The 62,430-nt window shown below is 40.0% G+C and overlaps 4 protein-coding genes across 9 annotated transcripts; 1 reads left to right on the forward strand and 3 right to left on the reverse strand.

Moving 5' to 3' along the window:
* Window positions 1-12,841: 12,841 nt before the first annotated feature.
* LOC115982743 (putative F-box protein At1g20657) lies at window positions 12,842-15,764 on the reverse strand. Its single transcript, XM_031105446.1, has 2 exons — window positions 14,521-15,764; window positions 12,842-13,152 (listed from the first exon to the last, which is right to left on the reverse strand). Exons 1-2 carry the CDS (start codon window positions 15,684-15,686, stop codon window positions 13,140-13,142), a joined length of 1,179 nt encoding a protein of 392 aa, XP_030961306.1. The 5' UTR covers window positions 15,687-15,764; the 3' UTR covers window positions 12,842-13,139.
* A 13,919-nt stretch (window positions 15,765-29,683) lies between these two features.
* On the forward strand, window positions 29,684-42,051 carry LOC115979196 (ADP-ribosylation factor GTPase-activating protein AGD5-like). Of its 6 annotated transcripts, none has more exons than XR_004088974.1 (8): window positions 29,684-29,933; window positions 33,322-33,582; window positions 33,711-33,838; window positions 35,363-35,421; window positions 35,644-35,734; window positions 35,860-35,914; window positions 38,894-39,632; window positions 39,714-39,791. XR_004088974.1 is itself a non-coding variant. In XM_031101171.1 (7 exons), the coding sequence occupies exons 3-7, from the start codon at window positions 33,782-33,784 to the stop codon at window positions 39,827-39,829; spliced, it is 378 nt and encodes a 125-aa protein (XP_030957031.1). In that variant the 5' UTR covers window positions 30,671-31,017; window positions 33,322-33,582; window positions 33,711-33,781; the 3' UTR covers window positions 39,830-40,563. The 6 variants fall into 6 exon arrangements, 2 of the variants coding, with proteins under 2 accessions (XP_030957031.1, XP_030957032.1); XR_004088973.1 differs by lacking the exon at window positions 29,684-29,933 and adding an exon at window positions 30,669-31,017; XR_004088975.1 differs by lacking the exon at window positions 29,684-29,933 and adding an exon at window positions 33,036-33,120.
* On the reverse strand, window positions 41,452-42,131 carry LOC115979195 (cytochrome P450 CYP749A22-like). Its single transcript, XM_031101169.1, has 2 exons — window positions 41,844-42,131; window positions 41,452-41,752 (listed from the first exon to the last, which is right to left on the reverse strand). Exons 1-2 carry the CDS (start codon window positions 42,121-42,123, stop codon window positions 41,508-41,510), a joined length of 525 nt encoding a protein of 174 aa, XP_030957029.1. The 5' UTR covers window positions 42,124-42,131; the 3' UTR covers window positions 41,452-41,507.
* A 9,446-nt stretch (window positions 42,132-51,577) lies between these two features.
* On the reverse strand, window positions 51,578-56,127 carry LOC115981328. Its single transcript, XM_031103481.1, has 4 exons — window positions 55,777-56,127; window positions 53,747-55,587; window positions 52,861-53,515; window positions 51,578-51,595 (listed from the first exon to the last, which is right to left on the reverse strand). The coding sequence occupies exons 1-4, from the start codon at window positions 56,125-56,127 to the stop codon at window positions 51,578-51,580; spliced, it is 2,865 nt and encodes a 954-aa protein (XP_030959341.1).
* Window positions 56,128-62,430: the final 6,303 nt, after the last annotated feature.

Genomic DNA, 62,430 nt, shown 5'->3' on the forward strand with positions numbered 1-62,430 from the left:
GCCAGTAAGAACAAAATTATTTTTGTTTATAATTTTTTAAATGACAAGGTTTTTTATTTTAAATAAAATTGGTTAATTGAGCTTAATTTTTTTTTTTTAAGTTTTACTATTGGTAATTTTTGTTGTTGAGCTTTTTTTTTTTTTTGCTTATATATTTTGTTTTAGATTTTAGATCTATAAATTTTTTTATAGTCACTAAAATGAAGAAAATACTAGCACTACAAACTTTTTTATATATATTATTGATGTAATAAATGGTTACAAGTAAGTAAAAAATGATGTGAATGGAAGGTCCATATGTGAATCAATAAGAATTTACTACCAAAACAGTTTGTAAGAATGCTATTGTGGGGCCCAACAATTCGTGGACCAGGCCCATTTATCCTTAGAGCGTCCGAAGGCCCAATCCGAGGAGAGCTGTGGCCCAAGCTCTACAACGCAGAGCACAAAACAATTTTTGGGAAGCAGCCGAGGACAGTTTAGTCCTCGGCAGATCCATAATCCCACCAGAATAAAGGGGCAAAACTGGTATAGGGACGAATTAGTAAGGAAATCCAGAATATCTTGGGGAAGTTATCCATACTACCCTTCTAGATAAGGCCCGACGCCTGACAGAGCCGTACTCTGCAGCTTTATCAAACCATCCCCAACAATTCCGGGATTAGACTGATGGGACAAATGTCAGTGTTCGTAAAGATTGACCCTACACGTGGACGAAGGGCAATGAATGCAAGCTAGTATAAAATAAGGAAGTAAGTAGATCTGAGGGAGGCCCCTTTTTCCACCTCCGAAAAAAGAGAGACGACATGGGAAAACATCTCAGGAACACCGAACTTCATGGAAGAAAGTCCGTCGTTGGGCAACCGAGAGAAGACCTCAACAGGTCCTCGGATCAACTCCGAGGAGCTCCATCCCACGGGGTACGACGCCTCAGGGCTTAAATGTTCATACCTAATCCCCTTTTTCTACGTAGATTCCTCTAAAGCCATGACCGGACAACGCCACTTGACCAACGGCTAACTTTTCAAGCCCACTCTCTACAAATCATATTGTGAGGGATCTTTCGTACGCGAGCCCAACATCCTTATTGGGCCGCCAAAGAATTGTGTCCTTACAATTGGCGCCGTCTGTGGGAAAGCTTGCGCGTTGGCGCAGGTGGCGGTGGAGTCAGCTCTCTAGCAAGCAGAAATTTCCGGGATTTCCCCCGTCTCCGGCGGCATATAGTTGTTGCTCCGACGTAAGCCTCTGCTAGGGGCTACGCCTCGCAGTGCTAAGGGCGCGGGCGTCTCTAGGGGCTTCCGGCCTCAGGCCAACTATCCCCGCCTTGGTGAAGGGGCTGGTGGTTGAAAAATAAAACAAATAAAAGAAATCTTACAAGTTTTGGACAGAACCAAGGCCTTGCATGGTCCTCGGACTCAAGCCTATGGGGAAACCAAGTACATAAAAGAAATCTTACAAGTTTTGGACAGAACCAAGGCCTTGCATGGTCCTCAGACTCAAGCCTATGGGGAAACCAAGTACATAAAAGAAATCTTACAAGTTTTGGACAGAACCAAGGCCTTGCATGGTCCTCGGACTCAAGCCTATGGGGAAACCAAGTACATAAAAGAAATCTTACAAGTTAGTATAAAATAAGGAAGTAAGTAGATCTGAGGGAGGCCCCTTTTTCCACCTCCGAAAAAAGAGAGACGACATGGGAAAACATCTCAGGAACACCGAACTTCATGGAAGAAAGTCCGTCGTTGGGCAACCGAGAGAAGACCTCAACAGGTCCTCGGATCAACTCCGAGGAGCTCCATCCCACGGGGTACGACGCCTCAGGGCTTAAATGTTCATACCTAATCCCCTTTTTCTACGTAGATTCCTCTAAAGCCATGACCGGACAACGCCACTTGACCAACGGCTAACTTTTCAAGCCCACTCTCTACAAATCATATTGTGAGGGATCTTTCGTACGCGAGCCCAACATCCTTATTGGGCCGCCAAAGAATTGTGTCCTTACAATTGGCGCCGTCTGTGGGAAAGCTTGCGCGTTGGCGCAGGTGGCGGTGGAGTCAGCTCTCTAGCAAGCAGAAATTTCCGGGATTTCCCCCGTCTCCGGCGGCATATAGTTGTTGCTCCGACGTAAGCCTCTGCTAGGGGCTACGCCTCGCAGTGCTAAGGGCGCGGGCGTCTCTAGGGGCTTCCGGCCTCAGGCCAACTATCCCCGCCTTGGTGAAGGGGCTGGTGGTTGAAAAATAAAACAAATAAAAGAAATCTTATAAGTTTTGGACAGAACCAAGGCCTTGCATGGTCCACGGACTCAAGCCTATGGGGAAACCAAGTACATAAAAGAAATCTTATAAGTTTTGGACAGAACCAAGGCCTTGCATGGTCCTCGGACTCAAGCCTATGGGGAAACCAAGTACATAAAAGAAATCTTACAAGTTTTGGACAGAACCAAGGCCTTGCATGGTCCACGGACTCAAGCCTATGGGGAAACCAAGTACATAAAAGAAATCTTATAAGTTTTGGACAAAACCAAGGCCTTGTATGGTCCTCGGACTCAAGCCTATGGGGAAACCAAGTACATAAAAGAAATCTTACAAGTTTTGGACAGAACCAAGGCCTTGCATGGTCCACGGACTCAGGCCTATGGGAAACCAAGTACATAAAAAGAAATCTTACAAGTTTTGGACAGAACCAAGGCCTTGCATGGTCCTCGGACTCAAGCCTATGGGGAAACCAAGTACATAAAAGAAATCTTACAAGTTTTGGAAGAACAGCCTTGCAGTCCTCGGACTCAAGCCTATGGGGAAACCAAGTACATAAAAGAAATCTTACAAGTTTTGGACAGAACCAAGGCCTTGCATGGTCCACGGACTGAAGCCTATGGGGAAACCAAGTACATAAAAGAAATCTTATAAGTTTTGGACAGAACCAAGGCCTTGCATGGTCCTCGGACTCAAGCCTATGGGAAAACCAAGTACATAAAAGAAATCTTAGAAGTTTTGGACAGAACCAAGGCCTTGCATGGTCCTCGGACTCAAGCCTATGGGGAAACCAAGTACATAAAGAAATCTTACAAGTTTTGGACAGAACCAAGGCCTTGCATGGTCCACGGACTCAAGCCTATGGGGAAACCAAGTACATAAAATAAAAACTGTTACTAGAGCATTAAAATCCATCCGAAGAGGACTTCTCGTTAACAGTTGGGTCAGTCTTTAATTGCACGGGTTCCCCGGTCTACCCGCAGATCCCCAGTGCCAAAGGGGCTAATACGATACGGCACAGTATGTTGTCCCAAGGGCACGATCCAAGTCCATCGCTGCTCGGCTGCTCTCTCGGATATTCGTCTAGCGTGCATCACGCAGCGCTCAGCAGCTATCTCGTGTTCTTCCGTCCAGAATATTGTTAAAGGCATGTTTAGACTTAATATTCAGACCCAAAGTGGTTGTTGAAAAAAAAAAACATATGCATAAAGAAACAAACACATCTTTTATTAAAACAAAAGAACAGTACAGTGTACAATAAAAGCTGAAACCAGCTTACATTAGAGTTAACTGCGTAAGCAAAAGAAAAGCACAAAAGAGTAAAGATGATACCGAGGAGATATCTCAGAGGAGAGGTTGGCTACTGTTCCAAGATGTCGTCTAAGGAAACTACTCATCGACGCTTCTACATGCCCATAACTCAGGCAGCCAAAGAACCTGACCTCAGGCTAACACCATTTACAGCAAAGATGCAGGGAGCCGGCAGTTGGGAAGCCCCCGCAGAAGTTTGCCTGCTACAAGGCAAACGGCGCTGATGGCGGAAATTCCTTCTTCGGGCATGCCAAAAATCTGGCATGACCAGAACCTGCTTCGGATTTTGACTAAAAGAAGGAGAAACATCCTTTCCCCTCTCTCGAATTGAGATATTCTCTTGAGTCTACGCCTCCTTGGCCTGTACCTCACTATCTGGAGTCTCAGGAAGACACAGCACTTTTGTGGCGGAGAGAGCTCCTTTGCCCCAATCCTCGCCTCAAACATGATGTACTAAGAGAGGAGACTGAAGAATTCGTGTGAAAGTAAAGCAACCTTCTCTCCTATTTATTTAAAAGAAGAGGTGATGGCATTTAATTCACGCAGCGTCCCAAGGAACGCTACAGACAAAATGTCTCCGGCTCGATTTCCAATGCCGTCTGCAACCCTGAGATTAAAGGAGCCTCGTAAAGGCGCACCTCGAATACTGGGACGCCAAAAAGTACCGCGTGACCAAAGGCTACGGAAATGCCTCTAAAACTGTGGGCCTAATAAATTCGCGGCCCAGGCCCGTTCTGCATGGAAGCCCACGGACTATGGCCCACACCAAGGAATAACCATTACCGAGGACAACTTCCTGCTCGGCAACCTATGAGACACCTGAGGAAAGACAGGTGCAAAAAGAAAAGGGGAGGGAATAAAGTTTTGGACAGAACCAATGCCTTGTATGGTCCTCGGACTCAAGCCTATGGGGAAACCAAGTACAAAATATTATTATTATTAAAGTTTTGGACAGAACCAAGGCCTTGTATGGTCCTCGGACTCAAACCTATGGGGAAACCAAGTACAAAACATTATTATTATTAAAGTTTTGGACAGAACCAAGGCCTTGTATGGTCCTCGGACTCAAGCCTATGGGGAAACCAAGCACAAAACATTATTATTATTAAAGTTTTGGATAGAATCAGGACCTTGTATGGTCCTCGGACTCAAGCCTATGGGGAAACCAAGTACAAAACATTATTATTATTAAAGTTTTGGACAGAACCAAGGCCTTGCATGGTCCTCGGACCCAAGCCAGGGGGGTAAGTATTACTTTTTATTGGTCTGCCTTATCATGCCAGGCACTTCCATTAAAGTTATGGCAACATCTTTTTATTATTAAGTATTTTGGTCTTAGTCGTCATTGATTTAGATGCTATATGATTGTGCCGAGCGGCGCTTACAAATTTATAAAAAACAAAGAGACCGAACATGCAAAGTGAAATAGAAACAAGTTTTATTAATATGAAAAATTATTACAATATACAAAGAGAGGCTTCAACCAGCCTATACAAAAGAGGGCCTATACAAAAGAGGGGCTGCCGAAGCAGTACTAACATCCACAGTACAGATAAGCAAACGGTCAAGCGCCTTTTTAAACTTGTCTTCAAGGTCCCTCCGATCTCTGCCTCATAGCTGCTCATACTAAGAGAAGAACTCACTTTAAAAAAAAAAAACGAAGAAGAAGGAAATAGTAAGGAAGAAATCAATGAAGAAGATGGAGGAGATGGATGAAGAAGATGGAGGACATGAGTAAGGAAGGAGGAGAAGAAGAGAGAAGAGATAAAAAGAAAGAAAAGGAGCAAAAGAGGGAGAAGCAGAAGCACTTAGCCCCTGCCTCAGCCCTGACTCCTAACACGCTGGTGCCATATTAGGTACGCTCGTGAGGAGCCGGGTGGTGCTGGTCTTGGTTGTTCTCGACTCAGTCACGCCGAGAATTCGACATGACGAGCCCCTGCTTCGGATTTTGGCTAAAAGAGAGGCGGGACAGATCTTAAGTCTGCGCCACCCTTACCCTGACCGAGTCATTTCAAGTTTTGTCAGGATATGGTGTTTTGAGGAGGAGTGTGTTTCCTTCATCATTTGTTATGGAGGACGTGTACGGATATGATGTATAACAAACAGGCTAAGCAGACGCTAAAAGAGGCTACGGGTTTCGGATCTCAGAAGGAGGGGGAGGAGTCTGTACGAAAGTGATTGCCTCCTGCTTGCCTTCTTATAGGAAGAACCAAACAGAGGGAATTAAACGCATTCAAAGTTTCCAAAAGAATCTGAAGAAAAAGAGGCATCCATTCCGCTTCCCCACCTTATCAGATGAGCCGCCGGACATAAATGAGCCTCGTAAAGGGGATTTACTAAAGGCGTGTCTGGGATAGTCAATCGGCAGGAGCAGATCACGAGCAGATTAAACGGACTCCCTTGAAAAACGGCTAACTTCGTGGACAGGCGGAAAACCGCTCACATAAATGCGGGGTCAAATTAAATGGGTCATATTGAGGGCCCGGGTTTGCCAAAACCCTCCTTTCCAACCCGGAAGTCGGACAGAAGGGTTTTGAGGGGCTATTGTGGGGCCCAACAATTCGTGGACCAGGCCCATTTATCCTTAGAGCGTCCGAAGGCCCAATCCGAGGAGAGCTGTGGCCCAAGCTCTACAACGCAGAGCACAAAACAATTTTTGGGAAGCAGCCGAGGACAGTTTAGTCCTCGGCAGATCCATAATCTCACCAGAATAAAGGGGCAAAACTGGTATAGGGACGAATTAGTAAGGAAATCCAGAATATCTTGGGGAAGTTATCCATACTACCCTTCTAGATAAGGCCCGACGCCTGACAGAGCCGTACTCTGCAGCTTTATCAAACCATCCCCAACAATTCCGGGATTAGACTGATGGGACAAATGTCAGTGTTCGTAAAGATTGACCCTACACGTGGACGAAGGGCAATGAATGCAAGCTAGTATAAAATAAGGAAGTAAGTAGATATGAGGGAGGCCCCTTTTTCCACCTCCGAAAAAAGAGAGACGACATGGGAAAACATCTCAGGAACACCGAACTTCATGGAAGAAAGTCCGTCGTTGGGCAACCGAGAGAAGACCTCAACAGGTCCTCGGATCAACTCCGAGGAGCTCCATCCCACGGGGTACGACGCCTCAGGGCTTAAATGTTCATACCCAATCCCCTTTTTCTACGTAGATTCCTCTAAAGCCATGACCGGACAACGCCACTTGACCAACGGCTAGCTTTTCAAGCCCACTCTCTACAAATCATATTGTGAGGGATCTTTCGTACGCGAGCCCAACATCCTTATTGGGCCGCCAGAGAATTGTGTCCTTACAGCTATACTCTTAAAAGAATTAGAACAAAAAAAAAAATATATATATATATATATATAAATATTTTTTTTAAATCTAACAAAATTTCTACAATTTTGTGAAGCCACTTGGCACAATTACGGTGTTTAAGCCCAACTTTCATTATATATATATATATATTTATATTACTTAAAACTTAGTACGAAAGATATCATCGCAACGTGCTTTTAACAACAAATCTTAGGTTAAATGTCCTGAACCACTTGAGTATACCATAGTCTATCCATATTGGCCCTCGACAGAACTAGGGACAGAGCCAGAGTTTTGAGTTAAGGGGGGTGGTTTTACTGTTAATTGTGTGCAGTGGTTTCAACCTTTCACTTTACTACTACTTAGCTATTGAGTTTTTTTTTTTTTTTTTTTTTTTAATGCCAGGTAAGAACAAAATTATTTTGTTTATAATTTTTTAAATGACAGGGTTTTTATTTTAAATAAAATTGGTTAATTGAGTTTTTTTTTTTTTTTAAGTTTTACTATTGGTAATTTTTGTTGTTGAGTTTTTTTTTTTTTTTTTTTTTTGGCTTGTATATTTTGTTTTAGATTTTAGATCTATAATTTTTTTTTTTTTTTTATAGTCACTAAAATGAAGAAAATAATAGCACTACAAACTTTTTTATATATATTATTGATGTAATAAGTGGTTACGAGTAAATAAAAAAATGATGTGAGTGGAAGGTCTATGTATAAACCAATAAGAATTTGCTATTAAAACAGTTTGTAAGAATGCTATACTCTTAAAAGAATTAGAACAAATATATATATATATATATTACTTAAAACTTAGTACGAAAGATATCATCGCAACGTGCTTTTAACAACAAATCTTGGGTTAAATGTCCTGAACCACTTGAGTATACCATAGTCTATCCATATTGGCTCTCAACAGAACTAGGGACAGAGCCAGAGTTTTGAGTTAAGGGGGTGACTTTATTGTTAATTGTGTGCAGTGGTTTCAACCTTTCACTTTGTTACTACTTAGCTATTGAGTTTTTTTTTTTTTTTTTTTTTTTTTTTTAATGCCAGTAAGAACAAAATTATTTTTGTTTATAATTTTTTAAATGACAGGGTTTTTATTTTAAAATAAATTGGTTAATTGAGCTTAATTTTTTTTTTTTAAGTTAAATATTGGTAATTTTTGTTGTTGAGCTTTTTTTTTTTTTTTTTTTAGCTTGTATATTTTGTTTTAGATTTTAGATATATAATTTTTTTTTCTAGTCACTAAAATGAAGAAAATACTAGCACTACAAACTTTTTTATATATATTATTGATGTAATAAGTGGTTATGAGTAAGTAAAAAAATGATGTGAGTGGAAGGTCCATGTATGAACCAATAAGAATTTGCTACCAAAACAGTTTGTAAGAATGCTATACTCTTAAATTAATGATATTGTTTAAGGGAAAAATAATAATTTTATAAAACAAAATTGCTAAAATTATTACACATATATATAATAATTTTTGACCAAAGCTAGCTACGTCGTTGGACAGAACTGAATTTGGGGTCTTAGTATGCAGAATCCGTCCAATTACACTAGAAGCAATAATAGCCAAGGTTTATCTATTTGCTTTAGGAAATTAAAAGAAATTTAATAATATGTCATATTTATGAGTGGACAATCCACAAGGAGATGAAGGTAAAATCCTTAATACAAATATGTGATTTTGGGTTACTACCATTGCCATAAGTTATTTTATTTGCAGCTCATGTTACTAAGAGGAAGCAGGGGATGGCTCAGTTAGGCTGCCATTAGTAGAGCCTTGAGATCCAAAAGATGAGAGAGCAACAAAAACAACCTAGCAGACCTAATGTGAAAATAATTTGTATATAAGATTTGTGCAAAAATACCATTTTGGTTTCTTAATTTGGAGTCACAGTTAATTTGATCCTTACATTTTTGTAGTAGTTGATTTGATCCCTATTGTTTTCAGGAAAAAAAAAATGGTTGTTTAGCCTTAATTTTTGAACTATATAGCCAAATAGTGCACTTTTCAAACTATGTGGCAAAATACTCTTGTTTTGGAACTCGATAATGCTAATGTTAAGTTCTGATATTTTTAAGTGAAACTTGACATTCCTAATATTGAGTTTTGTGCAAAATTTTCAAAAAATTTAAATGACAAAATACGCATAGCTAATGTCAAGTTTGAGTTCCACACAGAACTCGATATTAGCAATGTCGAGTTTCCAAACATGCGCATTTTGCTACATAGTTCAAAAATGGGTTGTTTGGTAAACTAGTTCAAAATTACGGTTAAACAGTTATTTGCTCATGTTATTTTCAACTTGCAACTTAATTGTTGTTTGTCATTAACTCACTAACCAAAAACGCTTACGTACAATCAATACGCACTGTTGGCACACTCGAGGCTTATGATAAATAATAATGAAAAAGAATTATTGTTATAAAAAATGCCACATCAGCTAAAAAAATGTTTTTTTATAAAATAAAATAAAAAACTACCAATTCTCTCTCTCTCTCTCTCTCTCTCTCTCTCTCTCTCTCAAAAAAAAAAAAAAAATCAAAGAAAATCAAATTCCAAAAAATAAAAACAACTAATCAATCAAAAAATTGAAGCAAATGTTGTTGAAGACATCGATGCCTTCTTGAGAACTCGATCTATCTCTCCCTGAAGTTTCATAAATTGTCCATCCTAGAATTCATATTAATTTTATCATCCAGATTGCAAAGATTAATCGTCTTCTCCTACTACTCCGATGGTTTCTTTTCTTGTAGATTCTAGTTCTAGGGTTTTATTAGTATTATTTTTGGTTTTAGTGCTCTGTAACTTGGATGTTAGTATAGGACCACGATGGATAAGTCATAAGTCATAAATTATGGAATGGGCTGAGTGACATAAGTCATAAATTAGCTGATGTGGAATTTTTTACTGTAAATAATTTTTATTTATTTATTTAAATAGCCACATAAGCCTCAAATGTGCCAACACTGCACACCATTTGTCACATAAGCATTTTCCATTAATGAGTTAACATGGCAGGGACCAAATTGATTACATTTTCTGTCTCATTTGACGGAGGCAGCAACATTCCTTCATTCATGCTGTGCTAATGATATACATTACTGGCTGATTGTGCGATATTTCATCACAAAATTAACCATTGTAAAAAAGTTTTAAGGGATGAGTAACTTGATCCAATTTCTCCAGTTATTCCATATAAGGATAAATGGTTAGATTAGATAGCTCACGTATCTCTGTTTGGTTGCTGCAACAATATTAACATTTATAAGAATCCAAAAGTATTTCCATTACAAGTAATCTTCCAACTAACAAGAAAACAATATTGACAAAGAAAAAGAAAGGGATTAAAAAAAAGGAGCAAGGTCATTTCAATTCTCTATTCATGTATGCAAGTTTGTGAGTCAACATTAAAGAATTGCCCTGTAAATGTAGGTAAATGACTATATGTACTATCTTCCTCAATTTATATAGGCCAGTAATTCATAACAATAAGAAGACAACACAATGAGTTGAATGGCTGAGTTTTCAAGAGACTTCAAACCTTAGATTGATCCTCAACAACAGAAGATTTTAATGTTACAATAGAAATTGCTTCGCCAAGGTGGGAAAAGGTGTAATATAGCAATTGCCTTGGATCTAAAGTCCTAACTTTACAAGGATCTGTTCCTAAGAACACTACCATCTACTTTGTCTGGTTGTTCTGCTTCGTCTGGCTGTTCTGCTTTGTCTGGCCTCATATATGAAATAGGTATGTATAGGGGTGTCCACGGGTCTGGTTTGTGCCTGACCTGAATTTTTCGGGTGGGTAAAGATCGAAACCGAAACCGACCCGTTTTAATGGCCGGGTCATCCGGTTTGGGTCCGTCGGGTTTCGGGTTGGTGTCGGTTCGGTTTCAAGTTTCCCCGCCGGTTCTGATATTTCGCCGGATTGGTCTAGATCTGGCCGATATTTGGCTGGATCTGTCGAATCTAGAGTAGATCTTGACGAGATCTCGCCGGATCTGGTGGATTTCAAGTAGATCTTCGTCGGAAAATAAAAAATATCGCAGGATCTGGTGGATTTCAAGTAGCTCTTTGTGGGAAAACCTTTCAATCTCACCGGATTTTGATGATTTTATGGTCAAGTTGGGTGGCTCGGGTTTTGGGGAGGAAACCCGCTGGCCGACCCGAAGGGATCGAGTTCTGTGGGTGGCGACCCACAGCCGACCGTCGGATTGGTTGGTTCGGGTTCGGGCGGGTCCGACGAGTTGAGCGGGTGAACGGGTTCTGTGGACAGCCCTAGGTATGTAACTCTGACCATTTTTTTTTTTTTGGTAATGGAAGATAATTGCATAAAAACTAAATCAATCTGTTACAAAAGGCCCCTCCAATATCCAGGGAGCAAATCCGATCCACCATAGGCGGTGGATGGGGTAACTTTGACCATTATTATGCAGAAAAGAAATCCTTTTTATGATACCATACTGTATTGATAAAAAATGAGAAAAACATACATTTTAGTATTTTACCATTTTTAAAATGTTATTATACATTCTCTCATATATGATCAAAATGTACAGAAGTTGTGACTTGATTTTTGGTTGGAAATTGTGACTTATTAAGTCACAATTTTAGTGCATTTTGAGAGTGTATATAACGGGATGTGCATAATAAGTACCACCATTTTTAAAACAAATAAAATAATAAAGAAAGCATTCAAAATTGTTGAGAATTTTTTTCCTTTTTTTTGTTGTATAAAAATAGTTTTTTGTTCCCACAACCGTAGATTCTCAAATGAACTAAATGTGTGGTTTATAATTCTAGTGTGCAGTGCAAAACATACTGCATTCATGAAAATGTGAAGCTCACCACTATCAATAAAATAGTACATAATAAAACAAATTACATACAAAAGACAAGTCTTGAGGACTGGTCTTCCAAGATCATCATTAAGACTTCGCACTAACAAATGGTCACCATTTGAAATTTAATTGAGCAAAGAGAGATAACAGAGAATCAGAAACGACCCATAAGCTTATTTGCCATCTTTAAATGGTTAGCCATGTTAGATTAGACTTTGTGCACTTCTGTTAAAACATTTTTCTGTACATAAAAGCTATTAGCTTAGTAACCTACTTGCCCTTATTAATACTTGTTTGTCCTCGAGCTCTTTGGCATCCTCGTCTGTGGCTCATGGCCCAATACCCTTATCTGAGTATCTTATCCCCACATTACTAATTGTTGTTGAATATTACTAATTGTTTGAATATTAGTAACTGATGTTACTAATTGTCAGATTCATTGGGTGGGTGGCTTAGTAACAACAAGTCATCTTTCTTAGCTTAAAAAAAAAAAAAAAAAAAGTCTTTAGTCTTCAAATTGCACTAATGTTACTAATTGTTGTTGAATTATGAATTGTGGGTGTTTCTTTTCTTCAATTCTTGGAAGTCATAACAGGATAAGAGAGAGGTTTATTGGTTTTGGGTGGAAATGTTATGATTTGGGTGGTTTTTATCAATGACCACATTTTTTATATCATAGTTTAGTCGAATGGGTGTGTGGAAAATCTGAGTGGGACTTTGGAGTTTGAATTTAGTAGCTGAGATGTATTATGGTGGTTTCTAATTCCAAGTTGTGAAATTCATAATTGAAAACTAGTCATCGAATTAGAGATGGATTAATCATTAGTTATTTCAACAAACACTATCACTACATCTTTCTGTTCAAGGCATTTAATCTACACAAAAGCCACTTTCCCCTCTAAAATTGACACTAATTATTTTTAGTAACACTTTAGTGAACAAATCATCATATGTTGTTCAATATACCCAAAGGCAAAAACTAACGCAAAAGGGAACAAAAAGGATAAAACTAAAATTATTATAAAAAAAAGAAGTGTTTTTACGATATATAGAGCTTCTTTTTTCTTTTTTTTGGTTGAGGAAAACGATAAATAGAGCTAGAAACAACATACACACTTCTTCAATATGATTAAATTTGATAGGGACATGAGAGAAGTATAAAACACCCAATTATGTAAATACCATTACTAGTGGCCAGATTCCCTAAGCAATACTATTTTAAAAGCCATTATATTGTAAACTATGGATAAAAGGAAGGAAAGACACACCTTAACAAGCAAGATCTTGCCTGTTATTGCCTGTTTAGGAGTCTTGATACTGATGTCTTTGTGTAGTCACTTTAAGGAGCTCTACTGCCCATTAAACATCTTGTCTCTAAACAAACTATGTCAGCATATGATTCTAGCAGCTACAACTGTTTCAATAGAAAGTTGAAACCAAGAACAATTGTCAGCTAAAATTTTTATATGAGAAGTAATTTTCGAAGTTTATCATGCTTCTCCCTTTGTTAAATTTTTTTCCCAAACATCACAGTTAAATGTGTAGAGTAGGGAATGATCCAAGTCAATTGCAACCATAATTGAAGCAAGTAATGTACTACTAGGTGCCTTTTTCTTTGTACCCATCCTTAAACCCTTCACCCACATAGCCACAAGGCTGCAGGCTAGGCAAATAAACAATGACTGTCAGCACACACTGAAAAAATAGCAGACCCCCCATGAACTGCTCCTTGGCCACCAAAGTAAGAAGGGAAATAAGTGCAAAAGGAATCTGTAATGACTGAAGCACATTAAGCCATTCATTCAAAAAAACCAATGAAGCTTAAGATGTTTTTAAACACAAGAGATACAACTATGGTTGGCACAATTGCAAAAGTCCATGTAATCAATGCCCTTAGGCATTTCTTGAGACAAGATGAGAAAGCCTCCCATGAAAAATTGTATGCCATAAGAGCCAGTTCTTGTGCTACCCTGTCCAGCTGCCAATAAAACAATACCCCAAATATAAAGGATTGGGAAGAGTCCTCCTTTGTATTTATTTCAAAGACATTGCCCTGCATTTACTAGTCCTATACTACTTGCTTGTTTAGTACCATACAATCCCTTAACAATTATGCTAATTGCTAGGTAGCACATAGCTTCGACTAACATAGCTTTGGCTAACTTCTTTACCTGCTCCTATCCTTCAAAGTGCAGGTAATCCTGCGGGGGGTTAAAAAAACCTCCCACATTACACATCACTTCAGCATCCAAGAATGTATAGCAAGTCAAAATGTGACACGACCACTTCCCTTGTGAGGAAACCACAACTAATTTGTGCAAGAAAATATAATTTGGGAGAATCAAAAACTTCTATTACAAGTAAGCCACGATCGACAAAATATCAAGAAAAATCCGCATATTCTTTGCAATCCTGGGAAGAATTGCCCAAATGCAATCTCCTAATTATGAATATCTATCCAATAGTTACCCACTTACCCTTTTATATTTCCTTAAAAAATTAAACTTCCTTTTAGTTTTTGATAAAGTGGGAGGGAGAAACTAGATTAAAAAAAAAAAAATCCAGCAAACTATTTACTTAAGGAATGGAGTAAGAAAAATCAAGTAATAACCAAAGTAATGCTCTTGATCAGTGCCCTAAAAACAAAAACAAAAAATTTAATTTTAGTCAACTATGAAGTCAGGTATGGTATTTCCCCTAAAAGCACATTCATATAGCATGACAGTGTATGTTATCTGGGAATATAGGAATAACATATTAGTGGTTTTGGGTTGAACGGCACCTGATTTTCCCTACTTCATCATAGAAGGTAATGCCGACGAATCGGCAACTGTCAGATTTCATTACCAACCATTGAGGCACTCCCGTGACCCCAAACCTCTTCAAAAACTCTGTCTTTGTATGATAATAGAGAAACGGCATTTCCTCTTTATACGCATGAGCTTCCAGAAAGATCTCACCAGTGTTAGTGTCGATGGCAAGAATGTGACTCCTCGGCGTCAAATCAGAAATATCAAAAGGAAAACGAATAGTTTGTTTAACCCAAGAGTAGTTGTGATTGTGGTAGTCCTCCTCCAATATCCAAACATCCAACTTGTCATGCAACCCATTTATCAAAGCCAAGCGTCCACAATCCAAAAAAAGAGCTGTTTTATTGTTTGATTTCAACTCACCAGGGATAGTGATGAGTCTAAAAGTCTCTTCGTGGAGGTCAAATGCCAGTACCTTAAACAGGTCGTCATACATTTTGACAAGCCAATACACTGCCCCATTAACAGAAACACCAAAATCATTCTGAGCATACCTTATCTGATTCAAGTGAATTCCGCAGTAGTTTTCAGGCTCTATCTCTCTCCAATTGTTAACGTCGTGACTGAACAGCGTGAGAATGCTACGAAAACTGAACAACTTGAATTGGTTGGACAAAGGATCAAACCCAAAACCGAAATAACTAAAGTGTTCTGGAAGGTGAACAGTGAAACGCTCTGCAGTATTGATCTCGGCTGTGTTGATGTTTAAGATATCTATAGTACTGCCTTTCACAGGATTATCATTGCGAAGAAGCAGAAATCCTTCTTTGATGAGTGGATCATAGATTTTATGAGGAAGATGATAAAAATAAAGGTCCGTTAGAGCTGATATACCAGGAACTGTGAAGACGAGAGTGGCGGGTCCTATATTTTTGCCTCCCTCATTGATCTCTGCAGAGTAATAATGTGCCACGGTTTCTGATCCAAGATACTTTCTAGTTTCTCTGTAGCATATCAGGATTCGGCTCGTGCGGGTGTGCTGGTGATGACAACGATGTTGTTGTTCTTCTTCTTCTTCATGGCGGCTAGATAAGGATAAGCGGCGGAGGATTTGTTTCACAAGGGAAGTAGTACAAGCAGTAGCAGAAGCAGTGGTGGTCGTCTTCAACTTCGACTTCAACAACGCCCTTAGAGACATCACCCTCTGCCGTTTGTGTGGAGGCCGATGGCAGATGTCGAGTGATGGAGGCTGGTGTGTGTAATAGGGAGTGATGGAGGCTTTGTGTGAGAGAGAGTGATGAAGGCGTGTAAGTGAAAGTGGGGTCGGTTGGGTAAGGGGTAGGGGTTTTTTTTTTTTTTTTTTTACTTAATTAATTTAAGTTAATTAGTTTAATTTTAGTTAGTTAAACTAAATTATCTAATGGGCAGCGGGCTTGAGTAACTTTGGCAAGGTCGAGCCCGGATGCTTTACAAACTTTATATTATATATTTAATATGAAATATAAGAGTCAAAATTTGATAAGAATAGGATATAAAATCTATGTTTTATACAATTCAATAAGAGATTACCACATCAGTATTTTACTTAAAACTCAATACATCTTATCACATCTAATAACATCTCAATAAACTCCTAATTTGATTGGATTTATATATGGATATTAGAATTAATTTGTTATGATTGTTCTTGTAAGGACACGGTTCGTGGCGAACCACAACAGGGTTGGATTCGCACGTAAAAAGGCCCATACAATATCATTTGTAGAGCGTGGGTTTGAAAGGCTAGGCCCTGGTCACCAGGCGGTGGGTTTTTCGTGGTGTTCATGCATGGTTGAGTTGTCTTCACCCCTGGAGTCTCTCCCCTGGAGGTGGGCTGGGAGGCTATGGTTTTTGGCCATTTTTCCCAGCCTCTCTGGCGTAACTCCTTTTTTCCTTATATAGTCCATCTTGATTGATCCTAACCCTCCACTTGTTGGTCGGGCAGATGTCTATTTCAGTATCCATCCCATCAATTGTCCTCTCTTACTTTTTACTAGTTACGAAGATCGAAGCTTACACTGCCCCAACGTCTTTTCTCATTAATCGGATCTGGTCGTTGGCAGGTGCATTTAATGCGGAGGGGACGTACCTTCCTTGAGCCTGTCACGCACCGTACTTCCACGTGGGCTTTATTCCATTTATATCTCCTTCAAAGGGCTGTTTAGGAATGGCCTTCACTAGGACGATGGTCTTCTCATTGAAGCCTCGAGGTGCCGAGGACAGGGTAATCCTCTGCCGCTCCCCTTGGCACCCCGGCCATTGACCCTTCGTCCTCGGCATAAGACATCCTCGGCACGGGCCCCGGGCCCAGACAGAGTTTGGGCCGGATTGTAAACCTCCGGGCCCCACAATAGCCCCTCAAAATCCTGCTATCCGTCTCCTCGGACGGAGAGGAGGGTTTTGATGACGTCAAGAACCTGCTCACGCCTGTTAGTCCTAGTCACCCATCGGTTCCCGAGGTTTTTCGTTTGCCCAAGACACGTTCCTAACGCGCTTAGAAGGCAAAACGTGGCCTCATTAAATACAGGCGGCTTCGTGCTTCCCACGTTTAACGGTATGATGGAAATCGAACGGTGGTGATCTTCTGGCCTCTTTGGGCGGGAAAAAGGTGGGCAGTTACCCTAGAAAGTATAAAAGATTTTTTTCTCTGGGGATGGATCCGTCTCTTTAGTTCCGCCCTTAAGAGTTTTAGTGCGTGTATTCTGGGTTCGTCTGAACTTCCGCCCAAATTCAAGTCTATCTCAAGCACATAAAGCCTGTCCGAAGCGTAATTCTTCTTTTATGTAAGTTCCCTACTTCTGTTAACTCGTGCTTTTTCTTTTCTGGGTTTATTTCTCCTTGGCTCTCTTCTCTTTCTCGTCGCGAGTCGTGTTTGTCTAGTAAATCACAAAGATGACTAAACTTAGACTGAGGAAATTAGTCGATACTGAAGAGGCGATGAATAAGTTCATCGTTGATTATAGGATTCCCCCTAACGTAAGTCTGAAGCACTGTAAGATGGGGGAATGGCACTACAGGAGGGATACGGGCTCGGTTGTAATTCCCGTCCTCGCCTTTGTAGAGGGAGGTATGAGAATTCCTATGGGACCAGTGACGAGGGGTTACCTCAGACATTTTCGTTTAGCCCCCACCCAGTGTGCCGGCAACGTTTTTAGGATTCTGGGTTATGTAGACGCTTTAAATGAGAAGATGGGTTAAGACTGACCCATCATGATGTGAACTGGTGTTATAACCTTCAAAAATTGAAGAAGAAAAATTATTACATGAAGTCGAGGGACGAAAGGGTTCGATTAATCCAGTGCCTCCTTGACTCCAACAAGGGGCTGAACAAGGATTTCCTTATCGTCTCTGGGGAATGGCACGATGGCGACCTGTGCCCCACAGTAGAAGGAGAACCAGGTGGGGTACTAGGAATGGAAGGATGATGACCCTTTACGTCATTCTAATTTGATGTTAGTTCGGTGACTAACCATGCATACGTGTTTGTTTTTTTTTTTTTTTGGTAGATCCACACGCCCACAGGCGACATTTTCACTTAGTCAACTGGGCGAACTTGGAGACCGTTTTACAAGTGGCAGTTTTCGTAAATGACGAAGATGGTCAAGTCCGAGCAGCTCACAAAATACTAGGGTACCCTCCTGTTCAGAAGTCATTTGCAGACGCAAGGCACGTGATCAGCGCCCGCCGTCCTTGGCTTCCAAAAATTACCGTAGTTGAAACAGGATTTCTAATCTCCCAGGAGCTAGCCGTCCCCGAGAACATCCCACAGGCAGGCCCCTCCTCGCCTCATCAAGCAGCAGAGGACGAAGGCGAGCCAGATCGGTCCGAGGAAGGTTTTGGGGCATTTGATCTTGTCTATCAATCCGAGGATCCTTCTGGTGATATAGGTGACCCAGCCCTGTCCGAGGCGGAACTGTCATTAATAGGCACCTCTTCTCGAGCTGAAATGGGACTCAAGAGAAAACCCTTGACCCCCCTTCTCCAACTCCTCGAGGGTCAGCCTGGGAAGGATACGCAGGAAATGCCGCAACCCGAGGCTCCTCCCCCACCCCCTCGGCCTCAGGTTATACAGACCAGGTCCTCTTCTGCCAAATCACAGTAGCAGCCCCCTCGCCCCGAACCTCTTGCCTCCTCCCAACCAGCTCGGCCTCCTCGACCCGAAGGCACTGATCCGAAAAGAAAGAGGAGTCCAAAGGGCAAGAAAATTATGGACAGGGGAAAATCCCCCACTCCTAAGGAGAAGGAAGAGGCTCCACGCACCAAACAACTGAAGATCGGGCCCCAAAGTAAGGGCAAAGAAACTGCAGCCCAATCCTCCCAAGGCAAGGGAAAAGGGACTGACACCCAGTCCTTACCGAGTGCCTGGCTTCCTGCCCCCATGCTTCACGGGGGTCCACTACTTGAAACGGCATCCTTGAGGGACCTCGGAGACGGCGAGGGTGGCTACGTGGCCGATGCATTAGGGAGAACCATGCTGCTCCCTAACGACATGGATGAACTGAAGAAAATGAGGATGCAGGAAGTCTTCCTCAGTACTAAGAGGTACTTGGCAATGGTAAGATTTCTTGCAACCTAATACTGTATTAACTCTTGCCACGGGTTCGTCCCTCACTAGTCGCTCATCTCTCTCGACAGGCTCTCCAGGCAACCTATAGAATGGAGGAAGAAGTGAATGACAGGAGTAAAGCGGTCGAGAACGAACGCAAGAGGCGCATAACGACCTCGAAGACTCTTGAAGCCTCTAAGGATGAACTTGCCAAAGTCAAGGCTGACTTAACAATAACTACCCGTGAGAGGGATAACGTTTCGGCGGGCCTAGCTAGCGCCCAAAAACAAGCCAAGGACCAAACAAAGCGTGCACTTGAAGCCGAGAACCAGCTGCGAATAGCCAAAGACTTGATCGAGGATTTAAATAAGCAGCTGGCCACGGCTGTGCATGAAAAGGGAGTGGTAGAATATGCCCGTGATGAAGCCCAAAGGGCAAAACAGGAGGCTGAGTTTGCTAGGAACGAGGCGGAGGTCGCCAAGGAAACGGCCGAGGAGGATGGTTACAATGTGGGAGTAGCCGAAACCCAGGCCTCCCTTAAGGCGCAGATTCCTGGAGTGTGCAGGTTTTATTGCTCCCAAGTTTGGGAAGAAGCATTGAAGCGAGCTGGGGTGGATGTTTCATCAGATTTGTGGAAGGCGGAGAGCATATTCTACCCGGCGGCCATCCGCGAGGCCACTTCTACCAGCCCTGCAGTTACGGATGACCAACCCGGGGAAAAGGTCACCCCGTCGGAGGACTTACAAGCCAGCGGCTCCTCCAGCAAGGCGCCCAAAAAAGGAGAACTTCAGGATGTAATAGTGATATCCCAGCATACGGATCCTAAGGCACCTAAAGAGGTTACTGAGCCCGTGGTTGGCATTCAAGTGTCTAGTACAAAGCAGCCAGCCACCCCTGCCCAGCAGCCACAGGCCATTCCCCTCGCTGTGATCCCTCAGAGTACCAGTGCTGACCCAGTTCAGCCCTCCCCAGAGGGGACCATCCTTCCGGGAGTCGAAGCCGATCCCGTACCTTCTTCTCAGAACGTGACCGTCGAAAAGGTAGAAAAGTAGAGGTCTTGGCTAGGGCTTTGTATTCGTTTCTATTTTAACGATTAACTTGTTTCTTTTTATTTCAAAAACTTCCTAATTTATGGATGATTTGCAAGCATTTGAACATGTATATATGAAATCTTGTTTTTCCTTCTTCCTTCTGGTTATGTCATTAACTGCCCTCGTTGATACGCAATATTATTTGTAAATTCTGCGCTGATTTATTTTAACGCGTACGAATATCTATGCATGCCATACATTTATCATCATATTCCCCAAACCCTAGTTTATTTGCACCCGCCGAGGCTTTAGACTCATTTCTAACCCTCATTTAACGAAAATATAGGCACCATTTTCGACGTCACGCCTAGTAGGTAGGTCTTGCTTAATGCCCAATCTTCTCATCTAAGTAGTTGGTTTCCCCATAGGCTTGAGTCCGAGGACCATGCAATGCCTTGGTTCTGTCCAGAACCTAGTTTTCCTCATCCAGGTAGTTGGTTTCCCCATTGGCTTGGGTCCAAGGACCATGCAATGCCTTGGTTCTGTCCAAAACCTAGTTTTTCACATCCAAGTAGTTAGTTTCCCCATAGGCTTGAGTCCGAGGACCATGCAATGCCTTGGTTCTGTCCAAAACCTAGTTTTCCACATCTAAGTAGTTGGTTTCCCCATAGGCTTGGGTCCGAGGACCATGCAATGCCTTGGTTCTGTCCAAAACCTAGTTTTCCACATCCAAGTAGTTGGTTTCCCCATAGGCTTGGGTCCGAGGACCATGCAATGCCTTGGTTCTGTCCAAAACCTAGTTTTCCACATCCAAGTAGTTAGTTTCCCCATAGGCTTGGGTTCGAGGACCATGCAATGCCTTGGTTCTGTCCAAAACCTAGTTTTCCACATCAAAGTAGTTGGTTTCCCCATAGGCTTGGGTCCGAGGACCATGCAATGCCTTGATTCTGTCCAAAACCTAGTTTTCCACATCCAAGTAGTTGGTTTCCCCATAGGCTTGGGTCCGAGAACCATGCAATGCCTTGGTTCTGTCTAAAACCTAGTTTTCTCATTGCGTGAGACCTTGGCTTTAGGGGAGTTAGCTCCTCGGCCGAGCCCCTAGAGTTATCTAAGCGATTGACGCTAATAAACGTAACCCCTAGTCAAGAATCATAGACCTTAGCGGAACTTTACACTAAAACTCCATAACCGGTTGTTAAAAATGGCAAAGGAACCCTCTCAACTTACCGTCTATGCCAACACACAGGCCCTTCCCATAGACGGCGCCAATTGTAAGGACACGGTTCGTGGCGAACCACAACAGGGTTGGATTCGCACGTAAAAAGGCCCATACAATATCATTTGTAGAGCGTGGGTTTGAAAGGCTAGGCCCTGGTCACCAGGCGGTGGGTTTTTCGTCGTGTTCATGCATGGTTGAGTTGTCTTCACCCCTGGAGTCTCTCCCCTGGAGGTGGGCTGGAAGGCTCTGGTTTTTGGCCATTTTTCCCAACCTCTCTGGCGTAACTCCTTTTTTCCTTATATAGTCTATCTTGATTGATCCTAGCCCTCCACTTGTTGGTCGGGCAGATGTTTATTTCAGTATCCATCCCATCAATTGTCCCCTCTTACTTTTTACTAGTTACGAAGATCGAAGCTTACACCGACCCAACGTCTTTTCTCATTAATTGGATCTGGTCGTTGGCAGGTGCATTTAATGCGGAGGGGACGTACCTTCCTTGAGCCTGCCACGCACCGTACTTCCACGTGGGCTTTATTCCATTCACATCTCCTTCAAAGGGCTGTTTAGGAATGGCCTTCACTAGGACGATGGTCTTCTCATTGAAGCCTCGGGGTGCCGAGGACAGGGTAATCCTCTGCCACTCCCCTTGGCACCCCGGCCATTAACCCTTCGTCCTCGGCACAAGACATCCTCGGCACGGGACCCGGGCCCAGACAGAGTTTGGGCCGGATTGTAAACCTCCCGGCCCCACAGTTCTTATTCTTAAATATGTAATAAAATTATGTGGCATGTTAATATTAGAGAGATAAAACATGAGTTTTACACTACGTTCTTACTGAATTTAATCTCAAAATATAATATCAAATTACATTACATTACATGTGGGGCCCAGTAATTTATGGGCCAGGCCCACTTGCTCATGGGGAGTCCAAAGGCCCAAACCGAAAAAGGTTATGGCCCGAGCTCAAAAATATAAGGCAAAAAATGGCCCGGAGATGCAGTCGAGGACAGTTTAGTTCTCGGCAGACCCAAAACTCCATTGAGAAGAGGGGTAAAAAAGAGATATAGGAACAAATTTGTAAGGAGATCTAAAATATCTTGGGGAAGTTATCCTTACTACCCTTCCCAGATAAGACTCTGCATCTAACAAAGCCGTATTCTTCAGCTTTATCAACCATCCCCAACAATTCTGGGATTGGACTGATGGGACAAATGTCAGTCTTGTAAAGGTTGACCCTACACGTGGACGAAGGACAGCGAACGCAGGCTAGTATAAAAGAAGAAGTAAGTGAATCTGGTAAAGGTCTCCCATCCTACCTCCAGGAAAAAAGACGCTATGGGTGAAAACACCTCAACAACACATGCACATCACAGAAAAAACCCACCGTTGGGTAACCGGGGTAAGACCTGAATGATCCTCGGATCAAGTTCGAGGAGTCCAACCCCATAGGATGCGACGCTGTAGGACTTAAATGTTCAAACCCAACTCCTTTTTCTACAGGAATTCCTCTAAAATCAAGACCGGAATATCGTCCCGTGACCAAAGGCAAGCTTTTTAAGCCCACTCTCTACAAATCATATTGTGAGGGATCTTTCATGTGCGAGCCCAACATCATTATTGGGCCGCAAAAGAACCGTGTCCCTACAATTGGCGCCGTCTGTGGGAAAGCTTGCACTTTGGCGCAGGTGGCGGTGGAGTCAACTCTCTAGCAAGCAGAAATTCCTGGGGTTTCCTTCGTCTCCGGCGACGTACAGTTGTTACTCCGACATAAACTTCTGCTAGGGGCTATGCCTTGCAGTGCCAAGGGCGCGGGCATCTTTAGGGGCTTCCGGCCTCAAGCCAACTTTCCCCGCCCTGGTATAGGGGCTTATGGTCGAAAAATAAACCAAGTAAAAAAAAAAAAAAAAAATCACAAGTTTTGGACAGAACCAAGGCCTTGTATGGTCCTCGGACTCAAGCCTATGGGGAAACCAAGTACAAAAAAGAAAAAATCACAAGTTTTGGACAGAACCAAGGCCTTGTATGGTCCTCGGACTCAAGCCTATGGGGAAACCAAGTACAAAAAAGAAAAAATCACAAGTTTTGGACAAAACCAAGGCCTTGTATGGTCCTCGGATTCAAGCCTATGGGGACACCAAGTACAAAAAAGAAAAAATCACAAGTTTTGGACAGAACCAAGGCCTTGTATGGTCCTCGGACTCAAGCCTATGGGGAAACCAAGTACAAAAAAGAAAAAATCATCACAAGTTTTGGACAGAACCAAGGCCTTGCACGGTCCTCGGACTCAAGCTTTTGGGGAAACCAACTACTTTCTGCTTTCGGATCCGCAGCACCAACGGGATCGATGCAATATAAAGCAATATGTCGCCTGAAAAACAATCTGGGTTCTCTACTGCTCAGTCAACTCCTCGGATGGATTATTTAGAGATTATCATTATCGGACGGTATTCTCGCACTCATCACAGAATATTCAGTTGTTACCTCGGGTTTCTCGCTCTAAGTATCATTGAAGAGACACGCACATGGAACACACCCTTTCACAAAGCAGTGTTGCAAAAAGAATAAGTATTCAAAACAAGTAAATAAATTTCCCTCTTTATTAAAACAAAGAAATAGTACAGCGTACAATGAAAGCTGGAATCAGCTTATGTCAAAGCTCACTACATAATTGAAAATGAAGATACAAGAGAATAAGACAAGGCCGAGGAGGCGGTACAGACGAGAGGTTGGCTTCTAAAGCTAACCACATAATCAAAAGGAAAAGAAACAAGAGAATAAGATAAAGCTGAGGATGTAGCACAGAGGAGAGGTCGGCTACTGCTTCAAGACCTTGTTCTTCCTCTATGCTTTTGCATGCCCATAACTCAGGCAGCCAAAGAACCCAGCTTGGGGCCTACACCGCCGAAGAAAAGGTGCACGAAACCCAACTTGGGCCTCACACCGCTGAAGGAAAGGTGCAGGGAGCCGGAAGTTGAGGAGCCCTCACCAAAAATTTGCCTGTGACAAGGCAGAGGTGATGATGGCGGAGAATCTTTCTTCTGACACACCAAAATCCTGGCATGAACAAAACCTGCTTCGGATTTTGACTAAAAGAGGGAGAGACACCTTTTCCCCTCTGTCGAAACGGAGTATTCTCTTGAATTTATGCCTCCTTTGCCCGTACATCACTACTTTGAGTCTCAGGAGGACACGGCGCCTCTGTGGTGGAAAGAGTTCCTTTTCCCCAACCCTCGCCTCAAACATGATATACTAAGGGAGGAAACTGAAGGACTTGTGCGTAGGTAAAGCAACCTTCTCTCCTATTTATTTAAAAAGATAAGGTGGGGGCATTTAATTCACACAGCGTCCCAAGGAACGCTACAGACAAAATGTCTCCAGCTCGATTTCCAACGCCATCTGCAACCAAGAGATTAAAGAGTCTCGTGAAGGCACACCTCGAACACTGGGACGCCAAAAAGCACCACGTGACCAAAGACTACGGGAATACCTCTTAATTTGTGGGCCTAGTAAATTCGCGACCCAGGCCTTTTCTGCATGGGGGCCCAAGGATAACGGCCTACGTCGAGGGATAGCCGTTACCGAGGACAACCTCCTGCTTGGCACCTTGTGAAACACCTGAGGAAAGGGAGAAACTGAGCTATGGTCCTCGGACTCAAGCCTATACAAAAAAAAAAAAAAAAAAAAAAGTTTTGGACAGAACCACGGCCTTGCATGGTCCTCGGACTCAAGCCTATGGGGAAACCAAGTACTCAAAAAAGTTTTGGACATAACCAAGGCCTTGCATGGTCCTCGGACTCAAGCCTAGGGTGAAACCAACTACCCGGATGGGAAAGTCCTTGGCTCAAATACTGTAAAATGTTGAGGCCAATAAGAGTGCTAGGATGATGGTGAGACGCTCTACTATTCAGTAGCCTAAGGGGGCTGTTCATTTTTGCGAATGATATGTCTTCGAATGACTACTTCCTACACCACATAAAGCATCCAGTTCTAATCTCGGCATTGTTTCGAGCAAGTATCGTTATTCACAGGTGCGCATTGCTATGACGAACAATTTTATTGAAGTTATGGTGACATCTTTTTATTAGCAAGTATTTTGGCCTTAGTCGTCATTAATTCAAATGCTATATTATTGTGCCGAGCAGTGCTTGCAAACTTATAAAAACATAGAGACAGAACATGCGAAATAAAATAACGGCAATTTTTATTAATATGAAAAATTATTACAATGTACAAAGAGGGGCTCAAACGAGCCTATACAAAAGGTAAACTGCCGAAGCAACAATAACCTCAACAATACAGATAAGTAAACAACCAGATGTTCTGTTAAGTTCGTTTCCGAAATCCTTCCAAACTTTGCTTTAGTAGCGCCCATATTGAGAGAGGAACCTTCTGTAGAAGATGATGGAAGACTTGGAGGAAGAAGATGGAGGATATGAATGAAGAAGATGGAGGAGATGAATGAAGAAGATGGAGGACATGAGTAAGGAAGGAGGAGAAGAAGAGAGAAGAGATGAAAAGAAAGAAAAAGGAGCAAAAGAGGGAGAAAGGACAGCACCAGGATGGATCTGGTGCTGGGAAGACTAGGAGAAGAAGGCAGAGGAGGGCACCAGTGAACAAAGAAAGGAAGAAGCAGAGGCGCTTAGCCCCTGCCTCAGTCCTGACTCCTAACACACTGGTGCCATGTTAGGTATGCTCGTGAGGAGCCGGGTGGTGCTGATAATGGGTGTTCTCAACTCAATCACACCGAAAGTTTGACGTGACGAGCCCCTGCTTCGGATTTTGGCTGAAAGGAAGGTGAGACAAATCTTAAGTCTCCGCCATCCTTGCCCTGACCGAGCCATTTCGAGCTTCGTTAGGACATGGTGTTTCTGGGAGGGGAATGGTTTTTTCATTGTTTGCTACTACGGTGAGTGTATTTCAAGTTAAGGTATAACCGGAGAGTAAAAGTATACTCCGGAAGAACTCTAAGGGTTTCAAACTCTGGGGGGATTAAAGGGATTCATCTGTGGGAGAAACAACTCTTGTTCCTCCTCTTTATATAGGGGATGAAGAGGAGAGTACTTAACGTGTTCAGATTCCCAAGGAAATCTGCAAACACGAATACACCCGTTTCGTTCCCCCACGCCATCGATAACCGTTAAATCTGGGAGGTCTCGTAAAGGGAAGATATTAAAGACGCGCTTCGGATAACCAAACGGCATAGGCGCATCATGAAGAAATTAAGAGGAGCATCTTGTAAACCGGTACACTTCTCGGGCAGGTGAAGAGTCGCCAGCGTCAGTCAAAGGCCGCATTAATTGAGTCATAATAGAGGCTTGGTATTACCAAAACCCCCCACTCCAACCAGGATGTTGGACAGCAGGGTTTTGAGGGGTTATTGTGGGGCCTAGTAATTTATGGGCCAGGCCCACTTGCTCATGGGGAGTCCTAAGGCCCAAACCGAAAAAGGTTATGACCCGAGCTCAAAAATATAAGGCAAAAAATGGCCCGGAGATGCAGCCGGGGACAGTTTAGTCCTCGGCAGACCTAAAACTCCGTTGAGAAGAGGGGTAAAAAAGAGATATAGGAACAAATTTGTAAGGAGATCTAAAATATCTTGGGGAAGTTATCCTTACTACCCTTCCCAGATAAGACTCTGCACCTAACAGAGCCGTATTTTTCAGCTTTATCAACCATCCCCAACAATTCTGGGATTGGACTGATGGGACAAATGTCAGTCTTGTAAATGTTGACCCTACACGTGGACGAAGGACAGCGAACGCAGGCTAGTATAAAAGAAGAAGTAAGTGAATCTGGTAAAGGTCTCTCATCCTACCTCCAGGAAAAAAGACGCTATGGGTGAAAACACCTCAACAACACATGCACATCACAGAAAAAACCCACCGTTAGGTAACCGGGGTAAGACCTGAATGATCCTCGGATCAAGTCCGAGGAGTCCAACCCCATAGGATGCGACGCTGTAGGACTTAAATGTTCAAACCCAACTCCTTTTTCTACAGGAATTCCTCTAAAATAAAGACCGGAACATCGCCCCGTGACCAAAGGCAAGCTTTTCAAGCCCACTCTCTACAAATCATATTGTGAGGGATCTTTCATGTGCGAGCCCAACATCATTATTGGGCTGCAAAAGAACCGTGTCCCTACATTACATATAATAAAAGTTGAGTTTAGACGATGTGGTTATGCCAAGTGACAGCACCAAACTGAAGAAATTTTGTTAGATTTTTAAATTTTAAAAAGAAAATATTGATATAATTTTTTTTCTTATCTTCTTCTTCTAAAATTTTTCAAGTTGATAAAAATCTTAATTTAATTACAAACCAAATTATTTTCTTCATCTATTTCTTCTTAATTTGATTACAATCCAAAATCTTCATCTTCATGTAATCTTTTTTTTTTTTTTTTTTTTTTTTTTTTTTAAATTACTACACCTATTGCTACACGTAAAAAAATATATAAAAAAAATGATATTTTTCACACCTCATTAATCCATTTAGTAGACTTAGAGTTTTAGTTTAACTCAATTTCTCTTGGATTCAACTTAATGAAGTGTGAAAAAATATCACGTTTACCATGACTTTTGAATGGAGTTGTGATGTGCTTTTATGTTATAACCTCTTTCCCTTTCCCTTATGTGTGTGTTTGTTTCTCCCAAAAAAAAAAAAAAGTCTACTAAATGGATATAATTTATTTTCTTATCTTCTTCTCCTATTATTTATAAGTTGATAAAAATATTAATTTAACTAAAATCTACAAAACACACACAAAGAAAGCTAAAACATCTTCTATCTTTTCACTTTTCCATCTTTCTCCTTATTTTATATTCTACCATTTTTTTCATCTTCTAACTAAACAAACCCTAAATTTAATTTTTTTTTTAAATCTTATCACAAAATAAATATTTTACATACGTGGATCCCATATTCTTTCTTGTAATACCTTTTAAAAAAAAAAATTTGAAGAGGCAAATAAAAATAAAACATAATTTAATTAAAATATTAGTATTTTTGACAAAAGAATTGATTAGTTTGAAAAGGTTGTTTGTTTATCTTTTTTGTATTTTTCTTGGGTTTGTAAGTTTTTTTTTTTTTTTTTTCCTTTAAAATTTGAAAGTCGACATATTTTTAGAAAATGAAGAGAAGAGAAAATTTTTTATTTGTTGCACAAAAAAGAAAGAGGAATGATTAGATTACCATTCTTATTACAATTTCACATAAGTATTAAATTACAAGTGATAAGAATTGTAGATTAACATTAAACTACCACTTTTACTCAACAACTCACGACTGTTTAGGAGAAAATTATTGAATACTCTGAGAGTATCATAAATGCATATTTTCTCATCTCATATGAATTGTGGGTCTCATAATGAAATTAATTAGTGAGGCATACAATTATGTGAGAGGGAGGAATATGTATTTATGGTATTCTGGAAGTATTATATAATTACTCCTGGTTAGGTATAAAAGCTCTAGCAAAAATGGTAACAAAAAATATGGTCCCAATATATGAAAGAAAAAAAAAAAGGAAACTGCTTGGGGTGTTTGGTACATGTTTTCAAATAACAATTTTCAGTTTTTAAACAACATTACACATATTTTTATACATTTTTTTATTTACACTATTTTTACACATATTTTCAAACAACAATTTTCAATTTTTAAGTGCATGTACCAAACACCCCAATCTCTTTAGTCTTGCCAACTATCTTCTCAAAAAAGGAAAAGAGAGAAAAAAAAAAAAAAAAATCTCTTGCCAACTACATGTTATAAAGGAAGGCAGTCATAATTATTAAAGTAGGACTTAATATATACACGAGCCAAACAATACCCCACCAGGGCCACCACCCACCATTATCATTTATCATCAAAAGTCATGCTTATGAAAAAGTGAGGGGAAGAAGCTATGGTGGTGGTAAAAAGTGAGGGAGAAGAAGGAACAAGGTTTATCAGGAAATAGGGATGTGTAAAAAACTGATGAATTGAAAAAATTGCCTGAAACCGACCAAACCGTAGCCAAAATTTCAGTTCGGTTTATTTTTTAAAAACTTTCTCTCAAAAAAAAAAAAAAAACTGAAATTTTCTGTTTTGGTTATGGATTTTTTTACCTCCAAACTGACCGAACTGACCTATATATATAAATTTAGGTAATACCGACATTTGGGTGATTAGTGGCTTAGTGGTATGTTCCTCGTGGTTTGCCTAGTTAATTCCAGGTTCGAACCTTCATGTGGAAGGTGTGTGATTTTTGCTATTTAATTTTTTAAAACCCTAGAGCATGATATAAATACGGAAATACCCCTTATGATATAAAACCCTAGAGCATGCTACTTTATTCTTTTCTTCAGCCGCCCCTTCCCCAACTTTATCTCGTTTCTTTCTACCCTTCTCGCTTCAGTTCGGTGCGATTGTTTGACACACACACGCACACAGAACAAAATGGAAGAAGAAGCTTTCTCAAGCTTTCTTCACTCAAATTCTTCAGTCGCTCTGACTCTCTCTCTCTCTCTCTCTCTGAGTTTCTTCTCTTCGCTTCAGATCAATGAAGACCAACTGTAACGGATCTCTACTTCCCTGATCTTTCGTATATCTCAGATTCTCATATAATCGGTGAGTTTTTTTTACACTTTAGACTGTGTTTGTTTTGTTTCGTTTAAACTGTGATTTATTTTTTCAAGTGAACGGTGATTTTGCTTTAGAGTGATCTCTGTGAAAAGTTTTGAGCTTGTGGTTTTTATCGATTCTGAGTGTGATTTTATATGCTTTGGTTTTTGCTTTATCGTTTGAAAGAGTGTGGTTTTGAAAATCTCAATAACCCTCTCTTTGAAAAACCGAAAACCGACCGAAACCGATTGATTTCCAGCCATTTCGGTCGGTTTCAGGAAAAGGCATCTCCGACTCTATTATTATGGCTTTATTTTGTATCTTTGTAGTAGTATTACTATTATTATGCTTAGATATGCAGATTTCTTTGTGGTGTTCACTGTTCATTCTGTGAAAAAACTCTTAACTCTTTCTCCTCCGTCGGTGGACGGCGCCACCGACAGGGTCTGAGGTGAGTGAGGGCAGTTAAGGTCATTAATGTTATTAATCAATGCATGCACCCAAATTTCTATATTTCTTTTTTTTAATAGAAATTTTCTATATTTTTATTAATAGAAACAGCTAAGGTGGGCCCATTTAGGTTCATGTAATGTAAGTTTCGCATGGGCTTCTCTCAAACATAAATTAAAAAAAAAAAAAAAAATTGCATGGGCCCAATACGCGTGAAGTTCGTTTTTATTTATTTAATTTTTTTTATTTCTAAACTTTAAAAAAAAAAAAATTTCTTATTTAATTTAAGGGTTTTGATTGGAAGTTGTATTTACAAAGTACAACCCTTCTGGGTAAAAAAGAGTGTAGTACAAAACCCTGCAAACCTTTCTGTCGACAACTCTTCTTCTAACGAGAAGACCCCTAAAAACCCTAAGGTAAAACCGCAAAAAAACCTGTGTTCCATCAAGATGTTTGCCGTAGCATCGAGAACTCGCACTACCCTACCTTCAAAATGTATCACCACCTCCCTGAGGAGATCATCAAAGACATCAAGGGAGAACTTGCCCTCGTAGTTTGGTTCTCCAAACAGATCAATAAGGGAAGGATAGGATAGGATGCTCTCAGATCTGATGAGAATACGGCCTCTGATGCAGCGGAGGTTAGTGCCAAAGAACACAAAATAACTTACCTATCAAAAACAAAATAACTCTCCTATCCAAAAGTTCTTGGATAAAAACCATTGTTATTTATTCTCTGAAAATCAATTTTTATGTTTTTGTTTTAGAGAATGTTAGAGAAGCATGTCTTTCTTGATTTTTGTTACACCTGGAATTATTACTTTGAAATATTTTTGTTGTTTTCCTATGTTGGATGAGGATGAGGGCTGCTCTTCTCAAGTATGAGAATTGTCCTGTTACTGCCTTGAATTATTAAAGCTTGGCTTTGTAATTTGCTTTAAGAGATTACACTTTGACAGTTTTTTTTTTCAATTTATTGTTCTTTTATTGCCTATTGCTTTGTTATTTGTGAGCAAGGTGGCGACCTTAAGCTGCCAAGGCCTTGTATCTCCCGAGGGTTGAGGTGATTGATTAAAGCAAAACGCCACATAATATAGCTATCATACGTAGATAACTTTTGCTTGTGCGTATCAAACATGCTAAAATATTATTTTCAAGTGTTTTTACATATGTTGCATTAAGAATTAGGTGGCTTAATTATTTTCATATAGGCTTTAGCAAGTTTTAGGGTTTTTAGCTCTATGAATTATTCTAACAATAGGTTTTAGTTTCTGTTTTACAACAAGCTTGTGTAAATTGATTAATCTAACAAATAAGTTTTATAATCTTTAAAAAAATAAAAAAACTAGTCTTTTAAGGAACTTAAAATTTTATTTATTTAATTTTTTTTGATGCATCTCTCAAAAAAATTATAAGATTACACATTGATTATGCGAATTAGATTTACTATACATGACAATTTTTCTCCAAGTTGTGACATAGGAAAAGATGGAGAATTCGTCCATATGTGCTTATGATGGGTATCACAGGTTTAGGATTAAAAGAATTTGTGGATCTAGGGTTTAGAATTGTTGAAGAAAGGGTTTTGGGGTTGTGTTCAGAATTAAAAGATGGTTTGATGTGTTATTTGATGTAAGAAAGTATGGAGGGTTTATGGGCTTTGAAAGGTAAAAGTTTAGGGCTTGATTTTTTGGGTTTGAGGACGAAAAGGAAAAAGAAGACTATATACTCATTGTACAAAGCTCCTACATTTGTGGGGTCTGGTAGAGGTCATGGTAGGTGGCCTTACCTCCAATTTATTGAAGAGGCTGATTGTCGGTCCCGAACTTGTGACCGCTTTTTATTTTTTATTTTTTTATTGTGAAAAATACTATATGAAAGAAAACAAGCTAAGAGGAAATGAGAAAAGAACACTTGAAGGCCAGCATGCTTCGATTCTTAAAATTATTTTGTTGAGCAACTTCGTTTACAATTTGAGTACATTGAACGCAAGTATATAGTAAGGCTCTATATGGTAGTAGAGTCCTATTTTGCAAGGCTCTTTTGCCCTTCAATTTGAAATATTTTTTTATATTAAGTGTCCTTTCCAAGGATGACCAGCTCTTCTTCTATTTACTTTCTAGAAACTAATTAAGATGCTCTCTCTCTCTCAAACATTCATCTATCACTACAACAAACATGAGCTTTTTCAACATATTTGTATCTACGGTTATTAAAAAATGTTGATAAAAGCCTTTAGTTTCTACATTTACATTCAACTGTTGAAAATTCACATATGTATTTCTGCAGTTGGCATAACCTTTGAAATAGGTGGTGAGAAATTCACATATGTATTTTCACAGTTGGCATAACTGTTGAAATAAGTGATAAATAAATGGTGAAAAATTGACATGCCAACTGATTGAATAGGGATAATTTATATCAACAGTTGGATGAATGTAGAAAAAAGAAATTAAATATTTTAATCAACGGGTTATAAATGTTGAAAATAAAAACACAGCTTATATAGGTATTTTACTATTAATCAACAAGTTATCTCCCTCTCTCTCACTCTCGCTCTCTCATAGGTCTTGGCGATTAATTTTCCTGTTATTTTCTAGGCAACCAAACAGAATCCAATCGCTCCCTCTCTCTCACTCTATATCTTGTCCTCTCATAGGTCTTGGTGGTTGATTTTCCTGCTATTTTCTAGGCAACCAAACAGATTCTCGACTCAATTTTTCTATTATTCTCCCTCCAATTAGGTATTTTTTCTATTTCTCTTGATTTTGTTGTTTTAAAAACTTATTTCTGATCAATTTGTTTTTTCTTAGACTCGAATTTTGGCCATACTCTGTTATTCGCTTGGAAGATTTTGAACTTTGCTGTTTTTGTTCTTGAATTTGAAATGCTATGTCAAAATTGAATTTGTGGTTGTGTATTGCGTGCTTTCAATGTGATTGCAGGTGCATTGTGGTTGATTTTCTCAAAAAAGCTCGATCTTAGGCCTTGAACTCGGTGGATGTAGATACTCAATCAAAGAAGCTTCTGGATGCGCTGTTGAGTATCATTGTAGATGAGTTCTACACTCAGCCAGAGGATATGACTGAACAAAAATTGTGCTTCTCTGTTTCATGTTTTGGATCCTTGCGATGACTATGACTTTCTTCTTCAGTTCAAGATTTGAAAACTCATTCCGTGGACCTCCTCCGACTTGAACTATAGTGGTGAGAACTTTCATCACTCTGATTCTGCTTGGAACTGTATATTCCCACACTGACAAGATGTGTAAATGGAAAAGTGATTTGGCCAAGTACTGTTTCACAAAATTGAATTGAAAACTTGGTTAATGCAGCACGCTACTCATATGAATTGTTAAATTTCCGTTTCGTATTGATTGTGATGTGAGCTCTCTGAATTTCCTGGATGGGATGTATAAATTCAAGCTCTGATGCCTTGGCCTATGATTGCGACATATATAAGGTAGGGACAAATTTGTAGTTTAATAGTTCAATTGGGTCTTGATTTGCAAAAACTTTCTAATTTTTTCTCTTTGGTTATGTATAGTTTTTTTTTTTTTTGGGTCCATTTTGATGTTTATGATCTATGACATTTTCTGCTAACTACAGCTTGCAACTCAGATCAAATGCTGGCTTGATTCTTTTTTATTTTTTCCTGATACATGTCATACTTAAGTAGATGCAGAATTACAAACCAACTCTGTTTGATGTTATAGTTGATAGTTGACACTACTGGAGTCGCTTAGTAGCCTTTTCACCCGCCTCTTATTGCAGTCAATTTAGCTTGGTAGTTGGAAGATAGTACAATTTACTTTTAAACTGTTGAGCCTGTTGGGATTCTTTAGGTTTTAAATGAGCAAACCCCAGCCATAGATTTGTTCTGATTCTTTGGGATAGAAAGCTAGAACGTTTGTGAGTTCAAATTACAAGTACTTGGTAAGTTCTTTAGCTGAGCTTCATGCTTAATGTGGTTCTAATTTTTAATTTTTCAGTTTTTTGTTTTTTTTTTTTTGACCAAATTTGTGATGAATTGGAGTAGCTGTGACCTCACCACTATGAATTATTATTGTCTTGTGTATGGTTTTAGAATAAATTTTTACAGTGAACACTAAGCATGCCTTTTTTGATGTAAAAGCAGATTCAATCCTATTAAAGAATGTAAAATATCATGGTAAATAATAGGATAGAAAGACAATTGACTAAACTTGTCTTTCTGATTGGCAAGTTAGTGTAGGCCGAAGATAGTCCATGTCTTCTGGTTTCTGCCAGCAGTTGTGATCATCTGGTGTTTGAGAGCCATTTTGATGTCCACCAACCTAGCAGCAGATGAAGACATTTTAGGTGTTAGTCATGTTACATATATTGTCTTCCTCCAACCCAAGTATATTGTAGCCATTTTAGCACATACATCAGAACTATATCACTGTTGAAACAAAAAATGGTATTAAAGTTGAAGAAGTTTGATATATAAATTCACATAGAGTGCATTATCTGAATGACACAAAAGTAATGTCAATAGGGGAATATGTATAAAATGATGAATACTTGGCAATAGATCTTATCAATTTTGGTAGCAGAGGAATTGAAGGTTAGGAGCAAGTAGTCAGTGCCCCTCTTAATGAGATCCCTAGCATGGATGTACTCGTTAATGTTCTTAGATTTGTCATAAACAACAAGCAGATCTTTTAATATGTAAATTAGAATGGAGATGATTTTCTTGAGTTTTGGAACCATGGGCAATTTCAGAATCAAGAGGCATTGATCTGTAATTTTCTTTGGATGCTAAATTTAGCTTTGTCTTAGACTTGATATAATAGTTTTAGTAGGCTTAATTATGCCAATGCTGTGCTTTTTGCTGTCAGTGTTTAATGTTAGTTATGGTTTTTGTTTGTATACTGATCTTTGCTTCATTTTCATCTACGTTTGTTGCTTCTTCAGTGTGTTCTCTCAATTATATTCTTATCTATGCTACTTTAAATAAGTGCAGATTCTTGAAGGACTTCTTAAATTGCCGGAAAATAGAGAATGTGCTGACTGCAAAGCTAAGTATGTACCTTGAAGAATTCAAAAGAGATGATCTGGATATTATTAGAAATTTTATGGCAAGGAGCCCAGAAGAGACAATGTAGATATTGTTCACTGGCAGGGTTCCAAGTACATAGAAAGAATTTACTATAAAAAAATCATTGGTTATTCCAAATATAAGCATGTCATTATTTAAGTACATTACTAGTATGAGTTGCTTATAGTGACTTTACTACTATGCAGAGGTCCAAGATGGGCTAGTGTGAATTTAGGCATCTTTATAAGCATGCAATGTTCTGGGATCCATAGAAGTCTTGGGTTACACATATCAAAGGTGGGTTATCATTATTAATTTTTAAAAAAAAAATTTATATGTCAATTAATCTATATCCATTGTCAAATTACAACCTTTCTTTGCAATAGGCTGATTTGTGTATCCAAAAATGGCTTTGGTTGCAGGTGCAGTCTGCTACGCTTGACACATGGCTTCCAGAACAGGTTGCATTTATTCAATGTAAGCTTGTTTATTAGCTCATGGGCTTAAATATATCTTGACTGATTTCACATCGAATTTAAGATTGAGAAACTGCCTACAGATTTTGATTTTATCTTTTCTATGTAGCAATGGGAAATGAGAAGTCAAATAGTTACTGGGAAGGTGTATTAGTTAATGGGAAATGAGAAGTCAAATAGTCAAATAGTTCATAGCAAATCAGAAGGTGTATTAGTAAATCAAAGATTGAGATTAAAAATTTTAAAAATCACTTTTAATTTCAACCCTTGAATAAAAAATATTTTTTTGAGTAAGACTATCAAATTAAATTAGTGTGAATTGTTGAGAATACTGCTAATTTAATTTGATAGGCTTACAAAAAAAATAAAAATTTGCATTTTTTTAGGATTTGTTCTTGGGATTTGTTTTCTACATGCAACTCATTTCCCTAACAATTTGCATTTCCCTAACAATGCAAATTTCTACAATCTGTATTTTCCTAACAAATGCAAATGGTTTGGGAAATGTAAATTGCATTTCCCTAGCATTTTAGGAAATTATATCCTAAAAATTGTTAGGAAATGGAAATTGCATTTCCTTAACAATGCAAATGATTGAGTTGTATGTAGGGAAATGAATTTGCCCAACTAATTTGTATTTCCCTAACAAGATTTACATTTACATGACTAGATGTGTGTAAAAACTGACATGAGGGACTCCATAGCCTTGGAGCTTGACCAAGTCAGTTTCTACAACGCAACTTAGTCATGAAAATGCAATTAGATGCAAATTGTTAGGAAATGCAATTGTTAGTTCCCTAACAATGTAATTGCATTGCCTTAATAATTTTAGAGTGGAAATGCAATTGGATGCAAATTGTTAGTAAATGCAATTGTTAGTTCCCTAACGATGTAAATTGTAATTCCTTAATAATTTTAGGGAAATGCAATCGACGAGGGATGAAAGCAAGCATACAATTTGTATTTGTTAGGGAAATGCAAACTGTTAGGGAAATGCAAATTGGTAGGGCAAATTCATTTCCCTAATAAGTCATTTTCCCAACAAAGGTACCTAGCATTTCAAAGATAGCTCAAAAGTTTTTAGGTTTTCACCTCTGTAATATCATTAAGTCTCTGTTTACAAGGCAAAGTTCCTCAAGAGTCCTCAAGTGCTTTGGAATGAAGTACATCCTCTCACCATTCACCACCTCAGGAATCTCTCACCACTCACCACCGGCCATGATCGACCAACCCCACCCATTTGTTAAATCAAATTATATAAATTCTTGCAGACGGTAGGTTTTCTGTAACAAAATTTAACCACGTTTTCTGTTTGATAACAAAGCATTGTGCGACATGTAGTTTAGAATAAACTTTTCATTTAGTAGATTTTATATACGCGTGTAACAATATAATTGGCTATAGAGATTAGATGCGTATATAGTGGAGATTAGTTACACTCTTAGATCTTGTATGAATATCTAATGTACTCTGACTTAGAGAAGTAATGCAATACACAGTTTTTCATCAAATTTTCACACTCTAAGGGGTAATTATCATCTATCTTGTACTTATAGTATTTTATCTTCATATGAACCAGCGCTCTATGGGCCGTAGAATATAGGGATCTCTAGCTCTACAACTGGTGTAGCTAACTTTTTACTCCAGGCTTGGAGTACAATAGTATCTAAAACTTTATTTTCAAATCCTTGCTCTATATCTGCAAAAAGCAAATTTCAATTTAAAAAAAGAAATCTCAATTTAAAATAATACATTGTAACACTTTAAAATCTATATTACTTTCAATCACACCTAAAAAAAATCTCTCAATCTCATCTGATGAATTGAACTTAGGAATTTTGATATTCTCCTCAAGGTCATTCTCTACAAATCCTTTCTCCTTAATCATATGGCCTTCTAAACACCTCCTAACAGAGGCTAGAGCTAAACATAACTTTAGCTCTCTTGGAGTGCTTCTCTACACAACCTCCACTTCTATAGAAGTTGCGGGATCCTTTAGAACTTCTACTTTATAAGTATCGTCGCTCTTCAAAGCCTTCTTAAAAGTTTAAACTTCCAATTTCAGATTTTCTTCCTCTTCAAGAAGGTCGTAGAGGCAACCAATTTGTGGGCAACCCTATTCACCGAGCCATGAACTTCTCCAAACCAAATATTATTTGGTCTTACTACCTCTGCTCTGAACCTACTCAAGAAACTCCAATTTGGATCAGAATATATATATTTCTCTCCATACCTAGAATTCACTATCCTCGGCACTGTGGTCAAATCTGTCTCCACATGTAATTCAATCATAGATTTTGGCCGAGTCAAAAAAGTAGTCCAAAGCCTCAATGACTCTCCCTCAAATTGAGTGTTTTTCTTGAACTTATATCCCCAGCACACTCCAACAAACAAGGGGATAGATCGTTGGTCCCTCGCTATAAATGCTGTGGCAGCCATCTCTTTTGGATGAGCTTTTAGCGCGCTGCATCAAAGGACACTATAACTCTCTTATTTGCCGAGGGAATCCATAGCCTTGGATGAAACTTGCATCTCCCTAACAATGTAAATAAATCTAAAATTAGAAAATAACAAAAATTGGAAACTAGGATATTAGAAAATAAAAAAAGATTAGAAATATATCTCTGCTACCACTAATCACATCAAACTCTTCAGCTTTAAATGTTGACCGTTTTGTGAACCGCAATCATTGAGAATCTACAAAAAGGACAATGGTCATTGCAACAACATCCTTAGCTTGCAACAAGATATATATATATATATATATATATATCTTGTTGTAGGCTAAGGACGTTGTTGTAATGGTTATTGCCCTTTTTGTGAATTCTTGATTGCGGTGCACAAAACGGCCAGCATTTAAAGTTGAAAAGTTTGATGTGATTAGTGGTTGCAAAGGTATATTTCTAATCTTTTTTATTTTCTAATACCCTAGATTCCAGTTTTTGTTATTTTGTTATTTTAGGTTTATTTATATTGTTAGGGAGATGCAAGTTTCATCCGAGGCTATGGATTCTCTCGGCAAATAAGAGAGTTACAGTGTCCTATGATGCAGTGCTAAAAGCTCATTCAAAGGAGATGGTTGCCACAACATTTATAGCGAGGGACCAATGATCTATCCCCTTGTTTGTTGGAGTGTACTGGGATACAAGTTCAAGAAAAGCGCTCAATTAGAGGGAGAGTTATTGAGACTTTGGACTACTTTTTTGGCTCATAAAAAATCTATTACTAAATTGCATGTGGAGACTAATTCGACCACATTGCCAGGGATGGTAACTTCTGGGTATGGAGAGAGATATATATCTTTTGATCTGAATTGGAGTTTCTTGAGTAGGTTTAGAGTAAAGGTAGTGAGACCAAATAATATTTGGTTTGGAGTAGTTCATGGCTTGATGAATAGGGTTGCCCACAAATTGGCTGCCTCTACTACCTTCTTGAAGGAGAAGAAAATCTAAATTTGGAAGTTTGGACCTTTAGGAAACCTTTGAAGAGCAACGATACTTATAGAGTAGAAGTTCTAAAGGATCCCACAACTTTTGTAGAAGTGGAGGTTGTAGAGAAGAACGCTCCAAGAGAGCTAAACTTATCTGTTAGGAGGTATTTAGAAGGCCATATGATTAAGAAGAAAAAATTTGTGGGGAATGACCTTGAGAAGAATATCAAAATTACTAAGTTCAATTCATCATATGAGACTAGAAGATTTTTTTTAGGTGTGATTGAAGGTAATATAGATTTTAAAGTTGTTACAATGTATTATTTTAAATTGAGATTTCTTTTTTTAAATTGAAATTTGCTTTTTGTAGATATAGGGCAAGGAATTGAAGATAAAGTTTTAGATGCGGTTGTATTCCAAGCCTGGAGTAAAAAGTTAGTTGCACCAGTTGTAGAGTTAGAGATCCCTATATTGTACGGCCCATAGAGCACTGGTTCATTTGAAGATAAAATATTGTAAGTATAAGATAGATGATAATTACCCCTTAGAGTGTGAAAATTTGATGAAAAATTGTGTATTGCATTACTTTTCTAAGTCAGAGTACATTAGATATTTATACAAGATCTAAGAGTGTAACTAACTTCTAACTAATCTCCACTATATACCCATCTAATCTCTATAGTCAATTATATTGTTACATGTGTATATAAAATCTACTAAGTGAAAAGCTAATTCTAAACTACATGTCACCCAATAAGCAGGATGAATTAATGGATGTACAACATTACCCGAGTGAATTTTAAAGTATTTTATTGTGTAGTTGGCTTTATTTTTAATTTGTAAAATTTTTCTGCGTATTGCGCAGTTTAAATGCTATAAGTTTTAGTGGATGAAACTAGAAGTGTAGCTAATACGTAGTTAGAAATTTGGCAAGACACCCTAGAATCTAAATGCTTTTGGTTTAGTATGACTAAAATAAGGCACATAGAGTGTAAGTTTTGTAAAAGTAGAAACAAAAACAAAGGGATAGTAAGATTTGATGGTCAAGAGATACCAAAGAGCAACAATTTTTGATAACTTGAATCAATAATTCATAAACACTGAGAGATTTTATAGGATAAAAGCAAGATGGATATAATGGAGAAGTGCATAAGAAGTGTTGTACGATTGTAGAATACCTATTAAGCTAAAAAGAATATTTTATAAGACTGTTATATGACTAGCTATGCTTTATGGTGTGATGGGTTGTTAAGAAGTAACATATTCATAAAATGAGTGTAGTTGAAATAAGAATGTTAAGATAGAAATGTGAAAATACACAGAAAGATAATATTAGAAGGGAGGAAATTTGCTTTACTTATATATAAAAAAAAGAAATGAGGAAATTTGCTTTAAGATATGGATAGCCCCTATTGATGAAAAGATGGAGGGGTCGCTTAAGATGGTTCGATCATGTTTTGAGGAGAGTGACTAATACACTAGCAAGAAAGAATAAATTGATCCGAGTTGAGGGAACAAAAAAAGGGTAGAAAAGGACCCAAAATCACATTAATAGAAGTAATATAAAAACATGCTAATTAAGGGAGTAACAAAAAATATAACTTTAAATAAAATCGAATAGAGGAAAAGAATATATATTGACCATAATTAATTTGTTGAGAATTTATAGTTGACTCAAAATTTTGGGACCAACGTTGGGCTTGTTTGATAACGTAACTCAAACAACACTGAAAATTGTGGGCCCCAAAAAAAAAATGTTTGGTAGGAGTGTTTGAGTTACATTTCTCATTATAGGGTGTTTAAACACTGAATTTAGAAAACTCATTTTATCAGTTTTCAGTTTTCAAATAATTGTTTAATGACACTTTTGTAAATATATTAAAACCTGTAGGTCTCACTGATTAGACTACATGTCATCACTTTTTAAAAAAAAACACACACACATACCAAAAACACAATTATTTTTTTCACTTTTGAAAAAGACATTATTAGAAATATAGTACCAAACACATTTTTTGCAATATGAGTACTTTAAATATGTGTTTTCATAATACTTTTTAAACCACATTTTTTACATCATTTTAAACAATAATACTCAAACACCTCTACCAAATTTGTTGTTGCCATTGTTGTAAACTTAAATATAATAAATTAAACATGTTTTTCAAAGCAAATAAGAGATAACTTTTAGGCTCTCGGCATGGAAGGCATGATTGGCCAATTTCTTCATCTTTGCCCATTTTTCACCTTCAGATGCCGAAAGCCCATCTCTGAAGAGCTTCTTCAGATAGCCTACAACCTCTTCCTTCGGATAAGCTTTGTCTCTATTGTTCATTATCTCTTTGATTTGCTCTGGTTCTGTAATGACCAATTGAGGCTGAGTGCCATACCATTGAAGATAATTCTTCCCTGCACCGAAGAGAAGTGGGGGAATGAAAGAAAATGAAAAATGATCAAATTTAGTAAAATTTACATGGTTGGAGGGTTTTTTTTTGGTTACCATATATGTTGATCCATGAATGAACATGAGGCTGAACTTTGGACATTATGTCATTTGATAAATCCATAGGCCTACACTTGGCTTCATTTTTCATGTTGAAAATTTTTTTGGTGCTTCCACAGACGAATCTGTAAGGACCTGCGATTCCCTGTGAACGCATTTGATGTTGTATGCGAATAGGAGTCCACCATAGTTTGTTAACGAGCCGGATTAGAGCCAAGACAAAGTAGAGACACAGAGAGCTTGAAAGAAAGATTGCGAAGATTCCAACAGCACCCATTTTTTCTTTTTCAATATATGAATATGATTTTCCTCAAGCTAGGTTTCAGAGTCAGTGTGATAAAAATATGGAATGGAATAAAATGGTGGGAGAGAAATGAGAGTGTGAGGTTTTGTAGGTGCAGATGATTGACTGAACTATGTTACCGAACACACTGATGTTTGCATACCGTCATTGTTTAGTCTAACTAGGAGGCTAGCAAAAAGTCCATTATATTGCAACAAGAAGAATATTCATTTTATGTTGTTGAAATTTGAAAGAGAGAGGGAGGGAAGGAAAAGATTTTGCCGACGTCTCTGATCACGTGGTTATAGGAAAAAGGATCGAGTGATGTCAGGCTTTATAGATTTCTAGTGTATGGGTCTCAGCTCCATTTTTCTGTTCATACTTGTGGCTCCCAGCTATAATCTTCCTAATTTTTTTTTTGTTTTTTTTTTTTTGAGAAGACAAATCCTCCTAAATCTAAATACTCAAAATAGTCATAAGATGGAAAAAGATTATTTTTTCGAGAATCATGGTAGAAAGAGATTAGATATAAGAGTGATATGGGAAAAGGAATAAAATTGAGTTTGCACCTCCCATTTTGCGACTTTCAACGGGTATTTTTGGGTTGGCTAAATAAATAATAAATCTATATCTATATATATATATAATTAAAGCCAAAACTCAGAAAAAATTCAATTAGATTTCAAATTAAAAACCTAATTTTAAGCCGTATAACTCATCTTTTTTTCTTTTTTTTTTTTTAATTTTTGTGCCAAAATAAATGATACATTAACACCTAATATAGAAACCAAGACTCTCAAGCTCCTCTCTCTCTCTCTCTCTTAAATATTTCTCTAAAGATAAATCTCAAAGAACTATCAACAAATATAGCATGCCATTAAGATTTGAGCATCAAATTAATTAAAGAATTTAACTAATTTTCTTAAACTATATGTCCCGTTTTTATCTTGGTCTATTTACTTTGTCATATTTAGTCCTTTTATTTATCAGGAGCATGTGGTTTAATAAGAGGTCAGGTTAATCTACGTATATATATATATATATATATATATATATAACCGAAGCCTTTGAAGTTCCTAAAATTTTCACGTCAACATTAATTAAATTTAAAATAATAATAATAAGCAACCTAAAATTTTTTCCACAATCGTGGAAAGCAAACCCGATACCCTCTCTCTCTCTCTCTCTCTCTAATCGTAGTCAAATTTTTCCACAAACCCAACTCTGAATCCTCTCTCTCTATTTCTCTACCCTTCTCCCCAAAACCCAACTCTGAAAAGAATCCCAAACGCCATCTTCTTCTCCTCTCTCTTCTCTAAAACCAATACTTCCCTAAAATCTTCTCTTTTCGCCTCCCTTGGAACCCAAATTTAATCATCAACCTTCTCTCTCTAACCTTCTTCTCTCTAGGCTGCCTCACAATACCTCTTCAACAACAAACCATCCTGGATCAATGGGAAAGTCCCTCTCCAGTTTCCGCACATCCAAGTGAGTGTTGCCCTAAAATTTCTCAGTTCGATTTCTGATAGTGGTTTTTGTTGTTATATTATTGCAATTTTAATGTGGTTTCCTTCCCTTTGTAAATTTGGATTCTTTTTTTTTTAGGTTTTTGTGTAGGCACTGATTTGTGAGCCTTTGATTTACAGATAAATTCAAAATTCGATAGGAAGTTTTAGAAATAATTTTTATGATTTTTTAATGATTCATTTATGGTGGGTTTGTGCATTAACATTAGAGTTTGGGAATTTCTCTGCAAATTTAAAATTTTTCATTGAGAATGAATTTGGGTCTAATTTAAAAAAGCAAAACAATTTTACTGATTTTGATTTTCAGATTTGTGAAGGGTTTTTGCTCATCGGACCTCACCTCGACCCAAAGCCCTAAACCAAAGGTTTCTCTCTCTCTCTCTCTCTCTTTGTGTTTGTTTTTCTATTTTCTTTGTTTAAGTTTTGTTTGGTTAGAAAGTAGTGTTTTACTCGCTTTGATTATTTTTTATTTTTATTTTTATTTTTTTTTCTCGTAGAAGATTGAAGTGAAAAGTGAAAGAGTGGTTCCTTGGTTGAGCTAACCTGGTCAGTTTTCCGATTGTGCTTTCTCTATTTGGTTGCTGAGAAAGAAACAAATAAGAAGGATTGTTGCTTTTCCTTTTTGACGTAAGAAATAAGAATGAGCTGAATACAGCTGTTTGGTTCAGTTTTCCGTAGTCTCTAGGCTCTCGCTTTTATTATTTTTTGTTTTTTTGTTTGGGGAGGAAGAAGCAAAAAAAAAAAAAAATTCAAACTTTCACGCTCTCATATATATTTTCACTATTTTTTTTTTTTTTGGTTTTGTTCAATAATCTCTAATTCACAATTTCAGGCTTTGTGAATTAGAGGGGTTGATGTAGTACAAAGATGCAGAGACAATAAAGTGTGCAACTGAATGGGCTATCTTAATTGATTCCCCTACTCCCTGCAGTATACTACTAGGGTTGGTCACAACCTTCACTTGCAATGTTGAGGCTGAATTACTTGAAATAGAGATCATGTCTATTGATGAAATAGAGAAGCAGAAACAAAGCAAAAAAAAGCAATATTATAACATTTAGCCTTTTCTGTTGTACACCGCTATTGTTGTATAAGCATGTAAATCTCCTTGAAGCCAACATTTTATGGCTTCTCATGCTTAGCAATTCTTCTTTTGATGTAAATAGTGAAGATCTCAGCCCAAAATTATCTTTCATTCATTCTTTGTTTTCAACATAATTGCTAATGAATCCTCATCCTTTGATGATAATGAATTGGAGATAATTATACGATTTGCTATAGAAGAAAAATTAAGCTCACATCGTTCTTCTGTTCAACGTCATCATTCATCAAGCATGATTCTTTGCAAGGCAATCAAAACCCTTTTCTCAACTACTCTGTTGAATCACCCATATATCCCCTAAATGTATTTCGAAAGGGTTTAGAACAAGTCACTTTTTTACTTCACATTGTATTTGAGCTAAAAAGTGATCAAGCCATACTTGGTCCAATGAAGAAATAATGTTGGAAGGCTTGTTTCTAATAGAAGGCATCAATATGTTTCTAATTTGTATACTCCATCATTCTAAATATTCTTTAGGTACTGGAAATATTGCTTCCCTCTATTACAGTACCTCTAGATTAACCAAGTTCTATTTCTTGGTTATATATGCTAAGTGTTCGACAAAAGGCCTCTAAGAGCAATTGGTTTTACTTGACATTTTTGCACTTATGTTAGTTTACAAGCCTATATAGGTACTGGGATTATAATATAGATGACCTATCATAGACTATTTGATGATGACCTACTAAGTTCTGTATTTATGTTTATTTGCTTTTATTTATTGCAATAATCATAAATATCTTAGGCATTGTACCTGAGGTGTGCATTTTTGCATTATGCAGATTGGGGATATGCTGTCTTGGTTTTGAATAGTGGAAATATAATTATTTGGAGTATCTAATGTGTTCATTTCCACCCCTTTTGATTTATGTTTGGATTGTGCATTCTTGGTTTTATGCTACATTCTAATTTTAGAAATTTTCTTAAAATTAATAATTTAAATTTTTTTATTCCAATTTGTGGGTTATTGGTTTATAAATTGATATAAATCATGTCAGATGCCAAAACTCATGTACAAATTAGTCCTCGAATCAGTTGGTTACATCCTAAATGTAATTCCTCATTATTCAAGTTGGCTTGGGCTGCTTATATATATATATTTGGATTTAGAAAAATGCAAGGGTGTTTAGTGGCAAAGTATTATTAGAGGAGGCTATGCTATATCTGTTCAATTGTAAAGTGTTTAGTTTGTCATGGGTGTAATTTTTTGGGTGGATTCAAATTGTAGTTATTTTAATACTATTTTATCAAAAAGTTGTTCTCTTCCCAAGTTTCTGTTTTCTTTGTATATTAAGTCATGTTTTTCTCTTTATGATGTTAGGCATAAAGAAAATGCAAGTTAAATTCTACTACAAGTCTCTAATATGTCAATAGACCTTCACATTGCTATGCTTTCTATTGTTGACTTCACTAACGTAACAGAGCTGTTTGGAAGTAATCTTTAAGTTATGATATGATGAGTGGAATCCTATTTTACATTCAAAGATGTTTTTCTGCCACTCTTCACGCGCATCATTTGATCAGCTTGAACTAAAATTCTTGCTTGCTTAATGTTGATTTTTATTGACTACAACCATGAAATAAAGGACAATATGGTCTAGCCCAGAAGGTTGCCATTGTAGCTCTTTCTAAATAAATAAATAAATAACACATTTTTTCTTTTAATTCCCCCCCCCCCCCCCATGAAATCCGAAATATCTATGATAAGAGAAGTTAGACAATATATGTGATTGATGATAGTATTAACAACTATGTATGATATATGGTACCTCCAATGTGTAACAGATGAATATTAAAACTTCATTTTCATGAGAGTATTGGTACACTTGCAATTCAGTATTGTTGATGATAGTACAATATCACTTTTCTTCTACTGCATGCATAAATTTAGTTTCCATGTATAATATATTTAAGATTGTGTTTGGCAGGGAATGATGAAAAATTAGCTGTTTGCAAGGATCGTGGAGCTAATATTTGCATCAATTATAAGATGGAGGATTTTGTTAAAAGCGTGAAGAAATAAACTAGTGGAAAGTGTTTTTTTTTTTCTAATATTAAAACCTCACTTTTCTTCAACTATGGATTAGTGAAACTAAAGAATATGATTGTTATTTTGTTAAGTGGACCTTTTCATAAGGAGGTCTTTTTTATTGTTTGTTATTGTCAAGGAAGTTTATAAGTTATTTTCTTTTTCAAGGCATATAAGCTAAACTTTTAGGAGTATCTGGGGTACCATGGAAAAGAAAGAACACTGCTAACGGCCTAAAAACAACTTTTTGTTGCTATTTGGGACCATGTTTAACTTTACCTTGAGGTGAAAAATGAGACTACATTATACAAAAATACAATCCCTCTGCAGAAGCTGTACATTCGTATTGTGTGTAAAAAGTTGCGTATCGTATCAGCGTATCGTAAGTACTCATGAATCGTATGATACAGTGTGTGTATCGTATCGTAAAATTGTATGTATTGTACGATACATAGACAAATGCTTTAAAATGAGATTTTTTGTTAAAATTTGTATTTTTATTTGAATCTAACAAGTTATTAAACTTGTTTTTAACACAAAATTATTAGTTTACTTAATTTAGCCTACTAAAATAACATATTCATAAAAAAATTTCCACTTTTTTCTACAATTGGACTACACAGTACACACTTACCATTTAATTTAATATTTACAAATTTATTTTATATACTATGAATAAAATATTAATTGACAATATACATTTTTTATTTTTGTCATTATTGTTATAAGTCCAAGAAACTAGAATGTCAAAAAAAAAAAAAATATTAAAAAATTATTAAAATTAAAAGAACAAGAAGAGATAGTAAATGTTAATAAGGAATGACAATGAAGAAAATTTTAATGAAGAAATAAGTTGGCAAAATTATAAACATGATGATAGCATTGACTTAGATGGGGTTTGTAGGGGTGGTTTTTGGGGTCCAGGCCCAGCAAGTGAGTGGTTCTGGCCCAAAAATCCCCAGACAATGAATTTATAGAGAGTGGGTTACAGAGCTAGGACTAGACGAAGTGAACGTCAGTTAGATGTATGCCATGCAATACGTTGAACGTGAGAATATTCCATTTACGTTTGATAAGATATCGGTCCGAGGAGACGTATAAGTGCACCTCTTGCTCTGTTTCACAGACTATAGAATTCTTTAACCTTTCTCTCTCTCTTTTTTCTTAATTTTCCGATCCCCTCTTCATGGGGATCTCCTTCTCTTATATAGCCTCCTTGAATTGATAAGAACCTTACACTTGTTAGTCATCTGGACCTTCACTTGAGTGCCTGTCCCATCGGTCATGTCCCTTATCTTTCTGTGAGTTGCACTGACCAATGGAATACTGTTCGCCTGTCTTCTCCACATTAATGCGGCTGAAAAGGTAGCTTTCTTGCATTTAATGCGGCAGTTGTGGCTTCTCCCTGATGTCTTACATTTTCCTCTTTCCTACTACGTGATGCTCACCCTTCTACCCACGTTCGCCTGGATGGGTTCTTCACTGTGGAGGGGACGCTTACTAGGCCCATATTTGTGTGTCCGAGGAGGCAGTCCTCCTCGGACGTCTTCTAAAACGAACCAGGCTCAACAGGGTTGGGCCAGAAGTCATTTGGGCCCCTATTCCCCATTGGGTCATGGTTAGGCTTCGTGTGGGTTCCCAAGCCCACTGTTAGTTTTGGGAATTTCACCCCTACAATAGCCCTTCAAAATTCTGGTCCCTTCTTTCTTGTCCGAGGAGGAAGGGCGGGATTTTGACATTCATAGGATTATCTACTGTGGGTCCCTGCTTCACTTGCGCAGAAGTGTGCTTCTCACGTGCCTCATTTATCACGGGGGTGGTTGATGACCTATGCGGCGCTAATTATTGCTTTTGGCGGTTCCATATGTTTTGATCCGACGGTTGGACGCTAGATCAACGGTTGGGATAATTTCCGTTTCCCTAGGCGGGAGTATGTCTGTCCGGCTTCTCCTGGATACATAAGATTTTCAAAAAGCACTCCCTTCTCATTTTTGGACAAGCACTCACGCACTCAGAGCACTCTCGCACTCACCCTTTTAAAGCGTTCAACCCCTCGCAGTCGTCCCCTTGAAGATTTCCTGCAAATTCCTCACCTGTAAGTGTACGTTCCTTCTCCATTGCCTTTTTCCCGCATTACTCCTTAAATAAATTGTCTTCGCGTCACCTAGGATTAGGGGGATGGGTAAACTTGACAAATTGGTAAATTCCCTGGCCGGTATGGAGGGCTTCAGGGCCAAATACCGTATTCCGCCGGAGGTAGGTTTAGAGCATTGTCCTTTGGAAGAGGTCATAATTAAGAGGAAAATGGGGGAGGTCGCCATTCCAGTGATAGCCTTTGTGGAAGGAGGAATGATCATCCCTATGGGGAGGATAACTAGGGATTATTTGCGTGGTCATAGGTTGGCCCCTTACCAGTGCGTCGCGAATATGTTCCGGATCTTGGGGTGCATAGAGGTCCTGAACAATCAGATGAACCTCGGCCTTACATGGCATGACGTGGTTCCTTTATATGAACTGCACAGCCTCGGCGACTCATATTACTTGAAGTCCAAGTCCGATGAGGTGAGGTTGATATCCTGCCTTCCCAAATCCAACAAAGGCTTGAAGGACGACCTCTTGATCGTCTTCGGACGGTGGCACGACGGTCTTCACTGCCCAGCCAAGGCAGGAGAACCAGGTGGGGCACCATAGAGTTAGATCCCTTGGAAAGGATCTTAGTTTTGATCTTTTCCCCTTTTTCCTTTTTTATTTCGATTTTGACTTTACTTGTTTGCCTCTTCGGACTAACACATTCCTCTCTTCGGATCTTGCAGACAAGAAGCATACGACTCCTCGGCTTAGTTTGGTCAACGTCCAGGCACTCAACTTCCTTCTAAGGTCAGAGATTTACGTGAGTACAGACGGGTAATTACGATCGGCGCCCCTGATTTTGGACTACGTGCCCCTTACTCGTGCTCTAGTAGAGCCCAGCCAAGCAATTAGGGCAGGTAGTCCGCTATTGGCACGGATAGACGTCTCCGTACCAGGCTTTCTTGCTTCGAGAGATTTACCCCCCGTCCAGCTGCCTGCTCAGCGCGCCTTTCCCGCAGTAGTTATCCCAGAGGAAGAAGCTGGTTCCACGCACTCGTCTTTGGAGGATCAGATAGACCAGTTTCACTTTGCCGAGGAGGAAGAGGTGTCGGCCAGGATAGTAGAGCTCTCGGATTCTGATTCAGATCTAGACCGCACCTCGGCAGCCCCTGACTTGGGTTTAGTAACCGCACAAGTTAGTACCAGCCAAGAGCCTGAGGAAGAAGAAGGAATGGACATGAGACAAAGGTCTGGCCTCAGGGGCCTCCTTGCCAATAGGAACAAAGGGCAGTCCTCCAAGGATGCCCCAAAGGAGCAGCCGACCTCCAAGGCTCCTCTTCCTCCTCCTCCCACATCGGATGTGGCGTTGCAGCCTATGCCCAATTTAAGGCGCAAGAGGCCTGTGGGGGAGTTGGAGGAGGGTGAGGTTGGCCAAGAAAAAGCCAAACCTCAGAAGAAGGGCAAAAAGACCAAGGAGCCCAAAGAGAAGAGGACCAAGTCCATTGATAGCCGAGACGAGGCGGCTATTCGGAGGGAACAACGGATATGGTCGTCGCGGCTCGAACTGGATGGCGCTCCAATTTCTTGGGATGCAACCTTGTGGGAATCCCAACGACAGGAGGCGTCATTCTTGGCTGAGGCCCTGCAACAGCCTCTTCTTTTGCCTCGCGACATGAAGGGGCTCCGGGAAACTCAGCAACCAGAACTCTTCATGTCGCTGAAGAGGGACATGGCCATGGTAAGCGAAAACTTTTACTATCTTGTTCTCTGGTTACGTGTCCATTTATTCACCATTCTTTTTGATTAAGCTTTTATTTTCCTGGTGCAGGTTACTCAGCAAATTTTCGTTGCTGAGGAGTGGGCCAAAAAAGCTCGTGAGGACCTTCATAATGAGGTCCAGTCCCGCCGCATTGCCGAGAGGACTACTGGCGACCTCAAGAAGGAAAACGATAGCCTGAGCCATGAGGTAAAGGAGGCGAAGAAGGGGCGGGACAGCGCGGAAGCCGGCCTCAAAAATGCCACTAAGCAGGCTGAGGATCTGCGCCTACAGCTCCGCCAGTCCAAGGAAAATCTTAGGGCAGAGAAGCAGGCGGTTTCAGATCTTAAGGCCGAGCTTGCAAAGGTTAAGGGGGAGGCCCGCCTGGCCAGGGAGGCGGCCGAGAAGGCAGTGGCAGCCTCTTATGAACGCGGGGTTAAGGATACTGAGGTCAGGCTGGCCGAGGAGGTGGCTACTGTATGCAGGGAATACATTACCCTGTCTTGGGGTGTAGCCTTGGACCGGGCGGCAGTCCCAGTGGATTCCGATCTTAGGAAAACTGATAACATCTTTTTTCTTGAGGACGTTCGTGAGATTCCTGACGAGGCCGCAACTGAAGTGCCTCTCCCCACGAAGGCTTTAGCCTCAGACTCCGCTGTTCCTGAAACTGAGGATGCGCAACCGGCCGTGAAGGGCAAGTTGCCCGAGGACAGTCTTTCCATCAGGGAGGTTGTTGCACAGGCTAAGGAGACTATTCCGGGGCCACAACCAGTAGACGACCAAGCTGGGCCTGCTCAGGGATCAGATTTAGGAAAGTAGTGTAGGATCTTTTTTGTTAGATCTTTCATACTTTGTTTTGTTTAACGGTTGTAAAATGAACGCTTTTGGGAATTTTAATGAAAGATGTCATTTCCTTTTCCTTTTGTTGTTTTACTTTCTCTTCTGTTTTTATCATAAATGGATATTTATTCTGCCTTTAACTGCTGAAAACCAAGCACGAATGAATGAATGTATAAAGAATGATAGTCAATAATTTAGACAGAATTGCTGCGAGGCTAATTTCCCCCAAGTCTATGGTCCGAGGATCCAGGCAAGACTTGGGTTCTGTTTAAAACTTAGGGAAAATTGTTGCGAAGTTAATTTCCCCCAAGTCTGTGGTCTAAGGAGCCATGCAGGACTTGGGTTCTGTTAAACACTTAGTGACGATTCTTGCGAGGTTAATTTCCCCCAAGTCTGTGGTCCGAGGAGCCATGCAGGACTTAGATTCTGTTTAACATTTAGTGAAAACTGTTGCGAGGTTAATTTCTCCCAAGTTTGTGGTCCGAGGAGCCATGCATGACTTGGGTTCTGTTTAACACTTAGTGAAAACTGTTGCGAGGTTAATTTCCCCCAAGTCTGTGGTCCGAGGAGCCATGCAGGGCTTGGGTTCTGTTTAACACTTAGTGAAAACTGTTGCGAGATTAATTTCCTCCAAATCTGTGGTCCAAGGAGCCATGTAGGGCTTGGGTTCTGTTTAACACTTAGTGCCGATTCTTGTGAGGTTAATTTCCCTCAAGTCTGTGGTCCGAGGAGCCATGCATGACTTGAGTTCTGTTTAACACTTGGTGACAATTCTTGCGAGGTTAATTTCCCCCAAGTCTGTGGTCCGAGGAGCCATGCATGACTTGGGTTCTGTTTAACACTTAGTGACGACTCTTGCGAGGTTAATTTCCCCCAAGTTTGTGGTCCGAGGAGCCATGCAGGACTTGGGTTCTGTTTAACACTCAGTGAAAACTGTTGTGAGGTTAATTTCCCCCAAGTCTGTGGTCCGAGGAGCCATGCAGGGCTTGGGTTCTGTTTAACACTTAGTGAAAACTGTTGCGAGGTTAATTTCCTCCAAGTCTGTGGTCTGAGGAGCCATGCAGGGTTTGGGTTCTGTTTAACACTTAGTGACAATTCTTGCGAGGTTAATTTCCCCCAAGTCTGTGGTCCGAGGAGCCATGCATGACTTGGGTTCTGTTTAACATTTAGTAACGATTCTTGCGAGGTTAATTTCCCCCAAGTCTGTGGTCCGAGGAGCCATGCATGACTTGGGTTCTGTTTAACACTTAGTGAAAACTGTTGCGAGGTTAATTTCCCCCAAGTCTGTGGTCCGAGGAGTCATGCAAGACTTGGGTTTTGTTTAACACTTAGTGAAAACTGTTGTACAGTGACACGGCATCAAGCATGGTATCTTTCATTAATAACAGTACCTTTTCAGGTTATTTACATTCCATGGACGTGGCACTACATGTTCGTTCAAGTCTTCCAAAAAGTATGCCCCAATGCCGGCTACTGAAGTGATACGGTATGGGACCTCCCAGTTTAGTCCAAGCTTTCCCCACGCAGGGTTCCTCGCGGTGCCCAGGACTTTCCTCAGCACTAGATCCCCGGGCGCTAAGGGCCTTGGCTTCACCTTGGCGTCGTAGCCCTGTTTGAGCTTTTGCTGATAATAAGCTAGGTGAACCATCGCACTTTCCCTTTTTTCTTCGAGGAGATCCAGGATTTTTTCCAGAAGGCTGTTGTTAGCAATAGGGTTGAAGGCGGTAGTCCTCTGGGTTGGGAAGTTTATCTCCGGTGGGATGACAGCCTCGGCTCCGTAGGTCAATGAGAAGGGGGTTTCTCCTGTGGACCTGCGAGGCGTGGTGCGGTACGTCCACAAGACGTGGGCTAACTCTTTAACCCATCTCCCTTTCGCGTCGTCCAACCTCTTCTTCAGCCCATTCACTATGATTTTGTTGAAGGCTTCCGCCTGTCCATTACCCTGTGGGTAGGCTGGTGTGGAGTATCGGTTGATAATCCCCAGCTCATTACAGTATTCTCTAAAGGCTTTGCTGTCAAATTGGAGGCCGTTGTCCGAGATCAGGGTGTGCAGGGTCCCAAACCTAGTGATAATATTTTTCCAAACAAATTTCTTGACATCGACGTCCCTGATGTTTGCCAGCGCCTCGGCTTCGACTCACTTTGTGAAGTAATCGGTGCTGACGAGAAGAAATTTCTTATTCCCAACTGCTTTGGGGAACGACCCTAGTATGTCTAGGCCCTACTGTGCTAATGGCCAAGGGCTGGACAATGGGTTAAGTTTTCCGCCCGGCTGGTGTATGTTCGGGGCGAACCTTTGGCATTGGTGACACTTCTTCACATATTCTAGAGCCTCTTTGTGCATGCTCGGCCACCAGTAACCCAGCGTCATGACCCTGTGGGAGAGGGACTTGCCCCTCGTATGGCTTCCACAAATCCCTTCATGTAACTCCTCTGGGATGAGTTCCGTAGCCCTTGGGTGCACACACAGCAAGTATGGCCTCGAGAACGTACGTCTGTAAAGTCTGGAGTCCTCGGACAGCCAGAATCGAGAAGTCTTCCTCCTGATTTTGTCAGCTTCAACCTTATCGTCCGGTAAGGTGTCGTGCTTTAAGAACAGCACCAGAGGGTCCATCCAGCTAGTTCCTGCCCCTACGCTGTGTACCCGAACACCGTTGGGCTCCTCTGTTGTTGGGCGGCAGAGATCTTCAACTAAAATAACCCGCGGAAGGGGCTGACCCGAGGAGGTGGCCAGTGTTGCGAGAGAATCCGCATGGGTGTTCCCACTCTTAGGTATATGCGTTAATCGGAAGTCACTGAAATGGGTCTGCAGGTGTTTAGCCCGAGCAAGGTACCCTTGCATTCTTTCATCCTTCACCTCCAATTCCCCGTTTACTTGTCCCACAATGAGTCTCGTTCCACCCAATTTCCGGATCATCGACATTCCCTCCAACAGTGCCTCATACTCGGCTTCGTTATTCGTGGCCAAGAATCCGAGCCTCAACGACTTTTCTATGGTTATCCCTTCGGGAGAGACTAGAACGAGCCCCACCCCTGAGCCCCTTTGGTTTGCTGCACCATCGATGTGTGCTCTCCACCTATTGTGCTCATGCTGAGAGACCGTGCTAACCAGTTTCCCATCAGCACTTGGTGACCCCGACATTTCCATCCCTTCTAAGGTGGGCTCCGCGAATTCAGCTACTAGATCGGCGAGGACCTGACCTTTTATGGCGGTGCGAGGCATGTATCTAATGTCGAAGGTGCCCAGGATTGTTCCCCACTTAGCTATTCTCCCAGTGTAGTCGGCGCTGCGGAGGACTGATTTCAGTAGAAGTTGAGTTAGCACAACTACTGTATGTGCCTGAAAATAGTGAGGGAGCTTCCGCGTGGCTTGTACGACGGCCAATATAGCTTTTTCGAGGGGTAGATACCCGGTCTTTGCCTCCTGCAGCGATTTGCTTACGTAATACATGGGCCGCTGCGTGCCATTATCTTCTCGGATTAGCACTAAGCTCACCGCATGAGAGGCTACTGCGATGTATGCGAACAACACCTCGCCGGCATCAGGACTGGACATGATCGGTGGTCGGGCGAGATATTCCTTGAGCTGTTGGAAAGCTAAAGCACACTCTTTAGTCCACTCGAAACCCTTCCACTTGTGCAATAGGAGGAAGAAAGGCCTGCATCGGTCCGCTGACCGGGAGATGAAACGGCTTAAAGCAGCTATCATGCCGGTAAGCTTCTGGACCTCTTTGGGATTCCGAGGAGGTTGCAAGCTATGAATGGCTCTTATTTGGTCAGGGTTAACTTCAATTCCTCGGTGGGTTACCATATAGCTCAAGAACTTTCCTGATCCCACCCCAAATGAACATTTGGATGCGTTCAGTAGTAGCTTGTATTTTCTCAGGATTCGAAACACTTCACCGAGGTCTCTGATGTGGTCGGCCACCAATTTGCTCTTTACTACCATGTCATCTATATACACTTCAACGATTTTGCCCATCTGCTGTTTAAACATCCTAGTCATCATCCTCTGATAGGTCGACCCAGCATTCTTCAGGCCAAAAGGCATCATCTTATAATGATAGTTGCCAACTGGGGTGACAAAAGCGGTTTTTTCTTGGTCTTCGGCAGCCAGGGATATCTGATGGTATCCCTGGAAAGCATCCAAAAAACTCATTCGGGGGTGTCCGACAGTCGCATCTACCAATCGGTCTATCCGCGGCATTGGGAAAGGATCCTTCGGGCAGGCCTTGTTTAAGTCCGTGAAATCTACGCAGACCCGCCATTTCCCGCTCTTCTTCTTTACCACGACTGTGTTTGCCAACCATTCGGGGTAGAATACTTCCTTGATAGTCCCAGCTTTCTTCAATTTTGCGACCTCTTCTCTCACAGCGTCTGCATGTTCCTTCGATGGGTGCCGAGGAGGTTGCTTCTTTGGTGTTATGGCCGGATTAACATTAAGGTGATGGCATATGAGATCTGAGTCAACCCCGGGGGCTTCATAAGGATCCCAGGCGAATATGTCCTCACTCCGTCGAAGAAAATCAATTAGCGTTGACTTCTCCTGTGCTGGTAATTCCGAGCCGATCTGAAAAAACCTCTCAGGGTCTGATCCGATGAGCACTTTCTCCAGCTCCTCACAGCTCACCTCTACGGCCGGTCCTCCACTACCCGCAGTTCGGACCGGGGTCATTGATTGCTATAAGCCGTTCCCGGCTGAAGTAGAAGGTTCGCTATTTGGTCGTCGTGAGATTGCCGACACCATGCAATGTCTGGCCATTCCTTGGTTCCCTATTATTTCTTTGACCTGACCTCCTGACGGATACTTCACTTTTTGGTGCAAGGTTGACGACACAGCCCCTAGTGCATGAAGCCATGGCCGGGCCACAATAGCTGTGTAGGGGGAGTATGCATCTACGACAATGAAGTTCATTTCCCCTACGTCTGAGTCTGTTTGCACAGGCAGCCTAATCATGCCTTTCGGGATGACGATTTTTCCTTCAAAGCTGACCAGGGGTGAATCGTATGGCGATAGGTCTTCCTGCTTCAAGTTCAGCTCCTTATACAAATCCGGGTACATTACCTCCACGGCACTGCCTTGATCAACTAACACCCTTTTCATGTCATAACCTCCTATTCTGAGCGTCACGACTAGGGCATCTTCATGGGGTTGAATAGTTCCTTGCTTGTCTTCCTCCGTGAACCCGATTAATGGTGTGGCACTCACTCTGGCTCTCTTGGATTCCATTTCGTTTGGCTCAGTCGGGAACCTGCCCACTGACATTACTCTGAAAGGGCTAGAACCGGTCCTCCCGAGTGCGGCAAGAATGACATTTATTGTGCCAATGGGTGGCCTCAATGTGCCTTCTCTGGTTTCGACATTCGACCGTTCAGGGCGGTGCAATAGATGCCTCAGCTTTCCCTCTCGGACAAGCTGATCCAAATGGTTTTTCAGATTCCTGCAGTCGTCAGTGGTGTGACCGGGCTCTTGATGGTACGCGCAGTACAGATTCTAATTGTGTTTTGAGGGGTCGCTTGCCATCCTGTTTGGCCAATGAAAGAAGGGTTCGCACTTCACATTCTCCAAGATCTTGTGCAACGGTTCTCGGAACACAGCATGGATTGCCTGAGCCCCAGTGGGTCCGGACTGTTCCGCGTAGTCCCTTCTCGGCTTGTTACTGCTGTTAAAGCGGTCTGACCTGAAGTCCCTCCTCTCTTGAGGGACAACCTTCGCTTTACCCTTCCCCATTTGCTGGTCCTCCTCGACCCTCTTGTACTTGTCTATCTTGCCCATGAGCTGGCGCACGCTGGTGACTGGCTTCCCAGTGAGGGACTTTCTTAAGCCATGTTCTGTCGGCAGGCCCCTTTTGAACGTACTAATGGCGACGTCATCGTAGTTTCCTTCTATCTCGTTGTACATTTCCCAGTATCTGTCTGAGTAGGCCTTCAGCGTTTCTCCTTCCCGCATGGACAAGGATAAGAGGGAGTCGAGGGGCCGAGGGACTCTAGTGCTGGTGATGAAGCGGGAACCAAAAGCCTGCGTCAGTTGTTTAAAGGAATCTATGGAATTCGGCAGGAGGGCATCAAATCATCTCATCGCCAGGGGTCCCAAGCTGGATGGAAACACCTTACACATTAACGCCTCGTCCCTAGAGTGGACGGCCATCCTCTGGTTGAATTGGCGTACATGCTCCACTAGGTCAGTCCGACCATTGTATATGGCAAACGTTGGCTGATTGAACCGCCGAGGAAGCACTGCCCTCTCTATTCTACGCGTGAACGGCGACTGGGAGATGCGATCTAGGACCTTGCTCATGGCATCATTGGCCAGGCCTTGGTAAGACGGGCTTTTGTGGCTACTTTTGCGAGGCCGTTCTTCCTCATAGGAAAAAGTCTCGCTCAAAGGGGTTTTTGTCCTTCGCCTGTACTCGCCATCCTCATCACTGCTAGTGTCCGAGGGGGGTGGAGGACGTTATTGCTGCGCTCGACGCAGCTTCTTCTTCAAATCATCAATCTTTTGTTGTAGAGCCTTTCGCTCGTTCTGCTTATGGGATGCATGATCTTTCCCTTTTGCGCGGCTTTTACTCGTGTGAGAGGTGTTCACATTGCCCTCTCGTTGGTTATCTTGGTCCTTTCCTCGTTCGAGATTTAAAAAGTTGTCCTGCCGTTGAGATTCTGCACGTCCAGTTTGGCGCGGACCTGATCCTTCCATCTCTTACCGTTTCACTTGTCGAGATACAAGTTCGTCCCACAGACGGCGCCAATTGTAGGGGTGGTTTTTGGGGCCCAGGCCTAGCAAGTGAGTGGTTCTGGCCCAAAAATCCCCAGACATTGAATTTATAGAGAGTGGGTTATAGAGCTAGAACTAGACGAAGTGAACGTCAGTTAGATGTATGCCATGCAATACGTTGAACGTGAGAATATTCCATTTACGTTTGATAAGATATCGGTCCGAGGAGACGTATAAGTGCACCTCTTGCTCTGTTTCACAGACTATAGAATTCTTTAACCTTTCTCTCTCTCTTTTTTCTTAATTTTCCGATCCCCTCTTCATGGGGATCTCCTTCTCTTATATAGCCTCCTTGAATTGATAAGAACCTTACACTTGTTAGTCATCTGGACCTTCACTTGAGTGCCTGTCCCATCGGTCATCTCCCTTATCCTTCTGTGAGTTGCACTGACCAATGGAATACTGTTCGCCTGTCTTCTCCATATTAATGCGGCTGAAAAGGTAGCTTTCTTGCATTTAATGTGGCAGTTGTGGCTTCTCCCTGATGTCTTACATTTTCCTCTTTCCTGCTGCGTGAGGCTCACCCTCCTACCCACGTTCGCCTGGATGGGTTCTTCACTGTGGAGGGGACGCTTACTGGGCCCATATTTGCGTGTCCGAGGAGGCATTCCTCCTCGGACGTCTTCTAAAACGAACCAGGCTCAACAGGGTTGGGCCAGAAGTCATTTGGGCCCCTATTCCCCATTGGGTCATGGTTAGGCTTCGTGTGGGTTCCCAGGCCCACTGTTAGTTTTGGGAATTTCACCCCTATAGGGTTGATTAGGCAATTTAAAGAATATAACAAAAATAAATTATTTTTTTGGGTCATTTGTAATATAGTATCACTTTTGACTGTGAATGTGTATGTTATAAACACATGCTAGTTTGATTTATTTAGTTAACTTGTTAAATATTATTACATAAGTGATGAATAAATTAGTCATTAGTTAAATATATTCAAAATTTATAATGAATATACCATTTATATATCTATATTTATAATTTTTATAAATTTTAGTAAGTGTTTGTGTATCGTAAGATACACGATATGATACAATACACGATACAAAAAAATTAAAAATCGATTCATAATACGATTCACGTTTTGATAACTATGTGTACAGCAATATAGAGATATGACCGTATACAGTAATGGAGATTTCCATCCATGAGAAGTGGAAGCATACAAGCATAAACAAATTATCTTCGTATTTATTTGTATGTGAGTTTTTGTTGTTATATTATTGCAATTTTAATGTGAAAATTGTTATATGAACCTATGAAATAACCCTCAAGTTACCATTAACCTTGATAACATATATAATATTATATCATGTTAATATGAAATTAATTGACATTTTTTAGTTTATTAGTACTTAATAAAGAAAATAAATATGTATAATAATTAAAATAAAATTGTCAAACTTTCCCCTACATAGCACGGGTTAGCGACTAATTTCTTTTAATTAATGAGCATGTCAAGCTTTATTCATAGCTATAGATTCTAGGTTCTAATTCAATGCACAAGGATATTAAGGTGACCTTAAAGGGTGACACATCACATTCTTATCTACTACCATCCCTATTCACATATCCTAAATGGCTAAACCCTATCCTAAACCCTAAGAGCATCTCAAGCAGTCTCTCCAAAATTTTGTATACTTTGGAGAGTGAACATTTCTTTTTATCTTTTAACTACTTATTTTTTCAAATATGCTTTCCAACGGATCCTTTATCTTTTATCTATCTCATTCAAATATTATTTCTTCATTTTTTATTAATCTTTCTTTGTTTGTTTTTTCAATCTTTCTTCATTTATTTCTAATAACTATATTTTTTCAAATTCACAACAACCATATTTTTAAAATCTCCCAATGATAATATTTTTAAATTTTTTCTAATGATTTTTTTTAACAAATCTCGTGAATCACTTGTGGTAACGATATAGTGACTTGTAGGTCATCAAATTTTAACTAAAATTCATTATAAAAAAAAAATTAACTAAAAATGCTATATTCACAATATTTTTCACAACATATTCATAGTAAATCTTATGTGATTAGTTATTGCTGATTCTAATTTGAACTTATCAATCATCACTAAAATTATTATTTTTACTCACCAATAACAAACTATCACCTAAAATTTATTGAGAAAATATTGTAACAACCTTTCTCTTTAATTTCTTATTCTTTATTTTATTTTCCCCCTTTTTTTTTTATCCATACTATTTCTTCCCCCCTTTTTTTTCCTCTCCCACCACTTCCTCCAAAGTCTCCAAATTAAAGACAATACCAGAGTTCTTTCTTTATTTCTCTCTCTCACAAATGGAGATCGTCGGCGGATAACTCGGTCTCCTCCCCACAGCAGCTCAGACAATAACAGCCATTTGACTCCCAAAACAAAGTCAAAAAAGCAAAAACACCAAAATATTCTTCCATTCATACCCAAAGCCTCACAAAAGTACACAAAAAGCTCCCACCAAAATTTATTTTAATTAATTAATGGACATGTCAAGATTTATTGTGAATCAATTGTTAATTTACAGCTCTGACGGACCCCTTTCTATTAAAATGCGTGGGCCAATGGATGTTGGGCTTAAATCTAAAAGAGGTTTGGACCTAGGACTAGTGTAGATTTCAGATTTGGGTTAGCTTATGACCTAATGGGCTGGTTGGGCTAGGCTGATCAGACGTAGGCTTAAACTAGAAGATTGAGCCAACGATTGGGCCTAACGGATTCTGGGCTAGCCCAAAATGATTTGGGCTTGTAGGTTTTGGTCCGGGCCCAAGGCTGACTGTGGCATGGGCTGGACCTCATAAATGGGTCAGGCTAGACCCGGCCCAACCCTCCTATTTCCTCTCTAACCCAACCGGCCCTCTAGAACATTCTAACCCTCCTCTCTCTCTCTCTCTCTCTGAGCTTCCTCGCTCAAAGAGCTCATCACCACCGCTCGATCTTCCTTTCACTGAAAGCTCTCTCTCTGAACCAATCTCGGCCTAAAAGCTTTCTCTCCTTCTCTTTGATCTCTCCGATCTAGTGCCAAGCAAAACCTCCAAACTCCATCGTGTCAAACACCAGCCACCAACACTCAACGCCTCACTCTTTCTCTCTCTCTCTCTCAGTCTAAACCAAACTCGAGCCAAACACTTCTCTATGTTCGATTTACTAAACCCTATCTAACTTTCAAACTCTCTCTCTCTCTCTCCCGATCTAGCTCCTAGGAGAGCCCCAAGCGGCGCGTGAAGGATGGATCGGTGGTCTGGAGGCCAAGGAGGGTCTTGCAGAAGTGAACTCTCTCTTCGTGTATCTTCTCTGCCTTTTCTTTCTATCTGGACAACAGAAAAATTCTTCCTTTGGGTTTTCTATCTGGACAACAGAAAAATTCTTCCTTTCATACCCAAAGCCTCACAAAAGTACACAAAAAGCTCCAACCTTTTTCATCATCCCAACAACAACAACAACAACAACAACCACTTCAAACAAACAACTGCAGCAGATCAAGCAAGAAAAGCAGAGAAAAAAAAGAAGAAGAAGGAAAACAGAGTATCAAGAAGATGGGTAACATCACTTCCACTTTTTCCCTGTGTCTACTTGAAACCAATTTTTATGCACATACTCATATCATTTGATTCACACAAGCATGCATTTATCAACCTAAAATGTCAAATTTCTTTTTTTTTTTTTCCTGTCAGTTCCGCACACAGAACACAAGACACACAATACATAATACAGAGCACAAACACGCGCGCACATAGCCATGACGAACCCCGAACCCACGGCCAAACCATCATAAACACACAAACACAACCCAGCTCATAAAACCCACAAATACCCATTCTGAAACAAACCTCAAAAACCCAAAATAAAGATCTTTTCTCAAACCTCCCCAAAACCCAGACCAAATTTCCAATCAGACAGCCAAAACCAAATCCCAAATCCTCAAAACTTAAGGCGTAGGTATACGTTTGGATCCAGCTGAAAACTGAAACTGAAAAATACTGTAGCGTAATAATTTTTAATTGTGTGAATAGTATTGTGAGACCCATTTTTAAAGAAAAAGTTACTGAAAATTAAAATTTATGGGTCTGTGTGAACAGTATATGATGTGCTGTGATTGGTCCAAAAAAATTTGAAAAGTCAAAGTTTGCGGTTACAGTTTATTGAACAGTGCATGAACAGTAATTGCAATACCCAAAACGCTCCAAAACGCGTGAAAAAACTGCA

Source organism: Quercus lobata, chromosome 3 (assembly GCF_001633185.2).
Source record: "Quercus lobata isolate SW786 chromosome 3, ValleyOak3.0 Primary Assembly, whole genome shotgun sequence".
NCBI classification, from domain to species: Eukaryota; Viridiplantae; Streptophyta; class Magnoliopsida; order Fagales; family Fagaceae; genus Quercus; species Quercus lobata.

What these genes read in the sequence shown, in the direction of transcription:
- LOC115982743 (XM_031105446.1), bottom strand. Translation starts at nt 15,686, where the DNA reads ATGTCTCTAAGGGCGTTGTTGAAGTCGAAGTTGAAGACGACCACCACT.
- LOC115979196 (XM_031101171.1), top strand. Translation starts at nt 33,782, where the DNA reads ATGGGATGTATAAATTCAAGCTCTGATGCCTTGGCCTATGATTGCGAC. An exon ending in ATGATTGCGACATATATAAG is followed by an intron (nt 33,839 to 35,362) that starts GTAGGGACAAAT and finishes AAATAAGTGCAG; the next exon opens with ATTCTTGAAGGACTTCTTAA. An exon ending in ACAGGTTGCATTTATTCAAT is followed by an intron (nt 35,915 to 39,713) that starts GTAAGCTTGTTT and finishes TGCTTTTTGTAG; the next exon opens with ATATAGGGCAAGGAATTGAA.
- LOC115979195 (XM_031101169.1), bottom strand. Translation starts at nt 42,123, where the DNA reads ATGGGTGCTGTTGGAATCTTCGCAATCTTTCTTTCAAGCTCTCTGTGT. An exon ending in TTCATGGATCAACATATATG is followed by an intron (nt 41,753 to 41,843) that starts GTAACCAAAAAA and finishes TCTTCGGTGCAG; the next exon opens with GGAAGAATTATCTTCAATGG.
- LOC115981328 (XM_031103481.1), bottom strand. Translation starts at nt 56,127, where the DNA reads ATGACCCCGGTCCGAACTGCGGGTAGTGGAGGACCGGCCGTAGAGGTG. An exon ending in AAGCTGGGACTATCAAGGAA is followed by an intron (nt 55,588 to 55,776) that starts GTATTCTACCCC and finishes GATGCTTTCCAG; the next exon opens with GGATACCATCAGATATCCCT. An exon ending in AAGTGTCACCAATGCCAAAG is followed by an intron (nt 53,516 to 53,746) that starts GTTCGCCCCGAA and finishes TATTATCACTAG; the next exon opens with GTTTGGGACCCTGCACACCC.